Here is a 72,089-nt window from a genome sequence, read left to right as displayed (position 1 = left end):
TCAATGTGAAGCGCTTTGGGTGTCTAGAAAAGCGCTATATAAATGTAATGATTATCTCCTTTATTTAACAAGGTAAAAGCCTCATTGAGATTAAAATCTCTTTTTCAAGAGTGGCCTGACCAAGAGAGCAGCATAAACATCATCATCATCAACATCATCATTATTATCATCATCATCATCATCTTCTCCTTCTCCTCTTCCTGTGCCTTCTCTTCCTCTCAGTTGCTCCCGTTAGGGGTTGCCACACCAGATCATCCGTTTCCATCTCTTCCTGTCCACTGCATCTTCCTCTGTCATGCCAACCCCCTGCATGTTCTCCCTCACCACATCCATAAACCTCCCCTTTGGCCTTCCTCTTTTCCTCTTGCCTGACAGCTTCATCCTCAGCATCCTTCTCGCAATATATGTATACCCAGCTTCTGTCCTCCGCACATGTCCAATCCATCTCAATCTTGCCTCTCTTGTTTTGTCTCCAAACCGTCTGACCTGAGCTGTCCCTCTAATATACTCATTCCTAATCCTGTACATCTTCAGCACTCCCAACAAAAATCTTAGCGTCTTCAACTTTACCACCTCCAGCTCTCCCTCCTGTCTTTTTATCAGTGCCACCATCTCCAAACCATGTTGAATAGCTGGTCTCACTACCATCTTGTAAACATTCCCTTTCACTCTTACTGTTACCCTTCTGTTGCAAATCACTCCTGTCATTCTTCTCCACCCACTCCACCCTGCCTGCACTCTTCTTCACCTCTCTTCTGCACTCTCCATTACTTTGAACAGTTGACCCAAAGTATTTAAACTCATAGACCTTCGTCACCACTACTCCTTGCATCCTCACTATTCTGCTGTCCTCCCTCTTGTTCACGCATATGTGTTCCGTCTTGCTCCTACTGACTTCCATTCCTCTTTTCTCCAGTGCATACTTCCACCTCTCCAGGCTCTCCTCAACCTGCTCCCTACTCTCACTACAGATCACAATGTCATCCGTGAACATCAGAGTCCTTGGAGACTCCTGCCTGATCTCGTCCGTCAACCTGTCTATCACCAGTGCAAAAAAGAAAGGGCTCAGGAAAGATCCTTGATGTAATCCCACCTCCACCTTGAACCCATCCGTCATTCCTACTGCACACCTCACCACTGTCACACTGCCCCATTGCATATCCTGTACCATTCACTCCTAATTTCCTTATACAATACCACACCTCCTCTCTCGGCACCCTATCATATGTTTTCTCTAAATTAAAATACCCAATTAAATACCGAGTTTCCCCTCGGGATGAATAAAGTATTCTGGTTAAATCCACAAAGACACAATGTAGGTCCTTCCGACCTTCTTTATACTTCGCCATCAACATTATCAAAGCAAACATCATATCTGTAGTGCTCTTTTGTGGCATGAAACCATACTGCTGCTCGCTAATCGCCTCTGCTCTTAACCTAGCTTCCACTACTCTTTCCCATATCTTCATGCTGTGGCTAATCAACTTTATACCTCTATAGTTACTACAGCTCTGCACTTCAGCCTTATTCTTAAAAATTGGTACCAGTATACTTCTTCTCCACTCCTCAGGCATCCTCTCACTTTCCAAGATTGTATTAAACAATCTAGTTAAAAACTCCATTGCCATCTCTCCTAAACATCTCCATGCCTCCACAGGTATGTCATCTGGACCAACCGTCATTCCACTCTTCATCCTCTTCATAGCTGCCCTCATTTCATCCTCGCTAATCCACTGCAATTCCTGATTCACTATCCCCATATCATCCAACCTTCTCTCTATCTCATTTTCTTCATTCATCAGCCCCTCAAAGTACTCCTTCCACCTTCTCAATACACTCTCCTCGTTTGTCAGCACATTTCCATCTCTATCCTTCATCACAGGTCGCCATCATCCAATAAAGGTAAAAAAAAAAAATTGCCGAAATCAATTGTTTCCTTCTCTGGAGGGAAAAATAGTATTTATTCCTAAAAAAGAAACTTAATTTAAGTTTCATCTTGCAAACGAGGTTTTCAATGTGTGATGTGAATGACAAGTTCTGATAATACCTAAATACTTATGTTGTGACCGTTTCAGTTTCAACCCCTTGAGCAGTTGAGATCTTAGGAAGATTAGATGTTAACTCTTTGCCATCTGAAAATGGCATGAAGTTGGATTTTTCTGCATTTAACACGAAGTTGGATTAAATGGGATTGAACAACATTGAAAGCTGACTGCAGGAATTCAAGGGTTTGTACTACTGAAGGAAATGAACAATAGATTACTATCATCTGCATAAAAATGGAACGCAGCATTTGATAAATTATCACAAAGATTATTTATTTATGTACATATATGGAGAACAGCAGTGGCCCTAGTATCGAACCTTGGGTCACACCCTTTGATACAGGGGGAAGGAAGAGGAAGACCCAGCAGACTGGATACATTATGTTCTAGTTAACAAGTAATTTGAAAACCAACTTACAGCATGCCCAGATAAGCCAATGCTGTAGAGTCTATCCACCAAGGTGACATGGTCAACTGTGTCAAAAGCTTTGGACAAATCAATAAAGAGAACTACACAATATTTATTGCAGTCCAGTGCCTCAATAATGTCATTCACCACTCCAATAACAGTGACTATTTTGCTGTATTGGTTTCTAAAGCCTGACTGATGTTGTGATAGAATGTCATTTGCATCTAAATATTCTTTAAGTTGTTCACTGATGAACTTTTTAAGGACTTTAGTTAGAACAGATAATTTAGAGATTGGCATGTAGTTATTAACAACTGAGGGATCCCCTCCTTTCAGCAAAGGGAGACCATAGACAGATTTCCATATGTTGGGAATCTCACTGTTGGAAAGGGTAAACTTAAAAACATGAGTCAGAGGTTCTGACTCATATAGTCTGTGTTGTTTATGTGACAGGCTAGAAATTTCCTATCATCCATAGGTTCAAAGTATGATTTTTTTTTAAAACCGCGTTTATTAAAAATGCTCTCTGCTTGAATCCTGACCTCAGGTGTTAGGTAATGGGAACTGCAATAGCAAAACAAAGCAAGCAAGACATAAAGTCAGTGGAAAGGTAGGTTTGCTGCCATTTCAAAAGTCCTCGGTAGATATTGCTTATTTAGAACTGCTCTTGTGAATCTTTTGGGGTGCAGAGCATCAAACAACAACACCTCTGTGTTTCTGAGCAGAGAAACGGGAAGTGTGGTGAGTTGTTTACGCAACACCCGCTGATATTTACTTGTCATTATATGTGTCAAGACAACCCAAATATAGCATATTTGAAGCTTGCATTTATTTTTTCCCTTTTTCAATCAAAGTGAATCTCTCTTTTCTGAAAAAAAGATTTATGAAGACCTAAGTTAGTTATAATACTGTATTTGGTGATTTATTTCCAGGAAACTATAAGTGCCCTATAGCGTCTCTGTGGTTTTAGTTTGCACTGTGTCCGTAACATCACCGAAAGGGGTTAACCAGGATCAACACATCTGCATTTTTAAAACCCATGTTCTATTTCAACATAGTTGTTTTGGATTTCATACAATTGTATTACTGGTTACCATATGATGAATTAAATCCACCACATTTTTTACAGTATATGCTGCATCTTTACTGAAGGCCAAGATGAGGTAACTGAATTAATAACAGTAAAAATGATAGTTTATGGCCCTGTACTTATGAGATTGGCACCTAAACTGAGTCCAGTTTTGACATTTGATAATGTAGACATGTCTGTTTTTTTTTTTCAGAAACTACATACAAAATAGGTGGAACTGTGCAAGCAGATAACCAATGTCACCAGTCTACTACCAATAATTATTTTAATGAAAGCTAACATAAACTGACATCCCCCCTAATCAGCATTAATGACAATATATCAATTGACCAGTGTAGAGGTACACTGCTGAGATTTTATAGTTTGTATATGTATACTTTTCACTGCATTTTCAGCTTTCTTTTTTTATATAAATAATATTTGTCATATCTTTTCTTTAATCAGCCATCTTTGCCAATGCTGTGTGTGTGTTCTGCTGAAGAAATAACATGACTAGCACTGTGTGATCATTTGAGGTTGCAATCCTGCTGTAGGCAGGACCTCTGCTTCAGTATCAAAGAGCTCCAAATCTGCAGGCTGTTAGAGATAAGGCTAAACCATTTTGATTCTACCCACTTATGCCTGTCTGTACCGTGCTGTTGCCATTGGCAACATCAGAGTGTTTATGTGGAGTAGATAATAGGGCTGAAAAGGGAGGTGTCAATCAAAGGACAAAGGAGAGCTGACCTAAACCCTGACAGCTCTAATAAATGGTGCAATCAGCTAGATTTGCCATGTTTTTATAATAATTATTCCGGTTTTTTTTGGGGGGGGGGGTGTGAGGGACTCCCTTTTCATCCTGAATTTGGCATATCCAATTCCCTCCTCTTCTGACTCCCTCCATTGCACGACTTCTATGGTAGTTGGGAAGGGCGAAGACTTTCACATACATCCCTAGATACATGTGGAGCATGCTGTCCACCACTTTTAACCAGCCAGCTGTGGGGTTTTTTTCCCCCAGGGGAATGTAATGTGTGCAGTGCTATGTTATTTCCCCCGGATCTACTTGCAGCCCTGCAGGGACCCCACTTCCTGTAGTAGCCACTTGTTGCAATGGTGAGACAGAATACCCCTGCCAATTCCCAATGCAGAAATACTGCATTCCCCGAGTCACTTGGTCAAGCCGGAGGCAACATTGGGAATCGATATAAGAACCTAAGTGTTGGGGTGTGTAGTAGTCCAATGTGCCACTCGAGCACCCTGTTAGTCAGTTTTTAAAGTCAACTATCCAGAAGCTGTAAGACATGACGTGCTGACACAAACCTATGTTGAATAGTACTTGGCACATTAAAAATGACACATCTGTATTGAAAATGCACGATGTGTTTATTTTGTCTGTTGCATTTGAAGAGGCACCTGGTTACTTTTGCAGATATTCTGAATCACAACTGTTTCTGTTCCCAGTTGTGGTGTAGTATAATCCTACCTCTCATTCCTGTTAGCAAATGTCTTTTCATGTTCCTGTTCTCACTTTGTCACCGTAAAAGTAAAAAATCAGCCTAGGTCAAACCAAAGGTTTCACGTTTCACCCAAGGGAGAATACATGTATATTGGCAAGACAAATTTTTCATGTTTGATATCATGGCAATGTGCAGCATAAACATCCTTTGCATTTGGGATGCTTCTTGCCTCATCTACATTGAGACAGATTTTACCATCTGGAAGAGTATCGCAGTTTACCATGCTGCTTAAGATGCCGCACGTAACTTTAACATACAGTATCCACGTTGTGAAAATCTCATGTTTCTCCAGATTACTTCCAGAACTTTATACAACAGAGGGGACACTGTGGGCGAGCTGGCCATCACCACCAGCTACAGTATCGCCCAGAGACACAAGGTGGAAGAGAACTGGCAACATGGCAACATTAACAACAGCAGTGGGTCGGTCACTGCTAATGTCATGGAGGGTGTCTCGCAGTCCTTACTGCAGTATGAACCTCTGGCTCTCTGCAGGGCCCTGTATGACTTTAACCCCAAAGAGATGGATCTGGAGGACAGTGTGTGCTGCCTTAGCTTCCTCAAGGTTTGTCTGTCTCCGAAACTACCTAGATGACATAAAGGGGAAAGGATTAATGGGGCAGAGTCTCTGCCATGTATACACAGTCTTGTTTTTGAATTCTTTGGCACTTAGGAATGTGTTAAATAGAGGATTTCCTGCTCAGAACAATACACTAGCTAGATGGATTTTCTGCTCACTTTGCCATGCCAATACTCATTGTACACCCAAATATTTTGGAGGAAGTATGGGGAATGACAGAGAGCGGGCTACTTAACCTGTCGTGTGTTTTTATAATGTGATGGCGCTGTAGATTATAGCAGGTTGAATTCCCAATAGCACTATTTCAGTATGGTTCTTGCTTTTTTTGCACAATTGATTGTTTCTACAAACCACTTTATGAAAGGCTTTGAGTGACAACAGAGACTTCTGGAGCCAGAGGCACAGTGGCACTGAAAAACCTCAGCTGCAGTGGTTGTTACCTACCATAAAGGATTTCTGGGGGAGTTATATAAGGGCCTTATTACTTGCATGCTCTCCATTAAAAGCACACTCCAGCGAGGCTTTTTTCGAAAGCATATGGTTAGATGGGTTTCAGAGAGGAGTTGGCTGCAGAAAGGACTAGGCCTGCAGACACAAAGAGAGTTGATGTCTCAAGCTGTTGGGGAAGCAGAGGCTCAGAGGATGTTCTGAGCTGAATACTCGGTCTTCAAGGCTAACACGCACGATTCCAAGCACCTTGTCTCTTTCTTTTTTTAACTCTTCTGCCGTGATGCACCTCTTCTCTGTTCTCTCTAAATTCATCGCTTTCTCTCTTGTTATATCCTGACTCACAGGGAGACATCCTGACTGTTATCAGACGGGTGGATGAAAACTGGATTGAAGCTAAACTAGGGGACAAAGTTGGGATTTTCCCTCTCAATCTAACAGAGGTTAGTTCTTTCTTTCTTTCTTTTTTCTTTTCTTTCTTTCTTTCTGTCACAGCATCTATGCATTTAGTGTGGGTGGGCTTGTGCCATTCGGTGTGGTCAAAGTTGTGATACCTTTCTTTTTTGCCAGTTCCCTGTGAATTGATGGTCTAGCTGTTAAAATACACCGAGCATCTAGGTGTTGGTGCTGGTAGTCATTAAACCAGGGTCATTTCTGGGGCACTACCTTGGAATTCTTTCAGATCTTTGTTTCATACATAAATGTCGTTCCTGCATGGCGAAGTGCTGAGGCAACAAGCTCTAATCCCACTACCCCTGCTGTGTCTGCAGCCACTCATTAGTGTGTGACTACGAGGCTTACTCAGGTTTGCAGAGCTTGCTTTGCTAGCTGTCATTTGTTTCCATCTGTACTTTCCTATAGAAATTACCTTTATCATTGCCAACCCCCCCCCAAAAAAATGTTCCCTCATACATTTGGGTTTACATGTTGTTCAATTCTGCTTTTCAAAAATGCCCCCTTGTTTACTTCCCTGTCTCGTCATCTGTTCTATTATTATCTGTACCCGTCTCTTATACTTTTCTTCTCTTCCCCTCATTACCCCCTCTTCTTCTTTTACCCCTCTCATCTTTTGCTCAGTCATGTCTTCTTCTCACAACCCCCTCAGCAGTGCTACTCATCTCGCTCCTTTTACCTCTGTACTCTCTCTTCTTTCATCATCCCCCTCTATCCACTTTACTCCTCTCCCCCCTCTCTCTCGCCGAGCCTGCCTCTCCTCGTGTCGTGCAGCCAAGCGTGAAGACACAGTAATGCTTTCTCTGCTTGGGTGGCATAACAACACATCACTGTAGGGAGTGAAAGCATTAACCCTGCCTTGCTTGCTTGTCTGGTTGTGCAGCACTTTGCTCCTCTCAGCACCAGGCACCTCTGCCTGGCTTACTGGCTGGTACTTATCCTCCTGCCTGCTCGACTGGCCAACAAGTTGTAGGGGTGAGTGAGGTATTCAAAAGTAGGCGTATTTGGACGTTCTTGTCACTTATCAGCCGGGCATAGAGGTTGGCGAGGGCGAAAGCACTAGGTTGCAAAGATTGGGAGAGGATTTTCGCCTGTGGGGATCATATTCTTACCTGCACCGGGAGTTCTCATTGTTTGCACTGCAGATTCAGTTTTTGTGTCTGATTTATTTATGCTCTTTCAGCCAAACTCTGTGGCTGCCAAACTCTTGGAGGGAAAGAGTCGGAAAGGGAGTGTCTCAGCAGAATTAACCCATCCAGCCAGGAGTAGGGGGAGCAGCAAGGCCACGGACACATCAAACAGGACCACCCATTTTGGAGTCCCAGCAGTATCCCCAATTTTCAATGCACTGACCCTCCCCAACCAAGGGAAACAACCCCGAATGAGTAGCACCCTTTTTCAGACAGCCAAAGGACAGACTGCTAATATTGGTGCCTTCAACAGTGTCAACCATCAGGGTCAGGGCCAACCGCACCAGCTCTCAGCTCCCTTCGCTGTGCAGGGCTCCAGTCAATCCTCTAGGGTGACCTCCCATCACGTGAAGCGCCGGTCTGAGATGACACAAAGACACCTGTCACAGGTGAGTCATCATGCCCACGTGTCTTGCTCTGTCCATTTCTCACATCTGTTTAATGTACTGTGTTGTTGTTTTTACCTCTCTGGGTGTAATATCTCATCTCAACCATTAGTCAAACTATTTTTAAGTTTGATTCGTGTTTTTATATCCACTGCCTATTTCTCACAGTTTAAAATGTTCAGTTTACAACAGACCCAGTTATTTCTCAGACTTAATTAATGTCTTTACTTGAGTCACCAGAGGATTAGATTGTTCTCTGATGCACTGGGAGGGGGACGTTACACTAAGCTCAAGGAATGAATAATAGGGAGAGGCACTAGCCCTGTTTTCACCACAGTATGACTAAATGGATCCAAACAAAATACCTGGAAGAAGACAGATTTGGTCGGGGACACGAATTGGAAGATGAATAGATGAAAGGTGTCAAGGATGTAGGTGAGCTATAATTGGCCTTGGCAGCTCAGCCGGGTCTCCAGCACAGAGATATGAACAGTGGTATGGGAAGGCACATGATCTCTCCTTTGCCAGCTCAAGGGGAAAACAATGAGTCTGGGGTTGGCTCATCTGGCATGTTTAATTGGCTGTCACGCCCCTAACTGGCACGGAAAGCTCATTTGATTCAGTCCTCTGATATGGCACCAGCTTTTGGAACCAAAAATACTGGGATGTCCACCCAGTTTCACAGTTAGTGAAATGCTTGGATGCCTGCCCAGTTTCACGTTTATGACATAAAAGCTGAAGTTCTTGACTGTTATTTGGTTTGATTTACTTGATTAGTGTCCAAAATATGGATTCCTTTTTCTTTTTTTGTTTGTTTGTTTTTTTGTTTTTTGATTGGATTTTTTTTCTCTTTTTCTCCCCAAATGTATCCGGCCAATTACCCGACTTTTCTGAGCTGTCCCGGTCACTGCTCCACCCCCTCTGCCGATCCGGGGAGGGCTGCAGACTACCACATGTCTCCTCCGATACACGTGGAGTCACCAGCCGCTTCTTTCCACCTGACAGTGAGGAGTTTCATGAGGAGGACATAGCGTGTGGGAGGATCACGCTATTCCCCCCAGTTCCCCCTCCCTCTTGAACAGGCGCCCCGACCGACCAGAGGAGGCACTAGGTGCAGCGACCAGGGCACATACCCACATCCAGCTTCCCACCCTCAGACACGGCCAATTGTGTCTGTAGGGATGCTCGACCAAGCCGGAGGTAATACGGGGGGTTCAAATCGCTGATCCCTGTGTTGGTAGGCAATGGAATAGACCGCCACGCTACCTGGATGCCCTAAATGTGGATTCCTTTTCATTTTGTGCTCTTATTTGGGTTCTAATTTTTCTAACGCGGTACCCCTGCAGTTGGTAAGACATAGATATGTTTCTCAAAAGATGGCTCGACAGGTATGGTTGTACAAAGAAGCAAACCTAATCGCTTTGCCTGGAGGTATGATCCAATACGTCCCACCAGACCATCCTTGTACTCAACCAACTTACTAATCAGAGGAAAATAATGGACGCAAGTACTTTTGAAATGTACATGCACTATCATCATAATCGGCTCTATTTACCATTCTTTTTTTATTGTTTACATTAGTTTTCTCTCGACTCACAGTGACGGGTTTAAATCACAAAAAGTACAAAAATTAGCATGTTGGATCATTTCAACCTAAGGTTGCAGACCACATAAAAATAAGATAATATGCTAAAATCATAGTATGAGGTTTTTTTGTGTGTGTGTGTGTGTGTGTGTGACAAATACAGTATCTGCAACATATACAGGATGCTGCACACTTTGGTTTTTGTCTTTAAAAAAATCAGTAAAATTCATTAAACTGGACTGATAATATAAGTCCAGTTCACTATAATCAGGCAACTCTTGTCAGTAACGCTGTTGTAATATAGTATAATTCAAAAACGATTATCTCGAAATATTTCATATGGCCAGGCGGCCTGTCCAGGTTGTCTCCCTGCCTGCCGCCCAATGACTGCTGGAATAGGCTCCAGCATCTCCGCGACCCTGAGAGCAGGATAAGCGGTTCAGATAATGGATGGATGGATATTTCATATGATTTTGATAGACCAGAGGTTTGCAGTTTGCAATTTTGTGAAGTTCCGTAATTTTTTTGAACAAACAGTTGTATTAATGTTTAAACGTTTAAGCAGCTGCAAAAGTGGCTATTCTGCTTTATTTTAACATAAAACAGCATTTCAACACCCAATACTTTATTTTGAACCAAGTTATAACTTGACAGCAACAACACAAGAGCCAGTTCAAAGTTTAATTACATACCAAGATGCTGCCAAGTGGAACAAGAAGAAAAGTCACTGCTCTAACCTGCAGTCATACATATAAGACAGTAGAAATGCCAAATAAGCAGGTGGGACAAACGGGACAAGAGGAAATTTGGTGAAGGAGGAGTGACACCAGAGGAGATTAAAAAAAAAAAGACGGAAAGATGAGAAGATGGCATAAAAGAGGAAGCTGAGTTGAGAGCTGTAGAGAAATAAGACACAAAAAGTGGGGAGTGGAAGAAAGAAGGAGGTAGTTAGTGGGAGGCTTGGAGAGTCCCTCGCTCTCTCTTTGCTTGTCTCGCTCATGCTGATGATGATGAGTCACTGGTAAAGTTAGTTACATAACAGACCCCCTCTCTCTGCTACCTCGGAGCTCCTTCCTCTTCACTAAGCAGGTAACACTCCCTTTCACATCGCTGGGCCAATAAAAACAGACAAGCCACGCATTTCCCCGCTTTGAAGGAGAGGAGGAGCTGGAGCCGAGCTCAGTATTGGCTGAGGCAGTGTGTAGGTTTTGTGCTATTCTTAGAAGCGCTTCGATTCAGTTCTCACCTCTGAACCCAGAGAGTGATGTGGTCCCCCACCACTTCTGGATGGAATAAGATGCATGGTTTGAATATCAATCAGATTGTGTCATGATAATACTCAGGATGTACAGCTAGTGGAAAAAACCAAAACCAAAAAAAAACATGCAAAACACATGCATGTCGGCAAACTTAGTCCTTATCAAAGAAGGAAAACACGATGCAAGATAACAGTTTTCATATAAATTAAGTTCTACATTTTCAGATTGTTGCCATTCCATCCATCCATTAGCTGAACCGCTTATCCTGTTCTCAGGGTCGTGGGGATGCTGGAGCCTATTCCAGCAGTCATAGGGCAGCAGGTGGGGAGACAACCTGGACAGGCCGCCAGGCCATATGAAATATTTCGAGATAATCGTTTTTGAATTATACTATATTACAACAGCATTACTGACAAGAGTTGCCTGATTATAGTGAACTGGACTTATATTATCAGTCCAGTTGAATGAGTTTTACTGATTTTTTTAAAGACAAAAACCAAAGTGTGCAGCATCCTGTATATGTTGCAGATACTGTATTTGTCACACACACATACACACACACAAAAAATCCTCATACTATGATTTAGCATATTATCTTATTTTTATGTGGTCTGCAACCTTAGGTTGAAATGATCTAACATGCTAATTTTTGTACTTTTTGTGATTTAAACCCGTCGCTGTGAGTCGAGAGAAAACTTAAGCAAACAATAAAAAAAAGAATGGTAAATAGAGCCAGGCCATCACAGAGCCAAGACACACACACACATACATAGACATTCATACCTAGGAACAATTTAGTATAGCCAATTCACCTGACTTGCATGTCTTTGGCCTGTGGGAGGAAACTGGAGCCCCCGGAGGAAACCCACGCAGGCACGTGGAAAACATGTAAACTCCACACAGGGGATGACCCGGGATAACCCACCAAGGTTAATGTTGCCGTTGTTTTTAATAATTATTCTAATACTGCATGGATTTTCCATTGCACAACAAACTGAGTTGGGTTCATGCTAACTTTATTTTACTTTTGAAAACTTTGCCCAAGTGTTGCCTGTTTGACATTATTGATAATGTGAGTTAAAACACAAACTCTGGGGTATTGAAATATTAGGTTCTTTTCTTTTTTTTTCTGGAGATGACACCTTTGAAGACCAGCTGACAATGACCTTAGTAACCAGCTTGGACAGGCCACTGCCCCTGGTGGGTGCCTCCACCTGGCTGCAGCCTCAAGGCAACATATTTTTAACACAGGGTGTTCGGGATGAATTAAATGCAGTGAAGGTTGTAGGATGATTGAGTGGATTCATGATTTACTCAACTGCAAAAAATTTGTAAGTGCATTATAACACCAAGCTGTAAAGGTACTGATTGCACATAAAAGTATCCACAAAGCACTTTGTCTGCTTTTCACATATACTGTGAAAGCATCTCAGCTTGCACAGGCACGTTCCAGTACAGAAAGTTAATGGCTCCTTTCATTTATAGTCTATTTTATATTACAAGTTGCTGTGGGTATTATAAGAGAGGCACTCGAAGCTCAACACGTACAGAGATTGGTAGATGATGGTAATGCTCATCCATCCCCTGTCCTGCTAAACAGGGAGATTGTATGTCTTCAGGATGTACTATGCTAACCTCGTCTCCTGTTACTTCCGCCTCATAGCATGGCTTTTGTCCAAACTGAGTTAGAATGTGATTAAATCCAACGCAGGATCTTGATTATGTGTTCACATGTGCATTTTTAAGGTGGAGTGTGAATATAATGCATCTTAGTGGTGGGAGAGCCTCGGGATATGGGGATTATACAGGGTATCCCAAGCCAACTGCCAAGCATTTATGCTGTAATATTGATGTTGAACACTGCCAAGCTGTAAATAGCAATAGGCATGTGTCGCCAGAAGGCTAGCAGGCACCTCCACAATGACGACGACGGCAACACAACGCAATGCGAGTGTTTAAAACGTTTTTATTTAAGTTCTCACCAAGACACTATGTTATTGGCAATTAAGTGCTATTATCCCAAATACTATGCGCTTAACACCTGGAAGCAACACCCAAGGGTGGCTCCCACCCAGTTCCTGGCTGCTTCGGGCCTGACTCACAGCCTGTTGACTTGGAGCCTGTCTGAGGTCCTCAGCTCACAGTGCTGAGAAAGGGGCCAGGATAGATGAATTTACAAATGCAAAAGAACTGCGACATACTATTTCTCTCCCTTATTCTTGAACTTCTGCTGCATTTCGTGTAGCTGCTACATTATACACCATTTTGAGGTTGGGTTTTTTTTTTTTTTTGAGTGGGCGTTAAGACTCAGTGTGCGAAGAAATCCCAGCTATCACTGTGTTCTGCAGAAGCTTTTGTAGTGTAAGTGTGATGGGAAATTACCAATGTCTGGAGTGTAAACGGTCTTAGGACACAGATATTGTTGCATGAAAATAGTTGTTGTGTTGTTAAAACTCCAAATAAGTTTGTGTACCATGTATGTGGAAATGAAATGTGCTTTTAATCATGTACAGTTAAGTATTCAAACTTGACAGCCTTTCAATCTGTCCTAAAGAACTTCTGTGTAATATTTAGGCTCCACTGATGCATGATATGACTAATGAGTATCTACAGGGGTTAGATGACGTGCAACCCCCCCCCCCCCACACACACACACACACATACACACACAGCTTGCTGTTTTGTTATTGCTTTTATGTAAAATAGCAGTTTCTGGAAAACATGCTGGATATCTGCTAGTTATTGTATTTGAATTTTTTTGTCTATTACTCACATCACTATACAATAAAGGTCAACCATCAGGTGTAAATTTACAAATTGCCCTGTCCATATTCCCGGATTTACTGATCTTTGTTTTGTTTTGTTTTTTCCACATTTGTATTTTTATTTTCCTATACTGATGTGCACAGCTGTGTCCCATGAATGACCTTTTGCATTGCATAGCTCAATAATGCTGGCCCCTCCCTGTTTTAGATCGAGAAGAAGATGAACAGCGACACTCCTCCTACCATCACCATGGCTCTAGTCAACCCTCAGACAGCATCTGCCTCTGCAGACAGCAAAACCTCCTCCACCCAGCAGCTTTCCATCAGCGTGTGAGTAACACCTGATGTTGCACTCTGTAATACGCTGTAGTAACTGTATGATGCTGCACAGTTTTGGTGCAGGAGTAACATATCTGAAATAGAAAAAAAAATTACACTGATTCTATTTCTGCAGCTGTGAAATAAGGAAGGTGTTGCGACGTAACACTTTTGAAATTTGGAAGTGAAGCGTAAGGATTATGTGGAAGTAAATTGAAGTAGAAATTTTGTGTCAGACACGTAATTAAACATTTAAACAGCCATAAACTTGCAGCATAACTCTGGATAAAACTTGAGGTGGAGCTGGTGGCAACGAACTGAAGCAAGCTCTCTGTGTTACTCCTCAGGTGTGCTGCCCTTTACTCCTACAAGCCACGTCGATCTGAGGAGCTGGAGCTGAGGAAGGGGGAGATGGTGGGGGTTTATGGCAAATTCAAAGATGGCTGGCTCCGTGGATTGTCTCTAAGAACGGGCAAAGTAGGCATTCTGCCTAGCAATTATGTCACACCTGTGCTCAGGTGAGAGGTTGTGATGACTGACAGCTGTGGCCACCGGAGCTGAATGACATTTACATTTCAATAGCAATTTAGTGTGAACCTCCTGTTGGAGTACATGTCATCATGTGCACATTGTAACTGTTAAAAGGAAAAGTTAGACAAAATTATATGATCAGCGCTGTTAATGGACTCAAAAAAATAGATCAATTTATGTTTCATTACTGTGTAACCCATTCTGTGAATTATGCAAGTAGTGCTAATTTGTCCAACTGACTCACTGTAGAACCTCCGCGAGACTTTTGGAGACCAAAGCAGCAACTGCATCATCTAGCACAGTAGCTGGAAAGAGACCAACAACCTCCAAGAATCCTGCTGTGGTCCTTGCTCTGGATAGGGTGAATACAGATGGAACAGCGTACTCAACAGCACAGGTCCCATCTGTCCCAAATGGGTCACAGCATGCAGTGTCATCCGCTGGCACCAGAAAATCGTCCTTGTATGGTGGGGCGCCAGGTTGGGACACTGTAAGGCGAGTCTTTAATCCACACAGAGGTAAGTGGTGTGACAAAAAAAAAAAAGTCGCATCTCCTTACCACTAATAGTGACGTTGCACTTAGCTTGGACCTAAGGTTTCCTCAGTGTTAAAGGGTTCTGTGTAATTTTTTTCTTCAGGCTCAACCCAACGAGGAAATCAATACACTCATAATTCCAATGCAAATTTCTCAACCCACTCACAGAGCTTTGCTCAAGTTCAGGCCTCTGGGTACTCACCTGCACTGCAAAGGAAGAAACACAGTAGCACCCTCCCCATCCCTGGCCGACCACTGGGCTGGATTTCTGAGACGACAGCATCATCTGCTGGCACTATCTTCAAGGACAGAGACTTAACAGGCCCTCCAGATGCAACATTTCAGCACAACAAACAGCTTCCAAATGGCCCTCACTCAATACTAGTCAAACCTGACTCACTCAAGAACAACACAGACAAGGTATTGTGGTACCACTGATCTAGCTGGAATTTGTTTTGTTTTTTTGGTATTATTTTTAAGGAGATATATTTAGACTGTTGTGACACTACCTGTATGACCCCTGTGCTGCATGGCCCCTAACAAAAAATATTTTATCCTTCCAGCCAGCAAAGTCAGTGCGGTTCCTTACAGAGGAAGACTCCCTTCCTCCAAGACTCCAAACCTCTTCTTGGTCTTCTGGGAATCAGGTTGCCTCAGATGGCCGGCCCGGCCCCCCTCCTCTAGAGGTGTGGGCTCCATCACTTACGCTTGGTAGAGACGGACCAGGAATCATTCTTAAAGAGGGAAAAGCTCCTGTTTTCAGAAAAGGCCTCGAAACGGTCGTCTCAGATCTGAACTCCAACCCACAGAAACTGTTGTCAGCACAGTCGTCACTATCAGCAGCATTGAGTCAGTTCAGCCCCAGCAGGTGAAGTGAATTTCTATGTTCACCCTCAAGAGTAAAGAGTAGTGACTTTACATCAGACATGACAATGCAGAGTCTGGCACTGTTGTTATCATAACTTCACAATAACCTTGAGCCTCTATTTTTTTCCTTCTTTGCCCGCAGACACAGGGTGACGACTACATATTTAGCCCAGACAGACTCTGAGCTCAGTCTGTTACAAGGGGAGCATGTACTGGTCCACCGGCCTCGACCAGATGGACGTGTTCTGGTTACTCAGGAGAGCAGTGGCCAGACCGGCTTGTTCTATAGCAGTGTTTTACAGATTCTAGAGAGGCTCAGCTGACTGTATTTTAGTGCTGTTTATTAGTGTACCTTTCTGTGTTCTCTGTGGTCAAATGGCCAAATGACTTGACCAATCTGCTGAATGACAGGCCTGCACATGCCGTGTTCTGTAATACTGCCAAAACGACAATCCTGCGAAGGTATTGTGTTATTGCCCTTGAGATTTTGAATGCATTAGAGAGTGTGGTTTATTGTCCAGAGCTATTTTTGTGACTTTCAGTGTATGTGCATGTTTGTTACACATGTACAAATATAAGATTTGCACAAAAACCCACCTAATGACTGTTCCCTGTTTAATACCTTTTGTTACACACATTGGTGAGTGCCTTTTGTCAAAACCCACAAAGAATATAAATGAACAAATTTATGAAACTATATGATATACATGTAACTGTTTATGTGGTAATAAATAAAGCCTGCGTAACATAGCTTGGTTGGATATTGTATGGGAGTACTATTCTGCCACCCCTATACGCCCTGCATAAGCTGGCAGATAGACAACTCCTCCTCCAATCACCACGCTGAAGAGGGTGCTTAGTTCCACTCCGTTTAATGGCTGACTGGAAGTAGGTACCCTCTTCAGCGTTGTGATTGGAGGAGGAGTTGTCTATCTGCCAGCTTATGCAGGGCATATAGGGGTGGCAGAATAGTAAAACGACAGTGCATCCAAAAGCATGAAATGTATGTAGATAATAGCGATATCATGAACAAAACGTCTCAAGGCTTTATCAGGTTTTCTGTTGAAAACTGCACTTCCTGTATGCTGATGTGGTGCTGGTGACATCATCAGTGAACAGAAGACTCTTAAAGAGATGATACACATTAACTAATACTGACAGCACACTCTCCGCCTGGTATCCTAGGAGGCCACTACCTTTGCCTATAACAACACAAACAAAGAAAAACTGACCTATCATTACTCTGCGGGAAGGAGTGTCACTACTTGAGTTATGCGTCATAGGAAAAACTTCATCCCTTCTTTATCCACAACCTTGATTTCCACCTTACGGATTTTTCCGTCATCACTCGGGAATACTTTACTGATGCGCCCTAATGGCCAGTCATTCCTTTTGGGCTGAGAGTCTTTCATAAGCACTACAGTCCCTTCTGCGACGTTCTCCTTGTCAGCCTGCCACTTTCTTCTGGGTTGAAGCGTAGACAGGTATTGTTTCTGCCACCTGTTCCAGAAGGGGCTTGCCAAGCTCTTCACCTATTTCCATTGGTGCCTGTAGAGGTCAGTACCATCAAACTCGCCTGGAGGAAAAGGACATGGACCAGACTTCTGTGTAAGTAGAGTTGTGGGCGTCAGAATGAAAGGGTCCTCCGGATCTGTGGAGACGGGTATCAGAGGCCTGGAATTCACAATGGTAGTCACCTCGGCCATTAATGTGGTAAGCACTTCGTGAGTAATTCTTGAGGGTCCCATTTGAAGCATCATAGAGCCCAGAATTTTCTGAGTAATGCCGATCATCTGCTCCCACGCACCCCCCATATGCGAGGCATGGGGCGGGTTGAAAATCTATGAACATCCTTCTTCTGCGAGAAACTTAAGACAGTCTGTTCTCATCTAACTTGGAGGGAATGTTAAACTCTGCATGCTCCTACAAAATTGGTTCCTTGATCGGAGCGCATCTGCTTCACTGGACCATGAATGGCAATAAAGCATCTCATGGCGTTTACTAGACAAGACTCTCTATGATCTCAATGTGGATTGCTCTGATGCTTAGGGAGGTGAATAGCACTGCCCATCTCTTATCATTGGCATGGCCTCCCCTGGTGCGGTGGGTGGAGAGGGTCCAGGGTCCAAACACATCAAGTCCCACATATGTAAATGGAGGTTCAATGCTGACTCTGTCCATGGGTCAGTCTGCCATTTTCTGCACTTCACATCAGCCATGGAGCCTTCGGCACGTAACCCATCTGAAGATGAGGGAGCATACAGATCTTTTAGCTCCCACAATCCAGTAACCTGCCATGCGTACAGCACATTCAGTTAAATGCCGCCCCTGTTGAGACTGCTCATGATAATGTCTCACATTGAGCACTGCAAGGTGATGTCGTCCAGGGATCATGACGGGATTCTTCTCATTATATCCTATGTTTGCTCGAGAAATGCGTCCTTCAACTGTCAGCAGGCCATCCTCTCCTATGACAGGATTCAGGGCAAGGAGGGTGCAATCTTTCGGGAGGCTCTTACCATTTCTAATGCACTGAATTTCTTTTGTGTAAGCCTCTGCCTGTACAGCTTTGATGATGACATTCTTTGCTCGTGCGAGCTCATCCACAGCACAGGCTGTAGCAGTGATGCCAACCTTTACAATCTCTCGATTCTTTGGGTGGATCTCTTTTGAAAGAGCAAGCAATATGTATCAGACATGTGGCACTCCGAAGTAGTGATTTCCAGGAGGAAAAGTGCTCAAAGCGTCCTGCGCCAAGGTGGAGTTCTTTGGTAGTAGTGCTGAGTGCCATTACTTCGGAACGCACATCTACATCTTCATCGGGGCTCACCAGGTCAAACATGTCTGCACTGCAAGGTGTCTGGTCTGGATGAGTCAAGAACACTGGGCCTGTAAGCCATGTAGTGTCCTTAAGGCAGGCTGTAGGGACAGATCTTGTCGCTAAGTCAGCTGGATTCTGATTGCTTGGCACATAAAGCCACTGTTGCGGCTGAATGCTTCTCCTAATTCTCTGCATTCTGTTGTTCACAAACACGTAGAATCTACGTTTTTCATTGTTGGTGTAACCAAGGACAATTTTGCTGTCAGTAAAAAAGGTCCCCTTGTTAAATTTAATGTCCATCTCTGATCTTATGTGCTCAGCCACATCCACAGCTAACACGGCAGCACAGAGTTCGAGGTGGGGAATGGTTAAGTCTGGACGTGGGGCAAGCTTGGCTTTCTCAAGAATGAAACCTGTCCTATGGTTCCCATGTGAGTCCGAGATCTTCAGGTATGCCACTGCACCTATCACTAAGACAGAAGCATCTGAGAATATGCAAAGCTCTCTGTTATTGGGTAGATGCCATCTCTGAGGATTGAAAGGGAGGGGGGATACCCAAGTGTCTCCTTTATCTTTGTAGAAGCCTTGTTTCATGATATGGAGGAAGGTCAGGTCGTCGATGGAAGGGGCTAGCTTTTCATCATCTTCTGTTCACTTGAAGACGTCATCTTCCATATGAGATCTGCCCTTGTCTCGTGTCGATTTCTTAGCTGAGACATTAGTGTGCATTCCTCGGGCCTTCACTTTATAGACACTCTCCTTCACATGAAAAGTGTTAGGGCATGGTTTAAAAAGTGACTGTCTACCATTTTCCAGAGTGTTGGTAAGGAAGACATTGATGCTAAGTGGCTTATGGACTCTGCCTAAACAAACGTTACCGACTAGCACCCACCCAAGGTCTAGTTTTATGGCATATGGTGCGTCATGTGGTCCATTTATCTGCCCTCTCGCCTTATGTATTCTGATGATATCTCTGTCAAGTAGCATCATGATTGGAGCATCATGGTTGAGCTCTGGGATCTGGCCTGCGATAGGCTATAAGTGTGAGTGATGAAGAGCAGCTTGTGGTGTAGGGATCTCCAACTGGTTATTTGGAATGTTGTTACACTCTATTAAGGTCGGAAGATAAAGAGTGACATGTCCGTCTTTGGGACTTACTTGAAAGCCATGTGCTCGTCTCCCACTTGTCTCTGCCACACCTGCGCAGGTTTTTAGACGGTAAGGAGAACTGTGGCAGTCCAACTTGAAAACATCAAAGAATTATGGTCTCACCAAGGAACGATTACTCTGGTCATCAGTGACAGCATACACTTTGATTACCTTATCCTGCTGACCAGTTGGAAACACTTTGATGAGGCAGATCTTTGAGCAGGTTTTACCACTCATATTACCTCCACAGATTTCAGTGCAATTGGCTGACACATCTTCTTTGGAAATATCACTCCTCTCCCCGCCATGATCTTCAGTAGGGGTGAGGGCGTTTACAAACTCGGGTGCAGGCCCTGGGTGTAAAGCAGAGTGATGCCTCTCATTGCCGCACTCATTACACTTTAAAGACCTTTCGCAATTCCTTGCTAGGTGTGTGCTTGACGCTATGCATTTAAAGTAAATGCCCTTCTGCTTTAGAAATGCATTCCTGTCTTCCAGAGACTTTTCCCTGAACCCTCTGCATTTGTGTAAAGGGTGTGGCTTCTTATGAATTGGACACAGCTTTGCTGGATCAATGTTAGCCTTTTGCATGTCTTCGTCTGCTGTTTTATTCAAAGAGATGTCTGTCTTGTGGACTGAGACAGATGTTCTGTTCGAGTTTCAAGGGTGTTCTGTTTTTGTGTGGTCTGTATGGAGAGGGAGAAAGAAACTAGGGTCATTACGCATCTTTGCTTGATCTGATATGAAATCAACAAGGACAGAAAATGGAGGAAAGGAGACCCCATGCTGCTTTTTGAACATGTAGCCTGGCATCAGCCATCTCTCTTGTAGATTAAAGGGCAGTTTTTGAACTATGCTGGTTATGCCCCGTGCTGTATCTAAACAGGCAAGATCAGAAAGCACTCCCTCTGATTTTGCTGCTTGAAGCTCCATCAACAAGTCTCCCAGTTCACTCAGTTTCTTCCTGTCTCTGTTTAAAATCTTTGGGAAGCTGTCAACTCTTTTGATTAATGCACTCTCAATGAACTCAGGTGCCCCAAAGCATTCATCAGGTCGTTGCCAAATCATCTGAAGTCCCTTTTTTGGGTTATAGACATGTATGGCTCTTATCCTTTTTGCTTGTTCTCTCGACTCTGCATCTAACTACTTAACTAGGAGATCCATCTCTTCTCTAACTGAGAGGTGAAGGCCTTTTGTGGTGTTCAAGAATGACTCTTTCCTGGGCCTATAATTTTCTGGGCGATCATCAAACTGCAGTAGGCCTGTGGCAATAACTTCTCTACGTGTCATGAACCAAACAAGATCAGAAATATTCTGATTGTCTCCATAGTGAGCCTGTGAGGTGCTAACAGGAAACAGAGCATGTGTTTTTGGTGAAGGTAGGTGTGACTTGACCTGTGGGTAAGTCTGAGATTGTGATGCTGGGGTTAGGGCTGATGGCTGCGCCACACCATGGTGGAGTATCTGCGGGTAAGTAATTATGATTTTCATGTGGTCTGACATGGTCGAAATAAGCTTTGTGCTTCTGCTCTCTAAAGCCTGAATGCTCTGTGGTTTGTGATGACTTGGTAGCATTTGCATCAGAGTAGGTAACTTGTCTGTCCATTGCGTGTCCACAAGGGAAATATGTTTCAACATCATAGGTGGCCATGCAGATAGCCTGCTATGGGGAAAGCTACTGTCTGTGTCTAGGCCATACATTTGGGATGGCACTGGTGGTGGCCTTGGCTCTTCTGATGTTATGACTGGGTCTGCCTGAGTGTCAGTCCGTAGTCTGGTCTGCTCTTGAACATAGTCAATGGTTCGCTGAGCAGAATCATGAGCACTGAATCCTACATCACTTTTCAACTCAAAGTCAGATTCTTTGTTGCACATGAGGGCTGCTGCCAATGCTTCGGCCTTTGCAACTGCTGCTGCTGTTGTTTTTTCCATATTTAGGACATCAAGTTGTGCACCTAAGCATACTTTCTCTGCATCCAAGTGTGCTTTTTACATTTTGATCTGCATTTCCTTTTCTGCATATTTTACTTTAGCTTTGGCCTCTTCAGCCTTTGCAAAGGCTATGGCAGCCGCTGAGCTAGCAGAGGAGCCGCAAGAGCGTTTAGATGTTGCTGACCCTCCAGACCAGGTAATACAGCTGTTTGGGGATCATGACTTCTGTTCTTCCATAATGTCATGGAAGCCTGATTGTCTGTTGTAAGCCTGTTTCACTATTCTGTTGTGATGACACTTATCTGCTCTGCTGTATCTCAGCCCGTTAGGAAGCTGTCGTTTTACTATTCTGCCACGCAAACACCACCATATATGAATATCTAAGGATAGGTAAATAGATATAGCAATAAATAAATAGATAGATAAATAGATAGATATAGCAATAGATGAATAAATATAGAATATCCAAGGATAGATAAATAGATGCAGCAAGTTAGGGCGATCAAGGATAGAGATGGAAATGTGCTGACAAGCGAGGAGAGTTTGCTGAGAAGGTGGAAGGAATACTTTGAGGGGCTGATGAATGAAGAAAATGAGAGAGAGAGAAGGTTGGATGATGTAGGGATAGTGAATCAGGAAATTCAGTGGATTAGCAAGGAGGAAGTGAGGGCAGCTATGAAGAGGATGAAGAGTGGAAAGGCAGTTGGTCCTGATGACATACTATCTGTGGAGGTATGGATATGTTTAGGAGAGATGGCAGTGGAGTTTTTAACTAGATTGTTTAACACAATCTTGGAAAGTGAGAGGATGCCTGAGGAGTAGAGAAGAAGCATACTGGTACTGATTTTCAAGAATAAGGGCGATGTGCAGAACTGTAGCAACTACAGAGGTATAAAGCTGATCAGCCACAGCATGAAGATTTGGGAAAGAGTAACAGAAGCTAGGTTAAGAGGAAAGGTGATGATTAGCGAGCAGCAGTATGTTTTCGTGCCACGAAAGAGCACCACAGATGCGATGTTTGCTTTGAGAATGTTGATTGAGAAGTATAGAGAAGGCCAGAAAGAGTTGCACTGTGTCTTTGTAGATTTAGAGAAAGCATACAACAGGGTGCCGAGAGAGGAGGTGTGGTATTATATGAGGAAGTCGGGAGTTGCAGAGAAGTATGTAGGAGTGGTGCAGAATATGTATGAGGGAAGTGTGACAATGGTGAGATGTGCGGTTGGAATGACAGACGGGTTCAAGGTGGAGGTGGGATTACATCAAGGATCGGCTCTTAGCCCTTTCTTGTTTGCAATGGTGATGGACAGGTTGACGGACAATATCAGGCAGGAGTCTCCATGGACGATGATGTTCGCGGATGACATTTTATGATCTGTAGCAAGAGTAGGGTGCAGGTGGACGACAGCCTGGAGAGGTGGAGGTATGCACTGGAGAGAAGAGGAATGAAAGTCAGTAGGAGCAAGACGGAATACCTATGCGTGAACGAGAGGGAGGACAGCGGAATGGTCAGGATGCAAGGAGTGGAGGTGACAAAGGCATATGAGTTTAAATATTTGGGGTCAACTGTCCAAAGTAATGGGGAGTGCAGTAGAGAGGTGAAGAAGAGAGTGCCGGCAGGGTGGAGTGAGTGGAGAAGAGTGTCAGGAGTGATTTGCGACAGATGGGTACCAGCAAGAGTTAAAGGGAAGGTTTACAAGATGGTTATGAGACCAGCTATGTTATATGGTTTGGAGACAGTGGCACTGACGAAAAGACAGGAGGCGGAGCTGGAGGTGGCAGAGTTGAAGATGCTAAGATTTTCACTGGGAGTAACGAAGAAGGACAGGATTAGGAACGATTATATTAGAGGGACCACTCAGGTTGGACGGTTTGGAGACAAAGCAAGAGAGGCAAGATTGAGATGGATTGGACATGTGTGTGGAGGAGAGATGCTGGGGATAGTATTGGGAGAAGGATACTGAATATGGAGCTGCCAGGGAAGAGGAAAAGAGGAAGGCCAAAGAGGAGGTTTATGGATGTGGTGAGGGAAGACATGCAGGTGGCTGGTGTGACAGAGGAAGACGCAGACGACAGGAAGAAATGGAAACGGATGATCCGCTGTGGCGACCCCTAGCGGGAGCAGCCGAAAGTAGTAGGTATAGATAAATATAGATATAGCGTCTATTTCATATATGTACATGAGCACATTATCTCTGTACTAGACGTTTGGCGCTATTTATGAACAAGCATGTCGATTTTTTGGGGGGATGAGTTTTGCCAATAAATTTCTCCATGGGTGTGTTTCAGGTAGGGTTAGGTTGCTGCTGCATCCTAGTCTTCTGTTACCGCACTACCGCGCAGGCGCAAATTGAGCCCGACGTGACAGCAATCTCTGTCCTGGATGATGATATGGGTACTGCGCTGCTATTTATGTCGTTCTGATTATATGAAAACCCAAAATCTTAACTCCTTCGCTTTTTCAAGAATAACAGGCAGTACTGTTTTTTCCGAAGTTTTAACATGCCGGTAAGTCCCCAAGCCTCTATTTTGTTTTGTTTGTTAGCCAAGGGGGTCACTCCCTTCCTCCGATTTCAATGAATTGATGCTAACTGGTTAGCGAACTGGTTGGCAGCCATCGAACGTATTTTCCAATTTGACCCCCCGTTTTCTGTAGTGACCGCTTTTTTAATTTTGCACAATCTTTAGGTTATATAAATTTAGGCTAGATGTTTGTCAAATGTTCCGTTGTCCGTGTGATGTGCTAGCCAGTTAACGTCAACAGTACTCTGTTAGCTTTTTACTTGCTTAGCAACGTAGCGAGTGAGCCAGCAATTGATAAAGCTTATTATTATTATCACTACTTGGCCAAGCCTTTCTAACTTCGCTGTAGCTGGAACCGATTAACGACATTTGTATATTCATTCTGTTGTTTATACATTTACCTCTCTCGTTTAAAGTCATACTTAAGGTGTTCTACTTTATCATTACCTTGTTTTTTTATCTGTACACTTAAACTCAATACAGAGTGAATGACATTTTAATTAACTAAATGTGCTACATGAATAAAGATTGATTGATTGGTTGATTGGACAAGTGCAGTGGTTCTCAGTTCACTCCCCAGGTACCACCAGTGCTGGTGCTTTTCCAGTCTACCTGGTTGTTCATTTTAGTCACCTGTTCCAGATCTAAAAAACCCCTGGTTGGAGGCTGGAATACATGGCACAACAGGTACATTTAATTCACTACCTGGCACAATAGAAGGTCAGCATTATTGGGGGTTCCCAAGGACCACACTGAGAACCACTGCTCTAGCTAATTTATCCACTCCCTAGCAGTGTAATCAGTCAGGTGGTGACATTACAGTTGCAGGATAATGACAATGTCTGTGATAACATTTTTCTTTGCAGAGCAATAAGCTTGATAAACCCGAAAAGCTGGAGATAAGTGATAATGTCAAAGTGGTGGTGAGATGTCGTCCACTCAACCAGAAAGAGAAAATGATGGGCCACAAACAGGCCGTCATTGTGGATGAGATCCGAGGGACCATAACAGTGAACAAGCTGGAAACTCCCCATGAGCCTCCCAAGACCTTCACCTTTGACACCGTGTTTGGTCCTGACAGCAAACAGCTGGATGTTTACAATCTCACAGCTCGTCCAATCATTGATTCAGTTTTAGAGGGTTACAATGGTAAACTCAAGTGTCACACAGTACTTGAATGTCCTCCCTTCGTGGCATTACTAATGACTGTTACAGTAAAATCTGATTCAGCACAGAAGTGATCTCATCTGCTCATGGTTATATTCAATAAACTCGTACAGGATTGCTCATACATACAGTAGTCTTATTGAAAATATATCCAAGCTTATATGATCAATCAATCAAGTTGCATTTTTATAGCGCTTTTCTAGCCGCAACAGCCACTCAAAGCTATGATAGTAATGATATTACAACGCGTGTGCGTGCGCGCGCGCGCGTGCGTGTATGTATATATATTATTTCATTATACATGTTAGTATTGATGGTTCAGTACTAAGCATTGTCCTCTGTTTCAGGCACTATCTTTGCATATGGGCAGACTGGTACTGGAAAAACATTTACCATGGAGGGTGTTCGGGCAGTGCCAGAACTCAGAGGGATAATCCCTAACTCCTTCGCTCATGTGTTTGGTCATATTGCCAAAGCAGAGGGAGACACCCGGTAAGAGAAAAGGCAGACATTTAACAAAACAGCCTTATTTCTGATTCTCTAAGTGCCACATGGCACTGTTAACAGTTTATCGTTGCAAAAATGTATCTGTAAGAAATAATCTTTGGATCTTTTTTAAGGGTGTTTATGTGTCATTCTACTTGAATCTTGACATCTTTCACTCGGAAGTGTGAATTAAGCAATGGCCAATGGGGGGGGTTGTTTATTTAGTTTCAGTTGCTTCTGTTCAGCAACTCCTTCCAATATTTATAAGGTAATATGATTTAGGAAAGCCAAAATCATATACATAGCACATGTAAATGCTATTGTTACAGTTTATGATTTTACTTGTCCATTTATCTGAAATGACATGCACACAATCAATGACATGCAAATAATCACCCCTACAGGTTTTTGGTTCGTGTGTCATACCTTGAGATTTACAATGAGGAAGTGCGGGACTTGTTGGGCAAGGACCAGATGCAAAGGCTAGAGGTGAGAGGATGTTTAAATGAAACATCACACCTCAAACATCAGCATTTCAAAAAAAAAAAGTATTTGACACACTGGAATGATGGGTTTATACAAGTTTGTCACGAAAAGATGCTACAGTCATTTTCCTCCGCAAAACCTATGAAGCCTCTGAAGGCATCCAGAATTTACAATAAAGCCACCATTACCATGGTTATGTGAATTTAAAAAAAAACCCAAAAGCATTTATGTTCTTTATCTGGTCAATTTGTTCCATGGCAGGTGAAAGAAAGACCTGATGTTGGTGTATATATCAAAGACCTCTCTGGTTATGTGGTGAACAATGCTGATGACATGGACAGAATCATGACGCTGGGGCACAAAAATCGTAAGCACTATTATGTTACTATTAAATTGGACTAAAATTAAAACGTGAATTTGATGATTTTTTTCAAAAGCAATACACTTTTTGAAATAATAGTTTCATACTTTCGTACAAGTTTCAGAGTTAATATGTAATTGAGATTATCTGTCTATGAGATGGAGCGGTGCAAAGAACACTTTGAGGAGCTCCTGAACCCGGCTAACACGTCCTTAGTGGAGGAGGTAGAGTCTGAAGACTCAGGGGAAGCCGCACCCATATCCCTGGCAGAGGTTTCTGAAGTAGTTATAAAGCTCCTCGGTGGCAAGGCGCCGGGTGTGGATGAGATTCGCCTTGAGATGCTGAAGGCTCTGGACATTGTTGGGCTGTCTTGGTTGACACGCCTCTTCAGTGTCGCATGGAGGTCAGGGATAGTACCTGTGGAATGGCAGACTGGAGTGATGGTTCCCATATTTAAAAAGGGGGACCGGAGGGTGTGCTGCAATTATCGGGGCATCATATTGCTCAGCCTCCCTAGGAAAGTCTATTCTAGGGTGCTGGAAAGGCGGCTCCAACTGACTGTTGAACCTCGGATCCAGGAGGAACAATGCGGATTCCGTCCTGGCTGTGGAACAACGGACTAACTCTTTACCCTTGCGGAAGTGCTGAGGGGGGTATGGGAGTTTGACCAGCCAGTCTACATGCGTTTTGTGGGCTTGAAGAAGGCTTATGACCGTGTACCCCGGGTTACTCTGTGGGGGGTACTGCGGAGAAGTATGGGGTACCGGGGCAGTTGCTACAAGCCATCCAGGCCTTGTATAACCAAAGTGAGAGCTGTGTCCGCATTCTCGGCACAAAGTCAAACACATTTTCGGTAGGTGTCAGACTCCGCCAAGGTTGTCCCTTGTCTCTGATTCTGTTTGTGATATTCATGGACAGGATCTCAAGGCGCAGCCAAGTTGAGGAGTGTGTCCATTTTGGGAACCTCAGAATTGCATCTCTGCTCTTCTCAGATGATGTGGTTTTGTTGGCTTCATCAGAACATGACCTCCAGCGTGCACTGGGGTGGTTTGCAGCTGAGTGTGAAATGGCTGGGATGAGGGTCAGCAGCTCCCAAGTCTGAGGCCATGGTTCTCTACCGGAAAACGGTGGCTTGCTCCCTGTGGGTTGGGGATGAGTTGTTGCCTGAAGTGAAGGAGTTCAAGTATCTCGGGGTCTTGTTCACGATTGAGGGTAGGATGGAGTGGGAGATTGATCTGTGGATTGGTGCAGCATCAGCAGTAATGCGGACATTGTACCAGACCGTTGTGGTGAAGAGGGAGCTGAGCTGGAAGGCAAAGCTCTTAATTTACCAGTCAATCTTCATTCCAACCCTCACCTATGGTCATGAGCTTTGGGTAGTGACCGAAAGGGTGAGATCGCTGATACAAGCGGCTGAAATGAGGTTCCCCCGTAGGGTGTCAGGGCTCAGCCTTAGAGATAGGGTGAGGAGCTCGGACATTTGGGGGGAGCTCGGAGTAGAGCCGGAACTCCTTTGCATCGAAAGGAGCCAGTTGGGTGGTTCGGGCATCTGATTAGGATGCCTCCTGGGCGTCTTCCTTTGGAGGTTTACCAGGTACAGCCAACTGGGAGGAGACCCCGGGGTAGACCCAGAACTCACTGGAGGGACTGCATGTCCAATCTGGCTCGGGAACGCCTTGGGATCCCCCAGGAGGAGCTGGAGGGCGTTACTGGGGAGAGGGACTTCTGAACTGCCCTACTTAGCTTGTTGCCACCGCGACCCTACCCCGGAGAAGCGGCTGAAGATGAATGAATGAATGTCTATAAGATATTTGGAAACTAGGGGGAGAAACGTGCCCTCTATCTCACTTGCACCAAGGTCACTAGCACAAGGCAGCAGAGTTTGGATTAAGTCTATCAGTTTTCAGCAGAAATATTGCACAGCTAATAAGCTCACTGTTAGATTTCTTTACGCAAAAAGTTTAGTTAGAAGTGAACCCTTATCAGATTTTGTTCCTCAAGTAAAGGAAATGCCTACAGTAAATAAAAAAAAATTACTTGAAAATAAATCAAGAAACTACAAAATGCACATTTAAGTAGTGCACATTAATGCTCTTAGGAGATCTTTAAGTTGATTTATATATAATAGATTTAATTACTTTAACATGTCCTAAGTGTTCTTTCTTTATGTAAAGGCTCTGTTGGTGCCACCAACATGAACGAGCACAGTTCTCGCTCCCACGCCATTTTCACCATCACTATTGAGTGCAGTGAGAAAGGTGTTGATGGAAATCAACATGTTCGCATGGGCAAACTTCATCTGGTTGATCTTGCGGTAAGATCCACTGGTTTCAGAATAGAAGTATCAGTATTTCTAAGAAGAAGAAAAAATCAAGCATATCCTACCAGGAAATGAATCTTACCACTTATCACACTTCATCCATCTGCTTGCTACATTTAACTTTTCCCATATCCAGGGCTCTGAGAGGCAGGGAAAGACTGGAGCCACAGGGCAGCGTTTAAAAGAGGCAACAAAGATCAATCTATCTCTGTCAACCCTGGGTAATGTCATCTCTGCTCTGGTGGATGGAAAGAGTACACATGTGCCCTACAGGAACTCTAAACTCACCCGCCTGCTGCAGGATTCCCTCGGAGGAAACTCCAAGACCATGATGGTACAATGAATGGCTTAGTAGCTGACAGTAGTAGAAATGCACTTGTGATTCTCGTTTTAATTTGTGTCATATTTGAAATACTCTAAACCATAAATACTTACATTAATAATCATTCCAAAAAAGAAATGCTCTCATTACTTACTCCAAACCATGAAATTGCAGTAAATGGGGATATATTTTTTTTCCTTTCTTGATTGTACCATCAAATGTTTTGCCACAATTTTCTACTAGTGTGCAAATATAGGCCCAGCAGACTATAACTATGATGAAACCATCAGCACCCTGCGCTATGCTAATCGAGCCAAGAACATCAAGAACAAAGCCAGGATCAATGAAGACCCTAAAGATGCCCTGCTGCGCCAGTTTCAGAAGGAGATTGAGGAGCTGAAGAAGAAACTAGAAGAAGGTAGCCAGTTATTTATTTCGATCATCCCATTGGCTTGTGAAAGCACTATTAAAACAATAATTCAGTTCAACAGTTTTCTAATATAGAAGACTCTCTGAGTTTTGATATGGTAGTGAAAAATTCAACTGCACTGCATTCTGCCATCATAGGGGAGGAAATCTCTGGATCAGAGGGCAGTGGATCAGAAGAGATGGATGAAGGTGATGAGGAAGGAGGGGAGACGGGAGAAGGCCGAAAGAGAAGAAGAGGTAAGAATTAATGTTTTGCACACACAATGAAGTTTCGAGGCATCATCAAAGCAAATGTCTCTTCCTTTGATGCAAAGCGGATTGTCGGCCCTGTAAAAAAAGAAAGAAAAAAAAGCCACATAAATTGTTGCAGTCAACTGTCATTATGCAGGTATCTTAAGTGATGGGTACAGACCTTTTTCCTGTTCTGCTCAGCATGAGTCAGCATTTCGAAATAATTATCACACTTAGGTTCTTATGAAGTTTGTTTAGACTCAATACTGTTTATTATCAGGCTGTAATTAACAAAACCCGGCTTTTCCTTCAGAGTTCCCCCATTCTGTCAACTTTTGCTTTTATTGTCTTACTCTGGAAAGCATTAGTTGTTAAGAAGTATACATCATGAAACTCCAGACATGTAAAAATAGAACCTGTGTTGAAAGCGTTTTTCACAAACAATTTCTAAGGTCTTCTTATATTGCCTTTTGCAGTTTCTAGTTTCTTTTCAGTATTTTGGTAATAAGCTACCATTTGAGTTATTGAAATTCAAACCATTTGAAATCTTGGAATATAGTGTGCTGCTGTATCTGCAGTTTGATTTTGTGCATCCATGTTTAATTGGCTCAAATCAACCGAACAAGTTAAGCTTACTTGAAGCTCTTAATTTTTGTTCCAAGGTACCCAAGTGTGGTGTCTGTCAACCCATAGCTCCACAAGCATCTCTTTCTGCCTCTGCCTCTGTCTTACTCTATGTTTGCTGTGGTGGGTGTGGTGCTTCCTCTGTTTCTCTTCCAGGCAGTAGCAGCAGCAGCAGTAGCTCAGACTCTGCTTGCTCTTCCTCAGTGCCACAGCCCACTGAGGACAAACCTCAGACTAGTGAGTGGGAGCAGCCCCCTGCTCTACCGACCCACCCAACCACCAGCTTACCTTGCTTCCCCCATGTCAAATTTAACCCTCGACCACTCCCACAGTAGTAACACAGCCGCAGTCACCCCTGTATCTACTGACCACATCCCTCCTTCTTCATGGCTCAAGTATTATCAAGTGTGCATAAATATATTTGCAAAAAGTCGGTTGGTGGTGTGCTGGGGACAGGTTTCACAAGGATGTCTGAAGTGATATGGAGATACCTGAAGTTGGGCAGTAGCTCCAATTATTAGGAGCACAGAATCCCAACAGAAATTTTATTACCTATGGAATATAGATTCTCCCCGGAAGGTTGACTCTTTCTGAAGCCCATCTGTGTGTCTTTCTCTCCTTTTACTTTGTATGACCTAAGTGACCACTGCACTCACACTTGGCCTACTTCTGCATGTTGTGCCCATTAATATTCTCAGTTTCAGCCTCCAAGTCCACCATACTCTTTTATATACAAGTCATTCTGCTTCTTGAAAACACAAAACAAGTTAGATCCTGGGTACATCATGTAACATTGTTGCAGCTATAATTTCTCATTTTCCAGCATCATGTCTTTTCCCTATTTTCTCACCATCACTTTCAATGCCATTCTTGTGTCACTTTTATTGCCACCGCTCTTCCTTCCATGTTTATACTTCTGCCTCCCTTTCTTTCTCCCATTTCCCATCCATCTACTATCCATTGTTCCACTTTACACATGTAGAAGTCATAAGACTTTCCAGGTCACTCCGTAATGTGTTGCTCTTTGTCTTTCTCTCTGTTCCGCCGGTTGCGAAATGCCGCCTGTCTGAACTGCTACACACCTCTTAATTCAAGAAGAAAGAGGTTGGTGTAAGAATCATGCTCCTGACTTTCCTGTAGATCGTCTGCGCTTGCAAATTTTACCAAAATTACCATAGTGTATTGCAAAAGCTATAACACTAACTCTGGTCAGAGAGGGCAAAAAGTAAAGCTATTTTTGAATAGGTATTAACAGTGGTAACATCCTCCCATGTATGTCTGACTTCCACAGTCATCATTTCCTCATTTCCATTCTCTTAACTACCTTGTCACAAAGAAAACCTTACATGGAGCTTATGGATATCTGGAAAAAGCCTTAACTTTTACCCATATTGATATGATACTCCGTATTAACAAGTAATTTCATGATAAAACTCATTGCATTGATTTAACAACCTTTAGCTAAACTAATACACAGAAATTAAATACTAACTACAGGGATTAAAGTTATTTCTCAAGTTCCCATGGTAAATCATATTCCTATAGAAAGCAACAACATATATACTTAGCACAAAAAGTAAGGAAATTTGTGTTTGGTAGATTATTTCTTTGTTGTAACAATGCTTCTTGGCAATAAATCTTATACCGTTGGAAAGCCTGTTTATTTCCCTTTTGAATGGCGCCACATTTGTAAGGAACATGCATTTGTGGGATGAGCAGCAGAGCTGAGTATGTGGGTTGCCCCCATGAAAATTTTTCCAAATCTTCTCTGCCAATGCCAAATGGCTTGTTTTGCTGTTGCTATTGACTCTTGTTTTGAGCTTCTGGTACCCCAGGTGCTGACAATCAGGTGCCTGATATGAGATTTATTGCCAAGAAGCATTGTTACAACAAAGAAATAATCTACCAAACACAAATTTCCTTACTTTTTGTGATAAGTTTAGTTGAAATGATTAAAAGCAGCTTTTTAAGATGCCTAAAATGTAGATAAATGTATAAGTAATTTTATTATCATCCTAAATGATACACCACTCCATATTCACCAGGAGAACGTGTATCTAAAAGTGGGTTATCTATTAAAAGCATTTGTGCCACTTCTCTCTGAAGGGAAGAAGAAGGTTTCCCCAGACAAGATGGTGGAGATGCAGGCTAAGATTGAAGAGGAGAGGAAGGCCCTGGAAGCCAAGCTGGACATGGAGGAAGAGGAGAGGAACAAGGCAAGGGCTGAGCTGGAGAAGAGGGAAAAGGACCTTCTGAAAGCCCAGTGAGTCCTTAACAAGTTCAGAGACCCAAGTTCTTTAAGTGGTTGATTTGAATAGGCAAGAGTTTTGATCACGATTATACGAGTCATCTTTAACTTCCTTGGTGTGTAGAAGTACAGAAGTGTATGCCAATGTTTCCAATAAGATGATACATTTTTTGAATATGTAACAGATTGTGTAAAAGATTTGGCATCACACTTACCACAACTTCTATTTTATCATACTGTTACACAACATAACGATTAGTTGGATTTGGGGATCACACACTTTTAGCTTATCACACTTGAAAGCCATGGTATTTCTTTTTCTTTCTTTTTTTTGGATTTTCCCCCCAATTGTATATGGCCAATTACCCCACTCTTCTGAGCTGTCCTGGTCGCTGCTCCATCCCCTCTGCTGATCCTGGGAGGGCTGCAGACTACCACATATCTTCTCTGATACACATGGAGTTGCCAGCTGCTTCTTTTCACCTGACAGTAAGGAGTTTCACCAAAGGGATGTAGTGTGTGGGAGGATCACGCCACTCCCCCCAGTTCACCCCCCCCCCAAACAGGCGCCCCGACTGACCAGAGGAGGCGTTAGTGCAGCGACCAGGACACACACCCACATCCACCTTCCCACCCGCAGACACGGCCAATTGTGTCTGTAGGACGCCCGACCAAGCCGGAGATAACACGGAGATTTGATCCAGCGATCCCCATGTTGGAAGACAACGGAATAGACTGCCACGCTACCTGGACACCTGAAGCCGTGGTATTTCAAAGACAAAAATTTCTCACAACCAAATTTGCGTTTGACATTCCAAGCTTTCATGCTACCACAGAACCCACTTTTTTCTTTTTTTTTAAAGTTTTTTTTTTGTTTTTTTTTTTTGTTGACATTTTCTGCCTTCATTTGATAGCGGTAGTCGAGAGAGAAATAGGAAAGCCAGGGGAGAGAGAGGAGATGACATACAGCAATTGGCCTAGGCCGGATTGGAACCCAGGCTGCTGTGGTAAGGACTCAGCCTTATGTGGTACGCATTCTACCAGGTGAGCCACTGGGGCATCCCAGAACCCACCTTTTTTTTTTTCACCACGCTCGATGTTTTTTTTTTTCCTTCTTTGATTTTTAACTTTCATCGGGTATTGCTGGACTCTAATCAGATTTGTACTGTGCACCAGCTAGCACTACGTGAGTAAAACAAGTCTTATATTACCTATTTCCCGGGCTATAAGTTGGTGTTTTTTTTACTCATCTCGCTATTTCTGCGACTTATATTCCAATATGACTCATATGCTGAAATTTTATCGGACAAATACACAGCAGTTCAACTATGGCCACTAGATGGTACTGTTTGTGACTGAATTGAAAATACTGTACCACCGTATAAATGTGACTTATACACCGAAGTGACTTATATATGTTTTTTTTTTCCGTTGCAACAACATGTTTTTTTGCTGAGTGCAACTTAAACTCCGGTGCAACTTGTAGTCTGGGAAATACGGTAGTTTGGTTTGTAAAAACTAAATGCTGAAATAACTGTGATGGTTCCGACTGGATCAGGTAGCCAGATATTAAAGTCCAAAACCTTCTTGAAAATGTCACCTGCAAAGTCAAATCTTGGCTATAAATTGTAATGTTAGATGTGTTGTGACCCAGTCACTGGATGCCTCTGTGGGGTAAACTGCCTCCCACCCACTTCCTCTCTCTAATGGGCTGTATAGTTTCTCATTTGATTTTCTGTCTGTGTTTGACCTTCCTCAGGCAGGAACACCATCTTCTGCTTGAGAAGTTGTCTGCTCTAGAGAAGAAAGTGATTGTGGGTGGAGTGGACCTCCTGGCTAAGGCTGAGGAGCAGGAGAAACTCCTGCAGGAGTCCAACAATGAGCTCGAGGAACGCCGCAGGAGGGCTGAGCAGCTCCGCAAAGAACTTGAGGAGAAAGAGGTGAGGATCCCAAAAGGCAACCAGAACAGAAATTGAATGCTGGTTCACAATAGGGCAAAAATTCAACCTATTACAACATGACAAGTACAGTGTTAGCTGTAACTGTGTGCTGGCCATAGCCATGTTTATCTTCATCATTAACGACACATTAAATGAGAAAAGGGAGAGAGTGGAAAGCATTCTGCTACAATGTAACAAACTGTCTATTCAGAAAAAAATGCTTTAAATCAAAGAATTATGGTTTAGGTAAATTCCACCGATGATTTTGTGCATGTGCAATCGGCAGAGGTGGACAAAGTACACAACTCCATTACTTGAATCAAAGTATAGATACTCGTGGTCAAATAATACTCCAATATAAGTGAAGTTGCTGCATTAGCAGCTGATGAGTGCGTGACGCATGAAACTAGCTTGTACTGCTATGCATTTAAAACTTTTTTTTTTCCTGTATCTGTGTTGATATTCTGCTCCTCGTTAGTGGAGCACTTATAACACCATTGACGGTTTCGGAAAAAACGCTATATTTTTTTTTTTTTGTGTGTGTGGGCTCCCCCCCCCCCCTTTTTTTTTCTCCCCAGTTGTATTTGGCCAATTACCCCACTCTTCGAAGCCATCCCGGTCGCTGTTCAACCCCCTCTGCTGATCTGGGAAGGGCTGCAGACTACCGCATGCTTCCTCCGATACATGTGGAGTCACCAGCTGCGTCTTTTCACCTGACAGTGAGGCGTTTCACCAGGGGGATGTAGCATGTGGGAGGAGGATCACGCTATTCCTCCCAGTCCAGTGAAGTGAAGAGCTAGTCCCTCGAAACGAATCATCATCCGTTGTTTGGAAGTATTTCGGATTTAGGGCAAGTGATGTTAACCAAGAACAAATCATTTGCAAAGAGAGCTTTAGAATTGTGTCTGTGCCGCAAAGCAACAAAATTAACCTGTTCAACCACCTGAAAAAAAAGGATTTGTTAATTAGCAGGAATGTAGCACAACATGAAACTGAAAGCAGTGCTCTGTTGATTTAATTTTGGGTAAAATGTTTTGGTACCATTTTATTTAGATTTTGCTTCTAGGAGGTGCACTGAATTTAGGTGAATAAGAATCAGTCTTATTTTGATGTAAAGAAACATGGAAGTGAAAGCAGTGCTCTGTTTATTGAAATGTGAAAGTGCAATAAAAATATGTTGTCCCTAAAACCAACAAATAATCATAATTAATCGTGATCTCAATATTGATCAAAATAATCAGGATTATAATAATAAATATTTCATTTTTTGAGCATTTTTCAAGGTACACAGACACTTTACATACGTAAAACCAAACATAAAAGCAACACACAACATTAATCTCATATTAAAAGCAATTCTAAAAAGATGAGTTTTCATTAATGATTTGAATGTTTGACAGATCGGTGCAGTCTCTGATGTGTTTGGGTAGGATTGGGCAGTATAGTGATATTATATTGATATTGTGATATGAGGCTAGATATCATCTGGGATTTTAGATATCGTCTGAGATTTTGAATATCGTAATATCGTGATATGGCATAATTGTTGTCTTTGTTGGTTTTAAAGGCTGCATTTCAGTAAAGTGATGTAATTTTACGAACTTACCAGACTGTTTTAGCTGTTCTATTATTTGCCTTTACTCACTTAGTTATTATATTGGCATTACTGATGATTATTTCTCAAAAATATGATTGTGTAAATGTCTAGTGAAAACACCAATAGTCATCTCTACAATATTGTCACAATATAGATATCAAGGTATTTGGTCCAAAAATATTGTGATATGTGATTTTGTCCATATCACCCAGCCCTATATTCGGGGACAGAGTTCCAGAGTGAGGGGGAAGCTAATGGAGAAGGCTCTGTCGCCCCATTATCATTTTTTATCCATTATCGTGAAGTCCTTTAATGTAGTGGATTTAAGCCGGGGATGCAGTGCATCCGGAAAGTATTCACACCCCTTCACTTTCCCCACATTTTGTTATGTTACAGCCTTATTCCAAAATGGATTAAATTCCTTTTTTTTCTCATCAATCTACACACAATACCCCATAATGACAAAGTGAATAAGGTTTTGTAGAAATTTTTGCAAATTTATTAAAAATAAAAAACTGAAATATTGCATGTACATAAGTATTCACACCCTTTGCTATGACACTCAAAATTGAGCTCAGGTTCATCCTGTTTCCACTGATCATCCTTGAGATGTTTCTACATCTTGATTGGAGTCCACCTGTAGTAAATTCAATTGATTGGACATGATTTGGAAAGGCACACAATTGCCTATATAAGGTCCCACTGTTGACAGTGCATGTCAGAGCAGAAACCAAGCCATGAAGTCAAAGGAATTGTCTGTGGACCTCCGAGACAGATATGGGGAAGGGTACAAAAAAATTTCTACAGCTTTGAAGGTCCCGAAGAGCACAGTGGTCTCATACATTCGTAAATGGAAGAAGTTTGGATCAACCAGGACTCTTCCTAGAGCTAGCCGCCCAGCCAAACTGAGCAATCAGGGGAGAAGGGCCTTGGTCAGGGAGGTGACCAAGAACCCGATGGTCACTCTGACAGAGCTCCAGCATTCCTCTGTGGAGATGGGAGAACCTTCCAGAAGGACAACCACCTCTTCAGCACTCTACCAATCAGGCCTTTATGGTAGAGTGGCCAGACGGAAGCCTCTGCTCAGTAAAAGGCACATGACAGCCCGCTTGGAGTTTGCCAGAAAGCACCTAAAGGACTCTCAGACCATGAGAAACAAGATTCTCAGGTCTGATGAAACCAAGATTGAACTCTTTGGCCTGAATGTCAAATGCCACGTCTGGAGGAAACCAGGCACCTCTCATCACCTTGCTAATACCATCCCTACAGTGAAGCATGGTGGTGGCAGCCTCATGCTGTGGGGATGTTTTTCAGCGGCAGGAACTGGGAGACTAGTCAGGATCAAGGGAAAGATGAATGGAGCAAAGTACAGAGAGATCCTTGATGTAAACCTGCTCCAGAGCGCTCAGGACCTCAGACTGGGGCAAAGGTTTACCTTTCAACACGACAACGACCCTAAGCACATAGCCAAGACAACGAAGGAGTGGCTTCGGAACAAGTCTGTGAATGTCCTTGAGTGGCCCAGCCAGAACCCAGACTTGAACCCCATTGAACATCTCTGGAAAGACCTGAAAATAGCTTTGCAGCGATGCTCCCCATCTAACCTTACAGAGCTCGAGAGGATCTGCAGAGAAGAATGGGAGAAATACCCCAAATATAGGTGTGCCAAGCTTGTAGCTTCGTACCCAAGAAGACTTGCGGCTGTAATCGCTGCCAAGGGTGCCTCAACCAAGTACTGAATAAAGGGTGTGAATATTTATGTATATGCAATATTTCAGTTTTTTATTTTTAATAAATTTGGAAACATTTCTACAAAACCTTTTTCGCTTTGTCATTATGGGGTATTGTATGTAGATTGATGAGAAAAAAAAGAATTTAATCTATTTTGGAATAAGGCTGTAACATAACAAAATGTGGGGAAAGTGAAGGGGTGTGAATACTTTCCGGATGCACTGTAGATGCTAATATTTTAAGCACTGGCCCCATGGGCCACCAAGCCCCTAAATTTGGTGGCCAAAGTACATTTTTGGTGGCCCAAATGTAAAAACACAGAAAAGGCAATTTAACACAACTTAACACTGTGACACGTCAACAAACAAAAAGACATCAACAAGATGAAAATATATAACTACTAGAAGAACCCTGCTACGATGTAGCGGTTTGGTTATCCGCCCGTCTAAATCTCCCTCCTCTTCATCCTGCCAGCTAACCGCCTCCCCCTGCCCCTAAACCCCCCCCCACTCCAACACCCTCCCCCCAAATGCTCGGAATCATCTGAAATGCCGAAAAAAGTGGTTTTTAGCCATTTTTAGAAAATGCATATTTTGCATAATTATTTTAATTTTCTGCTATTTTTCTGGTCCTCTCTGGAACAATACCTACCACCTCCAAAAAAAATTAGGATCATAAGTGCATTTTTGCAAAAATGCATTTATTTTGCATAATGCCAAAACATTTCGAAGTCCCAGAAAAAAAATCAACGATGCTCAGAATCATCTGAAATGCCGAGAAAAGTGGTTTTTAGCCATTTTTAGAAAAATGAATATTTTGCATATTTATGCATAATTGTGCATAATTTTAATTTTCTGGGATTTTTCCCTTACTCTCTGAGACAATACCTACCACCTCCAAAAAGAATTAGGATCATAAATGCTTTAGTTTTCGGTCCCGCTATCTACACTAACTAACACACACACACACTAGCACCACACACACACACATTACGAAAATATATGTGTAGATTTATTTAAATTGAAAACTCAAGTTCATTTGTAAACATACATACATACATGTTCTCTCTCTCTTAGTTCACAGTCTCTTTTTCGCACCCCCCTCCATGCCTCTGCCTCATACACGCGCTCTCTCACTCCCTCCATCCCTGCCTCCCTCCCTCCCTCCCAGCATTGTGCCTGTCAGTCATGTCTGCAATAAAAACATTACAAAAAGCAGTAGAAAACCTATAACACACTTCTAACTGTAGCCAAAATTGTCAAAATACATGGGTAGAATGAATATTTTTTTATAATAATTTAAACTGAAAACTCAAGTTTTTTTTTAAACATATGGTACATATATTCTCTCACAGCTTTAGTTCAGTCTTTTTCGCATCCCTCTGCCTTATACACTCTCTCGCTTGATTGCTCCCTCCCTCCCAGCGTTGTCCCGGCGTCAGTCATGTGTGCAATAAAAACATTACAAAAAGCAGTAGAATTATAATCCACAAGAATCGAAATATAGCGGGCTTGGCACAGCTTCTCCAGTGTTGGTTCTCAGATGTCATTGTAGATGTGGGGAATGAATCTACAGCAGTAAAGTGCTGATAACAATGTTGACACCATTAACTATGAACAACTAGCTGCAATACAAACAGAAAATATGCTACATGAGCTAGCCAACAGTAGCCTACTGCTGATGAAGAGTAGCTAACGTTACATTATTTATCCAATAAATTTAGGTAGCTGCTCTACTTAGTAGCATTAGCACTACGTTAATTTGCAGCATATAAACCTAACCAGCTACCTAGCTAGCTAGATTAGAATTAAACCAACCCACCTTACTATGGCTTTGTCGTTTGCATATCCATGCACCATGTCCATGCCGTTCTTGATATGGAGTTCGATAAGCTCAGGGAAAGCACTGAATGCGATTTCGTTACGCACAGACAAGGCTCAACGTTTTCGGTTTATATTTTTCAAAGCCATCCAGCATGCCGAATTTCGCCACAAGAGGACACTGTTACATAACCTCATACGAAAAGGAACAACTTTTGGATCCGTGGAAACGTAAAATCCGGGTGAAAATCAGTTTAAACCTTTTTAAAAAAATCTGGATATTTTTCGGTGAAAATCGGTTAAAAACCGAAAACGCTGAACCTTGCATACAGAGTAGTATGTGATGTTGAAATTTTTAATAATTTTCTCCCGTTATCCACTCTCCATTTGACGTATTTGTCTCCCCATGGGTGTATTTTCAGGCGATGTAACTGCAAGGTGTGCAACTGTGCACCTTAAGTGTTGTCCACTTTTTCCATGACTTGTGATGTGGTGTTTCCTGAACGCATTGTATCCGATGAAAAATTAGCTAGACTTCTCGGCTTGTTGAGGAACCTGGCGGCACACCGCAGTATATTACGTTCTTAGATGTGTCATAGTCTAGCCACTTAAACTCTTGCTTCCATTCACTCCTAAATTTTCGTTGCCGTTCCGTTTTTCATAGTCCACCTTTTATGTTTCTGGTTCTTCTGTAGGGATCATGTTCGCAGCTCGAGTAATGTTAGGCTTAGTAAACCCATACTTCAGCAGCCCCGACTTATCGGCAGCTAGCCGGCGACGAGTAAAATTAAGTTATTGTTAGCTGTTTTCGTAGAATGTTGAATTAAAAGGTGCGAATGAATCGGGGTGTTTGTGGAACTGTGACATTGCGTTTGCGAAGGGCAGTGGGTATTTTTTTAAATTATTATTTAACCTTGACTTGGTGGCTACAGGGGGCCACTTACTGGGAATATATGGTGGCCACAGAGTAACTTTTTATGGCCACGGGCCATCGGGCCATGGTTAATGTCGAACCCTGTAAGCAATAAAGTCCTCACTGTGTACTATATTGACAGAGAATTCGGTGTTGTCCTGCTCATGGAGTCTTTCCCATAGCGCGTACACATACCAGAATGCATTGCCTGTGAGCTTCTCTATCGTCGTCCGTAAAATCCTCTGTGCTAGTGTTGTGGGGCATCATTTACACCAAAGGAAACATAGCTTAGTCAGGAGAATGAGGATGTGTTCTTTGAACAGCTTGTTTAGAGTAGATTAGAGTATTAGAAAACCTGCTAGGCTGTAGTTTATCCGGCTGCAAAATGTTGTCACGATGCGATACTTGGCGAGCACAAAAAAACTCTTCGACTACTGCTCCAGAGATGCAGAAGTGATCAAGAGCAACTGCAGGTGTTTTTCATGTGCTATCCCTGTCGCAGATAGACAGAGATAAGGGAGAAACTCAGTGAATTTTCCCTTTAAGGAATTTCGTGACTTATTGGCCAGTTGAAGTTTCTTTCTAAAAAAAAGGGGGGGGGGTGCGGTTAGCACTGTTGCCTTACAGCAAGAAGGTCCTGGGTTCGAACCCCAGGCCATCCCAGGTCCTTTCTGTGTGGAGTTTGCATGTTCTCCCCATGTCTGCGTGGGTTTCCTCCTACCATCAAAAAGACATGCATGTTAGGTTTGATACTCCTGTCTGTGCCCCTGACCAAGGCAATAGGAAAAAGAACTGGAGTTGGTCCCCAGGCGCTGCAGCTGCCCACTGCTCCTATCCAATAGGATGGGTTAAATGCAGAAAACAAATTTGTTGTAATCTACAATGACAAAGTAAAGTGGCTTTCTAAGTTGTCTGGCTAAACTCAGTCAGGTAAGGATCACACTTTAGAACAGGGATGGGCAACATGATCCAGAAAGGGCCGGTGTGGGTGCAGGTCTTTGGTCCAACCAAGCAGTTACAGACCTGATTCTATTAGTCAACCAATAGTCTTGTTCCAACCAAGCAGTTACACGCCTGAGTCTACAAATCAAGGTCCTTAGCAAAGACTATTGGTTGACTAATAGAACCAGGTGTGTGACTACTTGGTTGGCACAAAGACCTGCACCCACACCTGCCCTTTCTGGATCATGTTGCCCATCCCTGCTTTAGAACATCCTATAACCTCTCTGGATTGTCATGGAAAACCTGAAAAATGACAGCACTCAACAGCACACTTGTGTTTTGATTTGCGTACGTGCAAGATATGAGCACAAGAAAAGCTGACTACATCTGTAGTAATTTGAGGGTTTTGCCCAGATATTACAGCTGCTGACTGCATCCCGGAAAAGCAGTGCTTTATGACCTGCTTTTTTGTTAGATGATATCGCCTATCTATAATTAGCAGAGTCGTCAAGGCATTTCAGTCATTGTCTAGAGTTATGTGTGGTTGTTATAAAATGCATTTGCATATCTATAAGTATTTAATCAGAACAAAAATGGTTGTAGTTGGAAAAAAAAATCTCGTGTTCTAACATACCAAGGTTTGTTCACATTGTGCATTTTCTGATTTTCTTTCAGTTGAAGAAGCGGAATATATTCTCCTATTCGTCATACGTGGGGGTAGAAATGTCATTGCCCAACATGTTGCAACTCTGCGCCACCCAATTGGCCACCTGCTTAGAGCCCCTTGTCTCTGGCTTGATGCACTCCCAACAGATGTCACTGTTTTAACTCATCAGCTGTAAACGAGTCACTGTAGCAGCATTCACAGCAATTGCAATCATGATACTGGCAAGAACAACCTATTTTTTTCTGTTAAAGAGTTGGGACAAACTAACCCACTCCCAAGGCAAAGAAAGTGTCATGTTTATCTTTCTGTGTATTGTTGATAGAATAGCCACTTCAGCACTCATGTACTCGCTTTACATTGCATAACAAAAAATAAGTGGATGAGTACACTACAAGAATACCAGCGTATTTTAGGGATAAGTGCCAGCAAATCTGGATCCAGATTACATATTAATACCAGATGTATGAATGGGATATTTTTATTTTGATTGAGCTGTAATTAATGGAATATAAGGTTCCACACAAAAACCCTGTGAATGATGCGAAATGGGAAAAAAATACCTCATGGGTGGAAGCCCACCACTTGCTCTTCCTCACTCATAGTAGTGCCCTTCTTAGTACCAAATGACACATTAGCTGTCATAATGGGGAAATACAATAATTCTACCACTATATATATCATGGGTTACAGGATATGATGCCATATACACCCACTGGTACCTTCTGACCTAAATGATTCTTGGTTTTATTTAAGCTACGTTTGCTTTCTGACGACCTACTCCTTTAATGTGGGTGGGAAGCATGTGGTTAGAATCTGTCACAAAGCTGCAGTCTATGATTTCAAGATATGCCAATGGCTGTTTGCAGTAAAGTCACATAGAGCTTGGCAGTATGGCATAATAAATAAAAATAAACAAGAATTGCAATTTCCCTTTTAATTTGCAGGTGAAAATACTTTGATGTGCTTTATTTTTCACCATTGATGGCCACAGAATCCGGTGGTTTGTTTTAACTTTTCCTTCCTTCCTCCAACCACCCATTACCCTGAATAGAATTAGGTGATTTTAGAGAATGACTATCTGGTCTCTCTCTCTCTCTCTCTCTCTCTCTCTCTCTCTCTCTCTCTCTCTCTCTCTCTCTCTCTCTCTCTCTCTCTCTCTCTCTCTCTCTCTCTCTCTCTCTCTCTCTCTCTCTCTCTCGCGCTCTCTTGAAACAGCAAGAGCGTCTAGACATTGAGGAGAAATACACCAGCCTTCAGGAGGAGGCCCAAGGAAAGACAAAGAAACTGAAGAAAGTGTGGACCATGCTGATGGCTGCAAAATCAGAAGTAAATAAATAAAGTAAATAAAAAAGGCAAAGAAAGAGGCAGCTAGAGCATATCCACGTATAACTCAATTAAATTCTGGGATTTTTGTGGGATTCAAATCTTGGGTTTGTCAATTAAACTCCCTATCAGACTGCCTAATTGGTTTGAGACTTTGCATGAAAAGTCGCCTTTCACTTACACCCAGCAAATCCGGATGTTTTGTTAAATTAGACACAGTCCTGTCCTTGATCTCAGCTGCTGGGCCACCCTGCCACCCCAATGATTAATTAGTACATCAAAAGTTGTAGGGGGGGAAATTAAGACGGGTCACTTAAGCCATGATCTGGAGATTTACATACAAATATTGTTATTTGAATAGAAAATTAAATGAAACCAATAGAAGAAGAAAATTGCTAGTCCACAATATCCAAATCATAAAAACCTTTGTAGCTGCTCATTTAAATGGTCACTGTCAGGTAGGTTTTTCCTGGGAAAAATTATCTGGCACATAACGTTTTACATCTTCATGATGGCAGCCAAGTAGGGGAGAATAAAGAGATTGAAGGACAAGTGGAGTTGTGGCCAACAAGAAGATATAGCAGACAGCTCATGGAAGACCTTTACCAATAGATACTCCCAACATCAACAGCTAAAGTCCAGCACCAACCACATTCTTCATTAAAGCAGTGGGGAAGGTGCTGACACAAAAAACAAAAGTTCTTCAGGATTGTATATTTCAGCGGTTCTTGTGTTCTTTTCTGTCTGTAAGATGGCTGATCTGCAGCAAGAGCATCTCCGGGAGAGAGAGGGCCTCTCAGAGAACATTCGCCAGCTGAGTCGAGAGCTCCAGCTGCAGATGCTTATCATAGACAACTTCATTCCCCAGGAATACCAGGTCTGTTCTTGAAACAAATGTGGGTCTGTGACTCTCTTTTGAGTATTCCACATATTTCCCATTCTTTTTTGTTACTTTGTATTGACACAATTTCTGCTATTTTTTATTTATTTTATTTTTTTAGCTGCTGTGTTTGGGCGTTTTCACACAAAGAACTTGAAAGCAATCAAAAAAACTGCTGTCTCTAAATTATTGATGCGTTGTCTTATTTTGTTTACCTTGTGTACCACGGATAACCACTTCCGTGTGTATGTTTCTCTTCTTTTCTACAATGCTCAATAACAGTGAGCTGGAACATGCCTCTCCCTAAGCTACAATTATTGACCTTTCTTTTTCTTTTGTAGGAGATGATAGAGAATTACGTGCACTGGAATGAAGATATTGGAGAATGGCAATTGGTGAGCTCTTTTCTTGTAGTAAATCCTGATACTAAGATTTGAAAAATAGAAACAATATGTGTATTTGGGCAGCATGGTGGCCCAGTGGTTAGCGCTGTTGCCTCAAAGCAAGAAGGTCCTGGGTTCAAACCCTGGGGTTGTCCAACCTTGGGGGTCATCAGGTCGTCCTCTGTGTGGCGTTTGCATGTTCTCCCCGTGTCTGTGGTGGGTTTTCTCCGGGTGCTCCGGTTTCCCCTACCATCAAAAAGACATGCATGTTAGGGTTTATACTCCCGTCTGTGCCCCTGACCAAGTCAATGGGAAAACAACTGGAGTTGGCCCCCGGGTGCAGCATGAAGGCAGCAGCCCATTGCTGCTAGCTACACAGATCACAGCTAGGATGGGTTAATTTTCAGTAACTGAGTTTCCCCAAGGGGATTAATAAAAGAAACTTTATAACTCCACTGCACGGTGGCGCAGTGGTTAGCACGGTTGCCTCACAGCAAGAAGGTCCTGGGTTTGAGCCCTGGGGGTAGTCCAACCTTGGGGGTCGTCCCGGGTCATCCTCTGTGTGGAGTTTGTATGTTCTTCCCATGTCTGCGTGGGTTTCTTCCGGGGGCTCCGGTTTCCTCCCACTATCCAAAGACATGCAGGTCAGGTGAATCGGCCATACAAAATTGTCCCTAGGTATGAATGTGTGTGTGTGTGTCTGTGTGTGTCGGCCCTGTCCAGGGTGTCTCCCCGCCTGCTTCCCAATGACTGCTAGGATAGGCTCCAGCATCCCAACATCCCTAAGAGCAGGATAAGTGGTTCGGATAATGGATGGATGGATGGACTATTACTCAGAAGCACTGTTGTTTAAATGTTTACTTTTGTCTTTCAGAAATGTGTGGCATACACTGGCAACAATATGAGAAAACAGACCCCTGCACCAGACAAGAAAGAAAAAGATGTTAGTGCTGAAGGTTTCGTTTTTGTCCTAGCTGAAGTTGGTTCTTGTTTGATGGCCCAACATGCCTTTACGTTCTTAATTCTTTATTCATCTTCTTTCCTTTGCTCCACATAGCCATTTGAAGTAGACCTGTCTCACGTGTACTTGGTGTACACAGAGGAGAGCATGCGGCAATCACTGATGAGACTAGAGAGGCCAAGGACCTCGAAAAGCAGCAAAAGTGGCCGCCCCAAGACTGGCCGGAGGTAAACCTATTGTCTATGCAGGCCACAAATTCCCTGGGGCCACACAACCAGTTAAACTTGTTTCATACCAACTACAGCGGTGCTTGAAAGTTTGTGAACCCTTTCTATATTTGTTCCTATATTTATCTTTCTATATTTTCTATATTTATGCATAAATATGACCCAAAACATCATCAGATTTTCACACAAGTCCTAAAAGTAGATAGAGAACCCAATTAAACAAATAAGACAAAAATATTATACTTGGTCATTTATTTATTGAGGAAAGGGATCCAGTATTACATATCTGTGAGTGGCAAAAGTATGTGAACCTTTGCTTTCAGTATCTGGTGTGCCCCCCCCCCCCCCGTGCAGCAATAACTGCAACTAAACATTAATGGTAACTGTTGATCAGTACTGCACATCGGTTTGGAGGAATTTTAGCCCATTCCTCCATACAGAACAGGTTCAACTCTGGGATGTTTGTGGGTTTCCTCACAAACTGCTCACTTCAGGTCCTTCCACAACATTTTGATTGGATTAAGGTCAGGACTTTGACTTGGCCATTCCAAAACATTAACTTTATTCTTCTTTAACCATTCTTTGGTAGAACGACTTGTGTGCTTAGGGTCATTGACTTGCTGCCACATTCTCTTGAGATTCAGTTCACGGACAGTTGTCCTGACATTTTCTCAAGGATTTGCTGGTACAATTCAGAATTCATTGTTCCATCAATGATGGCAAGCCATCCTGGCCCGGATGCAGCAAAACCGGCCAAACCATGATACTACCACCACCATGTTTCACAGACAGGACAAGGTTTTCCTTTCTCCAAACATAACGCTTCTCATTTAAACCAACAAGTTATATTTTGGTCTCATCCGTCCACAAAACATTTTTCCAATAGTCTTCTGGCTTGTCCATGTGTTCTTTAGCAAACTGCAGACGGGCAGCAATGTTCTTTTTGGAGAGCAGTGGCTTTCTCCTTTCTAGCCCTGCCATGCACACCAGTGTTGTTCAGTGTTCTCCTGACGGTGGCCTCATGAGCATTAACATTAGCCAATGTGAGAGAGGCCTTTAGTTGCTTAGAAGTTACCCTGGGTTCCTTTGTGACCTGGCTGACTATTACATGTCTTGTTCTTGGGAGTGATCTTTGATGGTTGACCACTCCTTGGGAGGGTAACAATGGTCTTGAATTTCCTCCATTTGTACACAATCTGTCTGACTGTGGATCAGTGGAGTCCAAACTCTTTAGAGATGGTTTTGTAACCTTTTCCAGCCTGATGAGTATCAACAACGCTTTTTCTGAGGTCCTCAAAAATCTCCTTTGTTCTTGCCGTAATACACTTCCACAAACGTGTTGTGAAGATCAGACTTTGATAGATCCCTGTTCTTTAAATAAAACAGGGCACCCACTCACACCTGATTGTCATCCCATCGATGGAAAACACCAGACTCTGATTTCACCTTCAAATTAACTGCTAATCGTAGAGGTTCACATACTTTTGCCACTCACAGATATGTAATATTGGATCATTTTCCTCAATAAAAAATGACCAAGTATAATATTTTTGTCTCATTTGTTTAATTGGTTTCTCTTTTAGGACTTAAAACCTGATGATGTTTAAGGTCATATTCATGCAGAAATATAGAAAATTCTAAAGCGTTCGCAAACTTTCAAGCACCACTGTACAAGTTAATAGTTCAGCAGAATGAGTCAAATGTTCAAACTACCCTTACTTAGCAATCAGTCAAATTCAGGGCAGATTCAAGGCTTCTGAATATAATTAGTCGATGTCATAGCGCCTTGATATTAAATGTGATGATTTAATCTACTATGAAATGCTGTTATTCTCAGAACTGTTGGCTGGGTGCTGCTTGAATTTGTTGAATGATACTGCTTATCATGCAATTATCTCTTAAACAGGAAAAGATCTGCTAAGCCAGAGGCGGTATTAGAATCTCTTCTGCAGTGAAGTTGGTTCGGAAGACGGTGACTGCAATTTACATGTTACATTTGGAAAAGGAGTCCTTTGTGGAGTCCACAGACTTTATTGTTGAACTTTATTTGACAGATTATCTGAATACACTGTATGGCCAAAAAGGTCTTAAATGTGAAGAAGATGTTTTGCAGAGCATCCACCTTAGGATCAGACTTCTTGGTCAACAAAGACTTGTTGTTTGTATAATGTAAGTCTTGTTTGAGTATGGTCAGCATCTTTACGGTGCCTTTGGACACTTTTTGGTGGCGACTGCCTCTGTTTTGAAATTGTGCTATTTTACAGCCCTCTTAAATTAAGGTGAAACTAAACCTCTAACAAGATTTATGTTACTTCACTGATTTTGGGCTGCCAGGTCAGCACTTGTGAATATGAACAACGCTTCCAAAACTAGAATTCACAGAGATAACAGGATAAGGGAGGATGACTTTGTGGACTTCTGATCTAAAAACCCCTAGCAGAGTTTCACTGTTGATTGCTATCAGACTATCCCTGAAACACCGAACCTGTCACATGGGGGCATGATCACAGATGAAGCCTTATACGGGCTTTAAAGAGGTTTCAGGCTTACAGAGAAACTTGTTCATGTTAAGTTAACTCTGCTTCATTAGTTTATGATCATAACAGTAACATAATAATGTGAACATATTAACTTGAGGTTAGAAACATATACTTTGGGCACAAGCTTTAGTCTTAAACACTTGTTTTTCATGTTAAAAAAAGCGAAGAGGGGTCTTCAACTTCTTCCATTGAGTCTTGTTGTATGCTAGAACACTGGTAATCATTTACCCAAATATTAAGCATTTCAAATAGGGGAATCAAATTACAAATATTGTAATCAAACTGAATGTCAAACTTGCTTTCTTTTTGGTCAAAATGATAGGACATGCATGCCATTCAGCTCCTACAGTAGTACCATTTGCATGTGATACACTAAGCAGTTAATTTTTAGCTTTTAAACCATTTCAAATGTCTTAACACTTCTCTTATTGAGACATAGTATATGCCTTTGTATAATGCACTAGGATGTGTTTTATTTATGGAGCTCATTTCATCTTCGTGGTATATTGTAGTGAAAGAGCGCTGACTTAATTTTGTATTACACTGTATGTCGAATGTTTACGTCCACCTGCTATCTCTCTGTATACTTTAAATTATTAAATTATTTTACATAGTTTATCACACATCCTCCCTGCCTTTTTTCTACGTTGTTTAATTTCACAATAGAGTCAAAAGAGGCTCATGACAGTAATATTTGAAAAACTAAGGTTATAAAAATAAGGTTATAATGACATGTAAACGCTATGGTCGGCTATTTCCAATTCCTACCTTGAGAAAATGTCTAAAACCATATAGCAATTGATGTAGTTGCTGAAGTATCCTGTGGCATATGTTACAAATTCTACTTTGATCAGGTTCACTTTATTTGAATGGTGCACATGGACTTTTGATGGTATTGCATCAAAGGTGTGGATGCCTCTATAGCAGATAGTGTAGTTCCAACACATGAAGACAACAAACAATATAAAGTCATAACTTATTTATTCATAAATACTTTACATAAATTAGCTCTGTGAAAATACATATTTTAATAAATAATTTTAGCGTCACTTGGTGCTTGCTAGGGTGATGAGTATTGCACCCTGCCACATTCGGCGATTCTGCTCAGTAAGTCCTTCACTGGATGTTTAATACTGGCCTCCAGCTCACAGTGGGTGTCGTTTTTCTGAAAGCACATCACACAGCATTTCAGTTTGAGTGTGCAAGGCCGTAACCAAACAACCGACGCAACATCGTACAAAAGAAGATGGACATTAAGGGCCTATAGCCTGACAAGAGCTTAGCAAAGCCATAACCACACAGTCAGGGCATTTTGTGAATGAGGTTCGACCGGTCTAATATTTCAAGTTATATAATGACTGTTTCACAACATAGTGATTTTTACTTACGCTTTTGTTGTAATATTCAAATTTTTCAATGATCGGTGTAATCTCGGTGGGATTATTCACATGCTTCAAACTCTTCTCAGCCAAACAGAAGAAAGTGGGCTGAAATGGAAAAGGCAGAATGAATTACAGAATTTCACATAGTTGTTTTGGGAATACAGAAATAAGCATGCATCATCTTGCAAATGTTTGCAAGATGGTGCATCATACCCACAACATATTCTGACTGTTGCAGGTTACATGAAAAAAAAAAGTGGAAATTGCATATGTCTGAAAAAGTTTATGTACATTGCATGACAAGGTTAAAAACGTTCCCAACATACCAAACATCTTTTCCTTCCATTTGTTACTACTGGCACAAATTTGTTCAACAGGTCCTGCTAAGAGGTCAGCATATAAAATTATAAGACATTGGCACATAAGCAATAGGACAAAATGTACACTGATGAATGATTACACAAAAGTATCTTAATACTGGTCTTACCGAATAGTGTAACTTAGAAGCATGCTCGATAATCTCACCCAGCAATATCCTTTCTGTGACACTTTTGATGTCAGTAGTTGGTGCTGTGGTGACCATCGTCTGCAACATAAATGTAAGAAGGAGGATACAGGCAGTCTTCATGGCTTTGATGTTCAACATTGGAAAATACTGCAAGGTTGACCTGGCAAGCTGACTACCAAACTTTAACAACCGCTTCTTATATCCTCACCAAGTGCTGACACTCAGACCACTCCACATCCTGATAAAGATCTGAGGTTATTCAGACAACGTCAGAGCAAATGACGTTTGGGCCTGCAATCATTAGGGGACAAGCACATAAATGATGCTACCTGAAGTCCCATCTCTTTCCAAGCAGTTTTGGAAAGATCTGGTTTTTCATCAAGAGTTCACAACTTAATTCATGTGATTTCATGGTGGCTCTATAATGACACAGCAGTGCCGTGGAAATATGTTGGTATATTGCATAGGCGGTCTTTTTATAGTCCCCCCCCCTTTTTTTTACCTTATTTTATGAACATTTTTAATAATTAGTTTTCTCGATTTTCCATTCAAATTCCTTCTTCTGTTTAGCAATTTAATATCCCCATAGATAGTCAAGTTTCAACTAACCAGATTTAGAATTTTATTCTTGACTGGAACAAGGTCAACATTTAAATTCATGCTATTGTGCAACTAAAATAATTCACTCTATTCATTGTTATGTCAGCATTGCGCCAATGAAACTGACAGAAATTATCAGAGGCCAATGATGACAATATTTTAGGGTATTAGAATTACATTATCTTTCATGCCTAGAAGACAAAGTAACAGGATGAATTAATGCCAGAAATATTCTGGTCACAATGAGATCCAAAGATCAGCTTCCATTGTACCCCAAATACATACAACGCGGTTTCAGTAGGTTTTTAATTTAATTCAATTTTAGGACCTGGCGAAATGTCCCTTCTTATTTAAACTCACATTTTGAAAGCATAATCTAATTTATTACTATAAATCATGAATTACATTATAGTTATACCTTGGACGGATTTTTGAGAGAGCTGTATGTGATAAAGTTCCCTAAAAGAGAAACGTGACTTTGAAATGATGAGGCTATTATTCAAAAGAGCCAAATAAGCAACAAAAAAAGGGGGGGAATAGGCAAAGCTTTGAGTTTTTCACAATAAAAATAACCATGTAGCTGAACAATCACTAATCCACATGCAACAAGAGATATTGTGACTTCGGCTAGATAGTCTGTTGTTATATGTTCAAAGCCATTCTGGATTTTTGATTTATACCCTTTTAACATGTGGGCCCAGTCTCTCGGTTTGCCTTAGGAACTTGGCATAGTTTTCTGCATTTAAAATATTTGGTATATTTCGAACATAGTGAACACCAGCTTTGAGTCCCCTAGCATAGTCACCAAACATGAAAATGATGAAAAGTGATCTAGATCAGCACTCACATTTTCATATCTGATCAAGTGAAGTCAGCTTTCCGCCTACAGAAGATACCATAAAACCACCTCTGTAGAAGCACCACCTCCGCCAAAACCCCATCAAGGACTGGTTGACTGATGTTCTGAAGATGGAAATGGAAATGAAGTGTAATGACTTGACAATTCTTTCTGATATCAGGCAATTGCTTGGACATGACATTCTTAAAACCATCCAAGACAACTATTTTTAGCAGGTGTCTTTATGCATGCTCAATAATCCAGCTAAGAAAATCACAGAAAGGTGAATCAGTTCAGATTATACCCAGGGGAAGCTACACCTAGTCTGTATGGTTAACCTAAGATACATAAACAGTATAACAGTATGTCCCATTACAGCCTATTGTTTGTACGATTAACTCGGTGACCTATAACATCTCGAAGTTTCTTTCTTCTATTCTTAACTTGTTGGTAGGCAGTAATGAACATAACATTCAGAACACTATGGATTTTGTGGATAAGGTGATGTACATCATTATGAAGGGGATGAAACAGTGGTCTCATGATAAGTCTCTTCACGTGCGTTCCTGTTAGTGAAGCAGTGGAGGTAATCCTTGTGAAATTTTAAAACGACCCCACCCTTAGCAATAGGGCCACCCTTAACTCTGACCATGTGTGTCTGCTCCTGAAACCGTCTTCGTCCATGTACTTCAGATACAGGGGGCAGTACTGTAGGCAGAGGCATCGGTGTGCTATGGGTTCCCCAGTCTCACCTGTAATGGCCAACTTGTGCATGGAGGAAGTGGAAAATAGGGCTCTGATGTCCTATCCAGGGGCACCACCTAGCCATTGGTCCAGATTTGTGGACGACACCTGGGTTAAAATTAAATCTCAGGATGTACATTTCACTGACCACATTAACTGTGGACAACCACATCAAGTTCACCAGGGAAGCTGTGAAAAATTACAGGTTAGCCTTCTTAGACTGTGAAATTGAAATTGGTGATGGGGGACATTTGATTTTTGATGTTTATCATAAACCTACACGTACTGATCAGTACTTAAGGTTTGACTCTCATCATCCACAGGAGCACAAACTACAATATCCCCACCGACACAGCACCCAGGGAAGGGGAGAAATCCCACATTAAACGCCCTGTTTAAGTGTGGTTATCCTAACTAGGCGTTTGTCAAAGCCAGGAAGACACCCAATCAGTGCACCAGCCAATCGAAGAGAGAAGGATGACAACTGCCTAAGCGTAAACCAGTGGTGACTCCATATGTGGCGGGAGTGTCGGAACAGTTGAGACACGTATTTTCAAAACAAACACTGCATCTCGGTTGCTTTCAAACCCCAAAACACACTGTGCCAGAAATTGGTGCACCCCAAGGATCGGGTCCCCTGGCACAAACAGAGCAATATAGTGTATGCTGTTAAGTGTCGGGAGGATTGCTGTGACTTGTACATCGGGGAAACCAAACAGACGCTGGCCAAGAGAATCGCACAACACAGGAGAGCTAACATGTCAGGCCAGGACTCTGCAGTCTAGACCCATCTACAGGCCAGCGGCCACTCTTACAAGGATGTGCACATCCTTGATAGGGAGGAATGCTGGTTTGAACAGGGAACAAGGGAGTCAAAGAGGCCATCTATGTGAAGAGGGAACGACCATCCCTGAACTGATGAGTACATCTGTCACCATCTTACAATGCTGTGATCGCAGCCATTCCCCAATCCTCTGCGAATAGTAAACATGGCCATTGAAACTCTAGTTAATGGTCATGCCTGTTTGCATATGAAACCGATCGTTGGTTTCGGGTGTTATGCAACTGGGCTGTTTATAAGGTTGGGGGATACATGCAGTCAGCTGAGACTGACGAAGTCATTTGGATGAGTGATGAAACGTTTCTCCCACTAAACGTTGTGTCCAAATGAACTGAATCACCTTTCTGTGATTATTTTTAGCAGGCATTTATTTTTCGTAAAAAGACACCGCAATGTCTACTCATATGAAAGTCCCTCCATTAACGCAACGAATAAAGAAGTATGCAGTAGGAGTATTGATAAAGTTAAAAAGATATTTGATACCATTAATCATGAAGTATTACTCAATAAAATGGAAAGGTACCGTATCAGAAGGGTTGTGTTGAATTGGTTGAAAAATAACATATATAGGAAACAGGCAACAATTTGTACAAATAGTTGACTATAATTCAACAACCCAGCCACTGAGAATGCACAACCCAGTGCATTCTTAGTATAGCCAGGTGGTAAATAAAATATATTCCCCACAGGATAAGCTACAAAGCAAGGGTAGTTTTAGTTCAGAAAACATGTTAAAAAGTTGTTGGAAAATAATCTAAGTCCGTAACTTGTATATTTACACCATACATGTGTTCCGAAAATGTTAAGTAAAAAGGAAGTTACACTCGGCAGGTTCACCAAATAAAAGGTTGTCTTTTTATTTAACATTAACCACCATTAACACCGGCCATGGTCTCTGAACCCCGAGCCACACCTCAAGCTCTTTCTTTTATGCAACCAGCATAACCAATAACCACCTGTCCACGATGAAGTCACCAATCATGAACAGTTTGGACTAGTGTTGTCAGGGTCAACTCGACCTGCCAGTAGCCGGAGGCGAGGTCCAGCATACTGAACCATTTGGCAGAGGAGAGGGTGTCAAGTGTGTTTTGTATGCAGGGCAGTGGGTACGCATCCTTGATGGTGACGTCGTTCAGGGCCCTATAGTCAATGCAGAGGCGGTACGTCCCATTTTTTTTACCCACCATCACTATAGGCGATGCCCAGCTTCTGTGACTGTGGCGGGCCAGCCCAGCTTCCAAGCTTTGTTGTATCTGATGGTCAGCACTTTGTTGTTTGTCCAACACCATACGTCGTGGCAGTTGCTTGACTGGGAGGCCTGGCCAGGTGATGATGTCATGTTGCATCAGGTTGGTGCGGCCGAGGTCATTGGGCCCAGCAGAGAACACACTGCCATAGGTGCACAGCAGCTGTGCCAGCTGGAGTTGCTCCTCTGTTTTAAGCTCAGTGGAACCCTGGGCATAGGGCTCTTGCAGATGCTGGGGAACAGTGGGGGAGCTAGCAACAGCTTGTCTTAGCTGATCTACGTTGTCGGTGGGTTGTAGTACTTTGGCGGGGTGGAGCAATCCTGTGACAGCCCCCTTCCTGATGGTTACCGCAGTGTGCCCAGGATTGAAGATGCGGAGGGGAACAATTTTATAGAGCTGAGCTTCCACCAGCACTCGGGCAACTAGCAGTTTGTGTTTCTCAATAAAGCCCTTTGTGGGGCTCAGCATCACCTCCCCTTTAACTAGCTCTCTGCAGTGGGTGTGGCCTCGTACCAGATACTCCTGCCCAGCCTCCAGCGCCACAGTCCGGACTACTCTCACTGCATGTGCCTTTGGCTTACTTTACGGGTGGAAATACGGCACTTCCTCACTAAACAGCACAATGCGGGGGTTTCCAAAATCCAGGCGTGCATGGGCTTGACTCAGGAATGGGTGACCTAGCACAGCCTCATTTGTAGCTATGTCAGCAACCAGGAAATGCACGCTGACCTGGCAATTGTTAATCTGGACAGGGATATGAGCTTCACCAAGCACAGGCATGTCACCAGGCCCGACACCAAGCAGGGTCTCTACCTTTGACGAATGGAGTGGAGGCCAGACATCTGGGTGAATAGCGTTGTAGTGGCGCAGAGGCCACACGCTTTTCCATGCCCCACTGTCCAAAACAGCACACACTTCCAGTTCATGAAGGAGCATATGAATGCTCATTTCTTGATCTTGGGCTTTAAGGTGAAGCCCAGCAGCATCTGGCGTTTCATGGGATGCTGTGGAAGCTTGGATTCTGAAATTTATCTTTGGGGAGGGGCAATTCCTCTTCATGTGACCCAGGCCAGAGCAAACGAATCTCCCCCCATTTAATGTCCCTACGACCTCCCCGTTTCTGTGGTATTTAGTTGGGGTTAGCACCCGCGTGCTGGGGGTGTGGGCTGGGGCCAGAGGGCTTTGGCTCCCATCTGGCTGCTGAAAATACTGCCATAGTCTCTGTCTGCTCCTCCTCAGCTCCTTCCCTAATCACGGCAGCCCGGGGCCTCTGTTCAGCCATGTTGTGTGCCCCTGAGTGCATAAGGCTGGTGACATACATATGAAGCTGCCTGCTTAGTGGTTTTATGTCGGCGGGCAATGTCATAGGCTAGGGCTAGTGTGTGGGGTCACTGTTCTAATAATTTTTGCACAATTTCTGCATCCCCTACAGCATTAGTGAAAACTTCAATGCCTATGGGGTCCTGCTCAGTCTCAGCCCTGTTGCTGTAGGCTACTGATACTTTTCCATATATGTCATCCCTTAAAACATAAAGAGGCTCACCCAGTTTGCGGGCACGCTGTCTCAGTTCGATAGCCACTGCACCCGCATATTCTGAAGAGGGCCCATATGCAGTCTCCATTTCCTCCACCAGGCAACTGTAATCCCACTGTGACGACAGGGGATTTCTGTGGACGGGTGCCCCTGCCGCACCCACTAGGCAGAACTTTAAGTGCACAGCCATAGTCTTTTCTGACCAGCAATTAGCTTTAGCACAGCTATCGAACCTGTGGAGGAACTCCTTCCATGGGGTGGTGCCATCGTACTGACCAGGATGTAGAGTGGGACTCTTTCTCTGTGATCACAGTCCTCCTCACTGTCTGACGAAGGCTGGTAATGTGCATGGCGAATACGGCGTGAATGTGATTTTGGCCGCTCACATTTTGGGGATGAGCCCTTTAACTGTGTAGTCTGGCTATGCCCTCGCTCTGGTAAATATCCATATTTAGCGTCTGTTGGTGGGTTACAGCAAGAGGTGTGCAGCCCTGGGCATATAGAGTGTGGGAGATTACAGGACATGGGTGTGCTCTGGATAAAACATATGAGGGACATCTCAGGATAGTGGGGACAAAACAGCACCGAGAACCAAGGTTTGGTGGCCGGGGATGGATCGAGCGGCAGAAAAACACTGCAAAGACTGCCACAGATGACAGATAGTAGCCAGACCCGACCCACCAGAACCACTGAGACCCACACCCCTTCCAGACGGGCCTTGGCAGGATGTGGCCGTAGACTTGCTTGGACCCCTGCCATCCAACCATTCCATTCTTGTAGCAGTGGATTATTATAGTCGTTGTTACGAATATGATATCTTGGCATCTACAACAACAGAGAAAGTTCTTGAAAGCCTAGAGTCAATAGTTAGCCGCCACGGCTTACCAGTCACCTGTAAATCAGATAATGGCTCACAGTTCAAGTCTGAGCTACTCCGAGAATATTGGGAAAATAATGGCATCACACATCTCAAGACAACAGCTAAATGGGCTCAGGCCAACGGAGAGGTCGAGCGTCAGAATGCATCACTAATGAAGAGAATCAGGATTGCTCATTCAGAAGGACTGGACTGGAAAAGGGAACTGAGAAAATAAGTGACTGTACAGGAGCATCCACCATACCACGACAGGGAAGAGCCCGGCAGAATTGCTCTTTAATCGTAAGTGGGAGGAAAACTGCCAGACGTCACAGAGTCACGCACAGACATGGAAGTGCGTGATCGGGACAGTGAGAAAAGGGGCAAATCCAAACTGTACACAGATGAACTCCGGAGAGCAGAGCACTCAGAGATTGAAGTCGGCGACACCGTGCTTGTAAGGCAAGACACAGTGGATAAGTTTACCACTCCCTTTAACGCTACACCACACAAAGTTTTGAGTAAAACAGGGAGTCATGTGATTCTAGAATCCCCAGCGGGAGCACGGTACGCAAGGAACAGTACTTTCGTGAAAAAGTACAGGACAACTGGACCGGCGGAGACAACCCATGAGCAGGATGATACACAAGGGGTTGAGGACATCATAGTGGACTCTGTTAAGGACACGGTGACCCCGCCAACACCCACTGGCACCAGCGTGGCAGACAGGCCTAATGCAGGCAGGCCTCAGCAGGCCAAATGAGCGCCTCAGAGACTGTCTGACTATGACGTGACTTAAATTTAAAGGTAGGGTATGGGTGACGTGAGGATTGAGGACTTTTTAGTTTTATTGTCAGACAATGGTTTGTAAAATGTCTGGATGCAAAGTAATTACAGAATTCAATTATCAGACACAGGTTTGTAAAATGTCTATAGATTTTCAAAGAAAAAAGGAAGGTCATGTATTGCGTTTGGATTTGACACCTGTGGGTACCCGTAAGGAGTGATGTCATACCCGGAAATGTTGTAACAAGAGTATTCACTCAGTAAAGTGTTGAAATGCGAGTATGCGTTTGTTGTTTGTTTTGATACAATTCAGTGAATATTGTAATTGTCTAATTTCAAGTATTAAGACGTAAACACAACAATATTCTTTCTTCAAGTTTTCAAAGTCTTTTAAGTGTCCCTTTTCTGTTAGGGAATAGAATGTTGTTATTCCTTTTGAAATCCAGGACTTAAATCTATAATCCAAGTCTTTTACGTGTCCCTTTTCTGTTAGGGAATAGAATGTTGTTATTCCTTTGGAAATCCAGGACTTAAATCTATAATCCATTTTATTAGGATTGAACTCAGGATCATAGGTACACCATTGAATTATTTGTAATGTATGGCCCAGTTTATATTCTTCTCATCATATTCCAGATTTTTAGTTGGGTGTTAATCCATGGATTTTGCACTTTATCTATAAACCTTCCTAAATTTTTGTGAGCTAATACTGCATGAATTGGAGGATCATTCATAATGGAGAGGTCAATATCTTTCCACCTGGTATGAAATGTTGGCTTATATATGTTGATTAAGGGTTTAGTCTGGGCTGCATAAAAATAATCCTTAAAATAGAGTAATGACATTCATCCCTCTTCCCTTGGTAGTTGTAGAGCTTTGAGTTTAACCCTGGGTTTTTTCCCCTGTCAAATACATCTGGAAATTATCTTATTCATTTTGGAGAATTGTTTTGAAGAAATATCTACAGGGAGTGCTTGAAGAGATATTGTGGAAGGATGTTCATCTTTACAGAATCAATTTGATGACTGACACAAGGAAAGAGACAGCATTCCATCTGTGTATGTCATCTTTCATTTTTGTTAAGAGGGGACCATAATTTATCTCTGCCAGTGTTTAGATTTTTTTCGGTAAGTATATCCCTAAATATTTCAATGAGTTCTGGTCCCAATTAAGGTGGAATTTTTCCCTAAGGTGTTTTTAGGGTGTATAATGAAAAGCCAACATTTGCATTTTCTTAACATTTAGTTTGTATCCTGCATATCTACCAAATGTTTCTAGAAGTTTCATTAATTCAGAAAATGAGTTCGGGGGTTTACTTAAATAAATCAAAATATCATCAGTGTACAATGCCAGTTTGTGTTCTTCTCCATTTATGCAGATGCCTTTGATGCTTTCAGTCTGCCTTATCCATTGTGCAAGAGGCTCAATATAAAGCACAAACAGTAACGGTGAGATTGGTTACCCTTGTCTCGAACAACGCTCTAATATAATAGTGTCTGAAAGGTACCGATTTATTTTTATTCGGGCTAATGGTTCATTATATGGATGCCCTTTACAAAGTTTTTGTGCAGGCCAAATTTTTCAAGAACGTTGTATAAGAATGGCCAACTCACTGAATCAAAAGCCTTCTCAGCATCCAGACTAACTAAGGAGGCTTCCGATTTATTCTGTTGGATATGGTTTAATATGTGCAACGATCGTCTAATATTATTGTGAGCTTGTCTTTGTGGGATAAACCCAGTCTGGTCATTATGTATAAGCTGGGGAAGGATCTTTTCCAGTCTTTTGGCAAGGATGGCTGTTTATAATTTGTAATCAACATTCAGCACTGAAATTGGTCTGTATGATCCACATTCTAATATGTCCTTTCCCTCCTTTGGTATAACTGAGATAACTCTCTCACTCCATGATGGAGGCATTTTAGCATCGATTAAAAATGTATTGCAAGCCCGCAGAAGGTTTGGTAGTATCTCGAGTCGAAAAGCCTTATACCACTCTGATGGAAAGCCATCCGGACAGGGTGACTTATTCGCTTTGAGCCTGGAGATAGCGCTGTTTAGGTCTGTCTCAGTTACTGCAGCTGTTAATGTTTGATTTTGTTCCTCTGATAGAACAGGTAAATTGAAAGACTCAATGAACTTTCCAATTTGTTGCTCATCCTCTAAGCGGGGTTGTGTGTACAAGGACTTGTAGTACTTTTTAAACATTTTTTTTTGTATTTCATCTTGTTTATATTGTATAGTCTTAGAGTCCGGGTCCCTTATTTTGTATATTGTGTTATCTGCTTGTTATTTTTGTAGCTTCCTTGCTAAAAGTTTAGTTGATTCTGAGCCTGACTCGTAGTATTTCTGTTTTGTAAATGTAGCCGGGTGGTAAATCTGTTAGATATGTTAAATGATTTTTCACTTAAATTTAGTATAGTTTAACTGTTATATGCAATTGTTACACTGTCAAGCCATGTAAAATGTCATTTGATGTATTTAAATTGTGAAGCAGATTGTGAGTGTATTTTTATAGTTTTGGTTGTCATTGCATGTTTTGACCAGTAAGTGGCAGTGTTGCGGACTTGTATTGTAACTCCGTGCAAGTTATCCAAGTGCATCTTGGGTACTCTTTCTGCAAGTTATCCAAGTGCATCTTGGGTATTCTTTCCTTTTTCTTGTGTGAACCACCTGAAGATTGCGGTGTGACGGTGCTCTGACTCCGTAACGCTACTGGAGTTGATGTTCGGTGATTTTGGGCGCGAGCCGTCGACCACTGTTCGCCATTGCAGGCATGACAAGGTAACTGACAGAGTGAGAAGTTGCGCAATCTTCAGGAAGTTCCACATGTCTTTGTTAAACCCTGTTTAACATACATAGTCCACTGCCGTATTTTGCACCGTATTTTGTATTTTGTATTTATTATTTTCCTTTTAAAATCTTTTCTGTTAAACTTGCCACATCTGTGAACATTTATGAGCTGTTTGCTCGAAAGACACAGGAATTTATGCACTCAGTAAAACGATCTGCATTCGAAGGTTCAAACAATAAAATTAAAGCTACAAGAACCCCGGAAGTAATTGTGTCCTGTGTGGTATCTAATTCCACGGGCTACATAAATATCATCTTTTTTCAATTTCCTGTGAATACAATATATTTATTTCATTTCTAATTTTCTTCATTTTTGTCATCAGATTCGGTTTTTGTTCCCTTTTATGTTGTGTCTCAATATCTTTTAATTCGTTATTAAGGTTTATTAGTCTTGATTGTTTTTATTTCTTTTCATGGGCACAGAAAGATATAATTTCCCCCTAACGACTGCTTTTAAGGTATCCCATACTATAGCCGAATCAACCTCTCTCTTATCATTGTCTTCTAGAAACATTTTTATTTCCTCTCTCATTTGAGTCTTAAATTGTGGGTTGTTAAGGACACTTGTATATAGCCTCCACAATGTTCTCCCCGAGTTGTCTCTGGTATGTAAGTGCAAAAGAGAGGTGCATGATCAAATAAGTCAATACTTCCAATATCGCAGCCATGCATTCTATGGCAGTCTCTCTTTAACCAAAAAAAAAGAAAAATCTATCCTTGAGTGTACATCATGGGGACATGAATAAAAAGTATAATCATGGCCTGATGGATAAAAATCTCTCCAAAGTTCTAATATTCCCAATTCTGCTATTAGAACATTAATTTGATGTCACCTGAGGTGTCCAGATGGGAACGCGCTATGAAGGAAGAGATTGACTCACTTAAAGAAAATTACACATTAGAACTAAAATCTTTACCTGAGGTTAGAAAGATAGTGTGGGGGGGGGGGTCTATGCCATTAAAGAAAATGCAGGAAAAGGAAATGTCTACAAAGCTAGATATGTTGCTAAGGGTTACAACCAGACAGAAGGCATAGACTACCATGAGACATTTGCCCCAACAGCAAATCTTATTCCCCTAAAGGCATTGATGCAGGTAGCAGTCCAAAATGAATTAATTGTTCATCAAATGGTTGTTAAAATGGCATACTTACATGATCCGATAGATGAAGACATCTTCTTAGAACAACCAGAGGGTTTTGAAAAGACATCAGAGACAGGAGAGAAGTTAGTATGTAAGTTAAAGAAATCTCTTTATGGTCTGAAACAATCTGGAAGGAACTGGTACAAACTTCTAAATGATCATCTAGAACAAAACGGCTTTGAGAGAAATCTGTCTGACCACTGTGTGTATAGAAAGCAGACAGAAAATGAAACAATCATTGTAATCATCTGGGTTGATGATTTGATTATTGCAGCAAGCAATAATGATCTGCTCAACAGGTTCAAAGAGACCATAAAATCTCAATTCAACATGAAAGATCTGGGGAAAATATCATACTTCTTGGGTATTCAGTTCGAACAGAAGGGAGAAGAAATCAAAATGAATCAGAAAAGGTACATCCTGAAAATGGTTGAATGGTTTGGAGTGTCAAACTGTAAACTTAGATATACCCCAAGCGAGCCAAAAGTGGAGGGTGACTCTCATGAGGAGGGTGACAGCAGTGAGATTGTTAATCCCAACGAATATTGTGAGATTGTAGGCAGTCTGATTTATGCCATGACTTGTACCAGACCGGATATTAGCTGGATAGTTAGTAGACGGTCACAAACACTGGCAAAACCAAAAGCAGGGAACATGGTGGCAGCCAAACATGTCTTGAGATACCTAAATGGTACAACTGACTACAAGTTGTGTTTCAAGAAACCGAATGAGAACTTGAATCTAACAGCATTCAGTGATTCTGATTGGGCATCTTCTCTAGAAGATAGACGTAGCACTACAGAGTACTGTTTTAGCCTGACAAAGCAAGGCCCTGCCATTTCCTGGAAGTCTAAGAAACAATCGACAGTGGCACTGTCAACTTGTGAGGCTGAATACATTGGTCTAGCAAACACGACTAAGGAAAGCATATCTCTAACTCAGCTGTTAAATGGCATGGATAATAGAGTGTACAGTTGCATCAAAATCCATGGAGACAATCGGGGGCCATCGCACTGAGTAAGAACCCAGTGAACAGACAGAGGTCCAAACACATTGATGTAAAATATCACTTCATTTGTGATGCACTCAGTGAGGGAAAAATAGACATTGTGTACTGCCCATCAGAAGACATGGTTGCAGACATACTGACAAAACCTGTAGCAAAGATTAGAATGGCCAAGTTCAAACGTTTTCTGTTTGGAAATTAAAGTGTATGGTCATGGTACATGGCTTGAGATGATGAGAACAAGTCGGGGTGTTAAGTTATGTGTCCTCATCCATTTTATTTATACTATGTGTTTTATTATTTTTAAATTGCAGGCTATAATCTCATTTGTTAGAATTATATGCTCCCATATTATATGGTGTACGACCATAGTTTATTGTGCGCATGTATTGTAAACCATACGGTGACGTGCACGCCAGATGACTGTATCCGGTTAGCGGGTTTATTCATTCTGGGTGAACTCAACTTCGTGAAAACATGCCATGGTTACTGAAGCTGTTCCAGTGCTATGAGAGAGAAAGAATGAAATGAAAGTAGCTTACGTGAAGATATCTACAGAGTGATCTTTTATTCATATGGATGACGAAAATGTGTGGAAGGTGATTATGGAGATTGCAGCGACAGAAAACGCAACATGGACTGTAAAAAACACACAGCTAAATAACTATAAGCAACATAAACCGTGACGTTATTGGTAGTCGAAGGACCCCGAGTCGATATTGTACCCGAGCAGAAACGGAACCCACACCTGTCAATTGAGTTTAGCAACCGACGTCATTGCGCAATGCATTGTGGGGAGGAGCCGCCATATTGTGATGCCATGGACGCTAGCCGCTGACACGCAATGTTTTTGTCGTACTGCTTCGCTTATGTATGCTTCAAATAGTTTTAAACAAGGTGGATTATACAAAAACAAGCTCCTACCGGACGCCAAGAAACGCTATATTGACAAAATCAACATTATCGGAAATGTCGACCCTTATGAAATCCGCGACCCTGACGCCTAACCTCCCCTCACATTTCCTGATATTTTTACATATCTTGTGTGTGGTGTCAGTGCCTATACCGCTGGATAGTTTCGTAATTATAAATCTTTGGAAGCCCACGTTCAGTTCACCAATGGTTGAGTACATGACCTGGAGATTTATAAGCCTGTCAACGGTGAAAAAATTTGTCGTCCGAACGAAGGTACCAGCTTTCTTTAGCATTCTTCCTTTCTATATCCGGGAACGTTACGAAAAGAATACATTAACGTTGGAATATTCACATTTGTCTGTGTCCAGGTTATGCACTCTATGCGACTTAATCGCCTTTAAAGACCTGGGTGATTGTCAGAGCGAAGGCCGAGCATGACCCACGGGAGGCGATCGACCCAGTTGCTGTCCGTGAGGCTGGCACGAAGAGCGGCCTTCATAGACCGACGAAACCGCTCTCAAAGTCCGTTGCCCTGCCGGTTGTATGCTTTGGTGCGGTGGAGCTTCACCCCCAGCCCCTCCGCGACTGCAGTCCAGAGCTCCGACGTGAATTGCGGGCCCCTGTCAGAGGTGAGGTCAGCCGGCGTGCCAAAACGGGCCACCCAGGACCCGATGAACGCCCGGGCCACCTCAGTAGACCTGGTCGATGACAGGGGAACAGCTTCCAGCCACCTGATGGTCCTGTCCACCATGGTGAGAAGGTGAGTGAACCCGTGGGAGGGGGGCAGGGGGCCCACCAGGTCCACATTCACATGGTCAAAACGCCTCTCAGGCACCAGGAATGGCACCAAGGGGGCTTTGGTATGACGGTGTACTTTGGAACGCAGGCATGCCACGCAGGAGTCAGCCCAGGCCTTGACGTCCTTCCTGAGGCCGGGCCAGACGAACTTGGCCCCCACCAGCTTAGTGGACGCCTTCACACCCGGGTGGGAAAGGCCATGGATAACGTAAAATACACGGTGCCGCCAGCCAGTGGGCACCATGGGGCGGAGCTGGCCCGTGAAAACGTCGCAGAGGAGCATGGCGTTGGTGCTGTCAAACACCACATCCTCCAACCGCAGCTGCATAGTGGCCGTCCGATAGGCCTGGATGTCCGCGTTAGCGGCTTGGTCTGCAGCCATTGGCAGCGTAATCAAGTCCCAAGTGAACGGACCCTGCCACCCCCCGGGAGAGGCAGTCAGCGATCGAGTTGTCCTTGCCAGCCACGTGCCGGATGTCCGTGGTAAACTCCGAGATGGCAGAGAGCTGACTTTGTTGACGCCCGGATCATGGCTCGGAGGTCTTAGCCATGGCAAATGTCAGCGGCTTGTGGTCGACGAAGGCAGTGAAACAGCAGCCTTCCAACAGGAACCTGAAGTGTCGGGACGCGAGGAAGAGACCCAGGAGCTCCCGGTCGAAGGTGCTGTATTTCCGCTCGTTGTCCTTAAGCTGTTTGCTAAAGAAGGCAAGGGGCTGCCAGGCGCCGCCCACCCACTACTCGCACACCGCCCCGACCGCATAGTCAGAGGCGTCAGTCGTGAGGGCAATCAGAGCAGTGAGGGACGGGTGCGCCAGCAAAGCGGCATTGGCCAGCGCAGCCTTGGCGTCGTCAAAAGCTTCGTCCATCCCTGGGGACCAGTCTACCTAGCCCTTGGCTTCCTTGCCCCGCAGGGCCTTGTACAAGGGCCTCATGCGGTGAGCTGCGTGGGGAATGGACCCGTTATAAAAGTTCACCATGCCCAAGAACTCCTTCAGGGACTTCACAGTGCGGGGGCGTGGAAAACTGGCGACAGCGTCCACTCTGGCAGGAAGCGGAACGACTTCTTGCAGGGAGATGTGGTGGCCGAGGAAGTCGATGGATGACAGGCCAAACTGGCACCTGGCTGGGATGACTATGAGTCCATGCTCACTGGGCCGCTCGAACAACTGGCAGAGCTGCGTCAGGTGCTCCTCCGCGGATGCGCTGGCCATGAGAATGTCATCCAGGTAAACAAACAAGAACCGCATATCCCGTAGCACAGAGTCCATCAGCCGCTGGAACGTCTGCGCTGCCCCCTTGAGACCAAAGGGCATCCACAGGAATTTGAAGAGTTCAAATGGTGTGATGACCGCTGTCTTGGGCATGTCCCGAGGGTGGACTGGTACCTGGTGGTAGCCCCACACCAAATCTACTTTGGAAAAGATGGTAGCCAGGTGGGTGGAGAAGTCCTGTATGTGTGGGACGGGGTACCGGTCAGGGGTTGTGGCGTTGTTCAGGTGACGAAAATCGCTGCAGGGGCGCCAACCGCCGTCAGCCTTAGAAACCATGTGCAGGGGGGAGGCCCACGGGCTGTCCGAGCGGCGCACAATGCCGGGGCGTTCCATGGTGGCAAACTCCTCCCTGGCGATCGCAAGCTTAGCAGAGTTGAGGCGCCGAGCACGTACGCAGACCAGGGGGCCGTCGGTGGCAATATGGGCTCCACGCTGTGCTTTGCCACCGCTGATGAGAACGTAGGTGTGGTGAGGTCAGGGAACTCTGCGAGCAGTCATTGATGCATATCTCTGGCGGCAAGCATGTTTGACAGGCCGAGCGTCCCTGCACCTCCCAGTGTGCACGGGTATGTAGCGAAAGAGACAGCATCGATCAACGACAGTTCGTAACATCCACCAGCACCCTGAAGGCGCACAGGAAGTCCGCGCCCAGGAGGGGAACCGACACGGCGGCCATAACGAAGTGCCAGCCAAAACGCCGCCCGCCGAAACACACCTCCACATACCTGGTGCCGTAGGTACGTATGGGCGTGCCGTTCACGGCATCCATCGGGGGGCCTTGTCCGCCGGCCATGGTGTCCACAGCTGATGCAGGCAGGATGCTACGCTGAGCGCCCGAATCGACCAGCAGCCGCCGGCCAGATAAGGCGTCCTTGATAAACAACAGCCTGCTGTTCTCGCCAGCCCTCTTAGTTGCTATTAAGCGCCGGCCCTGGCATTTCACGGGATGCTGAAGCTGCATGGCAGGCGACACTGCTTGGCCCTGGCACCAAACCTGTCGTGGTAATAACACAACCCGCTGTCACGCTGGCGGCGGGCAGCCACCGCAGCCGTGGTGCCCGCTGCGTCCTCCAGAGGCGGGGGCGAGGTCTGGGTGGGGAGCATCGCATGAACGAACTGCTGCTGGTTGGCGAGGAAAATCCTGTTTGCTTCCGCACCCAGAGCGCGGTAATCTTTGGTGGAGGAGAGGGGGGAGCTGGCTAGCACTGTGCGCACAGGCGCTGGGAGCTGCCGTAGAAAAATATGGGTGAAAATGAAGGAGGGGTCCGCCGAGCCCAAAACGGCCAACATCTTCTCCAGCAGCTCAGGTTTGCTATTGCCGAGTCCGTTGAGTGACAACAGGCGATGCGCCTTCTCCATCTCCAACAGCTCGAAGAGCTGCAAAAGGAAGGCCTTGAGTGTGCCGTATTTTCCCGCAGCCGGTGGGGCTTCCAGTAGCCCCACAGCTCGGGCCGTCGTCTGGGCATCTAACGCCGCCACCACATGGAAATACCTCGTAACGTCCCGCATAATTCCTCCCAGCTCGAACTGGGCTTCAATGTGCTGAAACCATGGTCGGGGACTGTGCTGCCAAAAGTCGGGCAACTTCACTGTTGCTGCTGAGATGCTAGCGCTAACATGAGCCATACCGTTAGCATCACTCGGAGCCAGAACGGTGTCGTCATCGCTTTGGGTCGATGTTCATTGTCAACGTGCGAGGTCACCAATGTGGGAGTGCAGGAATGAGGAGACGGAGAGCTCGAGTCAATTCAATTCCGTTTACTTGCCACACAAAACGACACCAATACAGCACAATCTCTCGTGGCAACCAGCTAACCGCTAGGCTGCTGCAAACATGGCTCCACCCCAGAAACTCTAAGCAGTGCCTAAGTCCGCACTCTGAACGTCTGCCTTAAAGGAGCAGCGGCCCCTTGTGAATCTACCCTCAATTGTGTATCACCACAACACACTTTATACAGACACCTTGCAACCCTCTACAGTACCCGAGTCCCTTGCAACACCTGTGTTATAGAAGCGTAGATTCACATGACCTGTCAGCTATCCAACTGCACTTTGAGAAATACAGGCATGCTGCAAATGTGACTGATGCGCAGGCAGCGGCTATTGAGATGTGCACAAGACAACAGCATAATTCTTCTGCTTGGTATGCAGGTCGGACTGGAAGAATTACTGCCTCAAACATGCATGCAGTATTTGCCACCAGTATGGAAAAACCAGCCCTGACAGTTGTGAAAAAGGTGTACAACCCACAACACACAGTGTCCACCATACAAACCAGATGGGGTGTTAACCATGATATTGATGCTCGAAAGGTCTACCTTCACAGCAGAGCCCCGCATCACACAAACCTATAAGTGGAACAGTGTGGTATTATAATTAACCCCAGCTTCCCAGAAGTTGGAGCCTCTCCTGATGGACTTACAATGTGTGATTGCTCTGGGAAAGACTGCCTTGAAATTAAGTGTCCCTTCAAATATGCAGCATCCAGCTGGCCTTAGAAACAAAGGACAAAGACTTCTGCCTCGAGTTGTCTATTGGTAAGCTTCAGCTTTAGAAAACACATTGTTTCCACACACACACACACACACGCACACACACACACAAATCTTTGTCAGTGGATCCAACCAATGTGACCTTGCTGTTTGGACTCTGAAGGACTTAGTTGTAGTATGTGTCTTTCCAGACCAGGAATTATGGGATCTACGTGTACAGAAAGCACAAAAGTTCTTTGAGAAAGTTGGCCTTCCAGAGCTTGTAGCCAAATATTACTCAGAGAACACACCACAGTTACTATAAGCACTGTAAGCTCACTTGCACAGCCATATAGTCTTGATGTTGCACTGTATATAAAAGATGTATTAGGTTTATGAACTGTTCAAAAACTGCAACTATTTTTGTAGATGTTTAATATTTTAAGTGTTTATAAGAGAAAAAAATATATAAATTCTCTGGTTTTAGCTGCTGAAATGTGAAAATTAAGTCTTTGTCTTAACTGTCAAGCACACTGATTATTGTTATTGTTACTACTTTTGAATGCAGTATTGTTCATATTTGTGATATTTTTGTTGCACTTTAAGATGTTTGCTTTGCTTAGACAATGTTTACATTTGATGCTTGAAAAATGCAGTTTTGCTTCACTCCAACAATCTTTTGCACATAGTTATATTGTTCATATATGTGGTTGATATGTTGATATTAGTTGTAACCTTTTTGTTGCACTTTCTGGAGCTGTTTACTCAGACATGTTTACATTTAATGCAGGAAAAATTCAGTTCAATTTCAAATTGAACCACCCAAAATCTGCACGTTGTACTTGCAAATTACATTTTTATTGAATCAGTTTCTACAAGATCATATTCTGTCATCTGTTTTCAATTTAAGTATTAAAGTATACAAACATTTCATAAAAAAACTCAACCTCAACCTTAAATATCTACAGGAGTAAAATGAAACATACATTAGTACAACAGTAATAATCCAGAAATATGCGCTATTAGTAAAACATTGTATTGTTGAAAGAGTATTTTTACTTTTCATACTTTATGTACATTCTGCCGAAAATATATTCTATTATGATCTGAAAACTTTGTACATTTCTGCATACATCATTTGTAAATTTTAACATGCACATTTTTCATATTCATCCGTTTTTACAACCATACTGGGACACATGTTAAGAAGTATATAGCAAACATTCACTGTCTTGTCAAGAAGTGTCCTTTCCTCCCCCTAACATGGCAGTAACAAACTAATTGGTATTCTCTTATGTAACATTGTGTAGTTGTTGCGCATACTATCAATCACCCTTTCAATGTGAATCCTCAGGTGTGCTATCGCATCTTTCTTTAGGGAACGCAGGAACTTTGACCTCTGCACACATCATTCCCACACTGTCTTTGATATCGAAGCCTCGATCAGCTAACACTATGTCACCCGATAACAGTTTGTTAAGAAGGCCACAGTTCTCAGCCTGTCAGAGGCACGCCCACCCCATCCCTTGGAAATAAATGATATTGCACCTTGTGGTGTAATACCAATGAGGTATTTCATGGTGTGTGTACCTTTGTAGTGGGAAAAGGCCTGCGCACATGCTTTTAGATTTGATGGCCTTTATGTACGTATTTCAAAGCAGTCAACAATAATAGCTACACCTTTCCCAAAAGCTTCCAAAAATTGATGTGGCATTGTGGCTTGTAAACAATGCCTCTCTGGCCAGTATACCAAGGGGTTAAGGCGTGCATACAACACATCTATGGTGTCAGTAAAGGCACTGGAAAGAGTTTTATGTGAAACATCACAGAGCTGGGCAAGGTGCTGGACTGGAAGATCAAGCTTCAGACGTATGAGTGTCAACAAAACCATTTGAAAGGATGACAACTTTTTTGTAACTGTCAGGAAAGTCTTAACATTGACATGAAAATGGCAAAACATGGAATTCCTGTGTAATACCGGACCTTATTTGTGTTACCTTTTAAGAAGTCTTCATCCATCTTTCTTTTGTTCAGCTCACACCTAAGCTCCCTGTTCTCCCGCAACAGAGGGCTGATTTCTGCACTGTTGCGCTGACAAAATTGACATTCTGTTCTTTGTCTCTTAGCTGCTGGTTCATGTACCACTTCATCTTCTGCCTGGTTTCCACCTTCCTCATCCTCTGCTGCTTCCACATCTGCCTGGTCTCCATATTCGTCATCTTCTACAGCTCCCACCTCTGTCTGGTTTCTATGTTCCTCATCGTCTGCCACCTCCCTCATCTGCTGCCACCTCTGTCTGGTTTCCGCCTCCCTCATCTGCTGCCACTTCTGCCTCTGTCTGGTCACCACCTTCCTTTTCTTGTGCCACTCCCACCTGACTTATTTCTTCCTCATCTTCTACAGTGGTTTCTCCCTGCATTTGGATTCACTCTTGTCTCCTGCTACTGGCACGTTCATTTGTTGTCTTCGTAATCGACGAGAATACCGGTCTGACTCTGTAGCATGCGCTTCAGAGTGTCCCAGGTGCAGTGTTGGAGCCCAGTCAGGATGTGACTCATCCATTTCATATGCTGGTTTACCTTCAAGAAGACATCAATAAATAAATACAAAATAAAATAAAACTACTGCAGTGAAACAACTTATTTTTAACCAACACAAAAGACATGCATATTAAAGACAAAAGAACACACCTTATTTCCTTAAATAAAAATTACATAGATAGATAAAAATTTCAGTAGCCTCAACGAGGCAAGTGATGGGCCTTCTAGCTACTGTTCTCAATGGCAGCTTGGTTAAAGTAACAAAAATACCTGGTTGGGTTTAGAGAATGAAAAAATAGACCCAGGCATCACTAGCTGAACTAGGCTCAATGTATACAATGCACAAAGGCTTCATTGCACAAAGCCCTCAAGGGAAACTTCTCCTGCTTGGTCCAGACAAATGATAGCACAGTGCTGAGTAAATTTACTTAATACTTTGACACTCACCTGAATAAAAATGTCTGGAACACACTTTCAACGATCTTGGGATGCTGGAAAACTTGATGTCTGTATGTCTTACGGCTGATATCCAAGCCAGCCGTCTTCTCTTCGTTACATCGGACACATAGCTTCCTTGATTCTGCCTCCTGGCAGGAAAGCTAAAGGAAGACAATCCGTTGTCTATTTTTACCTTGTCGGTCGTGTGAACGGACATTACAACCAACAACACAACAAGTTCTTCCCATGACTTTAAAGTAGTTGAAATGTTTTTAAGTACCGCAGGGCCTAACTCGTGCCACCGGCCGCGGCGCACTGTGGCGTGACGTCACACCCCCAA

At 43.1% G+C, this 72,089-nt stretch overlaps 2 protein-coding genes and 1 pseudogene across 3 annotated transcripts in view; 2 read left to right on the top strand and 1 right to left on the bottom strand.

Annotated features, from left to right (window-relative positions):
- Positions 1–16,716, top strand: part of sh3rf2 (SH3 domain containing ring finger 2) — a 23,701-nt gene extending 6,985 nt beyond the window's left edge. The window contains exons 3-11 of one of the 2 annotated variants that reach the window (XM_056286106.1): positions 5,336–5,608; positions 6,418–6,513; positions 7,707–8,102; positions 13,917–14,038; positions 14,374–14,544; positions 14,807–15,075; positions 15,196–15,512; positions 15,656–15,960; positions 16,102–16,716. In XM_056286106.1, coding sequence (XP_056142081.1) covers positions 5,336–5,608; positions 6,418–6,513; positions 7,707–8,102; positions 13,917–14,038; positions 14,374–14,544; positions 14,807–15,075; positions 15,196–15,512; positions 15,656–15,960; positions 16,102–16,282 — 2,130 coding nt within the window. In that variant the 3' untranslated portion in view covers positions 16,283–16,716. The remainder of the gene's footprint in view (positions 1–5,335; positions 5,609–6,417; positions 6,514–7,706; positions 8,103–13,916; positions 14,039–14,373; positions 14,545–14,806; positions 15,076–15,195; positions 15,513–15,655; positions 15,961–16,101) is intronic. The other variant, XM_056286113.1, reaches the window with a different exon arrangement.
- A 7,505-nt stretch (positions 16,717–24,221) lies between these two features.
- kif3a (kinesin family member 3A) lies at positions 24,222–49,559 on the top strand. Its single transcript, XM_056285038.1, has 17 exons — positions 24,222–24,366; positions 25,248–25,530; positions 25,896–26,040; positions 26,439–26,523; positions 26,782–26,887; positions 29,056–29,195; positions 29,338–29,535; positions 29,767–29,941; positions 30,091–30,189; positions 32,914–33,070; positions 34,815–34,995; positions 43,881–43,991; positions 44,740–44,865; positions 45,210–45,263; positions 46,126–46,194; positions 46,309–46,439; positions 48,346–49,559. Exons 1-17 carry the CDS (start codon positions 24,361–24,363, stop codon positions 48,392–48,394), a joined length of 2,115 nt encoding a protein of 704 aa, XP_056141013.1. The 5' UTR covers positions 24,222–24,360; the 3' UTR covers positions 48,395–49,559.
- A 20,359-nt stretch (positions 49,560–69,918) lies between these two features.
- On the bottom strand, positions 69,919–71,087 carry LOC130109678 (uncharacterized; annotated as a pseudogene).
- Between the last annotated feature and the right edge of the window lie 1,002 nt (positions 71,088–72,089).

Source organism: Lampris incognitus, chromosome 1 (assembly GCF_029633865.1).
Source record: "Lampris incognitus isolate fLamInc1 chromosome 1, fLamInc1.hap2, whole genome shotgun sequence".
NCBI classification, from domain to species: Eukaryota; Metazoa; Chordata; class Actinopteri; order Lampriformes; family Lampridae; genus Lampris; species Lampris incognitus.
The sequence above is the reverse complement of the archived record's forward strand: the minus strand, read 5'-3'. Positions and strand labels throughout refer to the sequence as shown.

What these genes read in the sequence shown, in the direction of transcription:
- kif3a (XM_056285038.1), top strand. An exon ending in AAGGACCTTCTGAAAGCCCA is followed by an intron (nt 33,071 to 34,814) that starts GTGAGTCCTTAA and finishes GACCTTCCTCAG; the next exon opens with GCAGGAACACCATCTTCTGC. An exon ending in CGCCCCAAGACTGGCCGGAG is followed by an intron (nt 46,440 to 48,345) that starts GTAAACCTATTG and finishes TCTCTTAAACAG; the next exon opens with GAAAAGATCTGCTAAGCCAG.